Source organism: Amphiura filiformis, chromosome 15 (assembly GCF_039555335.1).
Source record: "Amphiura filiformis chromosome 15, Afil_fr2py, whole genome shotgun sequence".
Classification (NCBI taxonomy): domain Eukaryota; kingdom Metazoa; phylum Echinodermata; class Ophiuroidea; order Amphilepidida; family Amphiuridae; genus Amphiura; species Amphiura filiformis.
In genome coordinates this window covers 33,988,593-34,060,681 of record NC_092642.1, presented here as the reverse complement: position 1 = coordinate 34,060,681, position 72,089 = coordinate 33,988,593, and the positions used below count along the sequence as shown (strand labels likewise).

At 35.5% G+C, this 72,089-nt stretch overlaps 2 protein-coding genes across 2 annotated transcripts; both read left to right on the top strand.

The window, feature by feature from the left end:
• Nucleotides 1-794: 794 nt before the first annotated feature.
• Nucleotides 795-20,485, top strand: LOC140170907 (acid-sensing ion channel 1A-like). The gene is made up of 11 exons (XM_072194108.1): nt 795-1,297; nt 3,148-3,323; nt 4,310-4,413; nt 11,717-11,880; nt 12,700-12,801; nt 16,284-16,398; nt 16,586-16,652; nt 17,077-17,134; nt 18,301-18,377; nt 19,013-19,088; nt 20,192-20,485. The coding sequence occupies exons 1-11, from the start codon at nt 839-841 to the stop codon at nt 20,429-20,431; spliced, it is 1,638 nt and encodes a 545-aa protein (XP_072050209.1). The 5' UTR covers nt 795-838; the 3' UTR covers nt 20,432-20,485.
• A 27,779-nt stretch (nt 20,486-48,264) lies between these two features.
• On the top strand, nt 48,265-62,541 carry LOC140171996 (epithelial sodium channel subunit alpha-like). The gene is made up of 10 exons (XM_072195344.1): nt 48,265-48,458; nt 49,606-49,709; nt 50,775-50,938; nt 53,194-53,298; nt 55,125-55,233; nt 55,726-55,807; nt 58,588-58,645; nt 60,173-60,249; nt 61,592-61,667; nt 62,320-62,541. The coding sequence occupies exons 1-10, from the start codon at nt 48,319-48,321 to the stop codon at nt 62,539-62,541; spliced, it is 1,137 nt and encodes a 378-aa protein (XP_072051445.1). The 5' UTR covers nt 48,265-48,318.
• The last annotated feature ends 9,548 nt before the right edge of the window (nt 62,542-72,089 follow it).

Here is a 72,089-nt window from a genome sequence, read left to right as displayed (position 1 = left end):
ATGCCTATATTGAATTTTGCCTGTGCTTTGAGGTGAAAACAAATAAATGAGAAAACTACCTGTCGTTTGAGATATTAGACGTGGCTTTGATATATTAGTTGATAAGATGATCACAGTGAGGTATAATAATTACCAGCATTTCTTGATTTGCATGAAATTTCCTCGAGGACCAAACTCAAAAGAGCTGATGATTTACATATAGGAGGAATGCTCAGTGGAAAATAACGTTTTTATAAGAACTTATTGATTATAAGGAGAGGATTCTGTTTTTATATCTGTGATGAATGTTTAGATGTATGGTGCCAACAGTTGCAAGGAGATGAATACAAACAGCAAATAGATTTATTTATTTTGATGGATTTGGGAATCTTTATACGTGATAAATATAACGGAAAGTGAAAATACTTCATGAACAGAAGTAAAGAATGACACTTAAGAGTGAAAACAAGAGTCTACGGAAGATATTTCACTGTATTTAATTTGATTTCAACTTGTGCATTGACAATTACAATCACTGACTGGCAGGTAATTGCATAAAACATTGGATTTGTTAAATATAGTTAAACTTAGAACAACCATCAACGCACTCAAATTGATGTTATCTCCGGAAAAGCGCTACACAAGTCATCATCTCCACAGTAGAGTACAAACTGCTGAATAATGGTTAAAAGTAAATTATATATGTGCAGATTTATCAGACACTTCTTATAATGTTTTGGTTTTGATGTATTTTACCTTGAATCGACATTGCATCTGTGTGCAACGATTTCCAACAACATTGCATCTGTGTGCAATGAGATTGCAGAAGTGATCAACTTGAATTCATCTTTACACAAATATGGTAGAAGAAAACTCGAACACCAAATCAAGACCTCTTATTGGGCAACTGGTAGAAAATCTCGGCGCACATGGTATCCCAAACATCAAAAGAGCCCAAAACGTCTACCGAAAATGTTTCTGGATTTTAGCGTTTCTTTGTGGGATGGGTCTATTCTCGTGGCATTGTTACGAAAGCGTTACGAAATTTTTAGACAAAGATGTTACCGTGAACTTGGATGTTCATTATCACCCCAAACTGCAATTTCCAGCAATCACAATATGCAATTTAAATCCTGTTAAAGGGTCGCTTTTGAAGCATTTCACTGATTTGGATAATATGCTTGGATCTGGTTGGGCACCGCCACATGGAAAATCACCATCTCCACCAACAATGCCTACACGGATGTCTCCGTCCTCGTCCACGCAACAAAATAATACTATGCCGGCTGCGGCAAGTAACACACCAAATCGAAAAAAGGTATGTTGTTTTCATTAGAACAACAAGGCATACTATGCCTAACATCAATAAAACAAGATCTAGAAATTGTCAGAATATAATTTTAAAAATATCAAGTAACGTACGTTAGTATTTACATCTAACACAAACACCCAATTGTTTAAACAACAAATTTGGTCAAGTTAAGGTTGGACTTGCTCAGTACTTTACATTGGCTATAAAAGTGCTCATATAGTATAATAAACCGCTGTCTGACTTTTATATCCTGAGACGAGCTATGGTTAGAGCTTTCCACAATTTAATACAAGTTAGTCGCAATTATCCGATAATTATTTAAGCAGACATTCAATGTTCTGACATTTTCTGATGTTTCCCACCTACCCATTTTAAATCGTTATTTACATTAAACACATTATAAACAATGGAAAATTATATATACGACGGATAATACATGAGTGCGTGAAAGTGATTTACTGCTCATATGCATGCACCGATAGTGAAGTCAAACAAGCCTTGTAAAAGCTAATGGTAATTATTGCAAATCCGTGAAATTGATGGATTACGTGTAGAATTCATCTCGCATCATGCACGTATCACATAATCACAATTGATTTTCAAATTTTCATTTCATGAAAATCAATTGATTAAGGTGGTACTACACCACCTTGATAAATTTGCGAATATTTTTGCATTTTTCTCAAAAATAATAACACACTGGTAACAAAAGTTACATAATAGGTATATTATAGGGGCAAGGAATCCAGTTACTACACTGGAATTCCAGTGACTCAAGACAAGCAGTGCGTTATTTATGATAAGAAAAGAGGTACCGCTAGAATGTACCTAATTTCTTAACATATGAACCACTTGTCTTGAATCACTGAAATTTCAGTGAAGTAATTGGATTCCTTGCCCCTATAATATACATAACATTTGTTACCAGTATGTAGATATTTTTTGAGAAAAATGCAAAATTAGTCACAAAATTTATCAGGGGGTGTAGTACCACCGTAAGCAACCGAAACTTGTATTTTGTGCTTGATGTGAAGTTCAATCAGCTTACTAAAGTTTAGTTTAATGAAAAGGGGAAAAGGAAAATAAAGAGGAAACTATTTTGTTTTCAATTATCCCTATTTTTTAGGATAATTGACATTTAATGATAAATCTATATATGTTTGCATGAAGTAAACATAATTCATCAAGTTGATGTGACATCAATTTATTAAATGAAGCGACTGGTGATAGTTTAATAGCTTGTAATGGAAATAAAAAGGTATAAAGGTATTATCAGAGATTTTAAGAAGAAGAACAAGAAGAAAAAGAAGCAAAAGAAGAAGCAGAAGAAGCAGTAGTACATGTAATTAAAGAAGAAGATGAAAAAGAAGAGGAAGAAGAAGAAGAGAGAAGAAGAAGAAAAAAAGAAGAAGAGGAGGAGGAGGAAGAGGAAAAAGATGTTTGTTGGTATCAATTTGCTTTCATATTACCCATTAATTGTGTCCGCTCCAATGCAATTATTTTACAATAATTGATTAAAGCAAACTAGTCATCACAGAAATAATTATTTGGGTGCTTTGAAGGTTGCCAGTATAGACGCATGCCGGGTAGGGCACCGGGAGGTAGCCCATATCTGATGTAGCAGCAAAGATGCATATCTACTGCGGAACAACAAAAAGTCTGGTACCTTGAGCACAGCGACAACCACTTCCGTTTGGAACAAAAGGGTTGATTAGGTATTGTTGGTCGAGACAGCTAAAAAGATCGATTTTCATTGTCGAAATCAATATATTATTGAAAAATAAAACCTTGATGTTTTGCAGAAGTTCAGTCTACAAAATCATTAAGCAAAATGTTTTCTCTTCTTTTTATTCCAGAGATATCAAGATTGGGAAAACACAGATTATCATCAGATGGATTCACGTCATTCACTTATCGATGCAACCACCGATATAATAGGCGCCATGGATTACGAGCAAAGAGTTGAAACAGGACACGACTTAAAAGATATGTTGTTGTCATGTACTTTTCAAGGATACCCCTGTACACCAAAGTAAGTTACTACGTTATGCATCCCTTAAACACAATTCTTTTTCACTTCAAAATCAAAAACTCGAGTTTCCCGTGAGGTTATATCTGCTACTGAGGTGACATCAATTGCTATGTGTACTTTCCAAGGTTATCCCTATATACCGAAAAGGTAAATCCATGTGTATATATTACATTCCAACATTGCTACGTCACAAACGTTTAATGTTGATTAATCATAATATCATACATTTTGGGAGAAGTTAATGACAGCATATTTGGAAACATTCAACAGCAGTGCAGAAGAATTTAATACATGAATAGAAAACCCACCGAAGTCCATGGGAAGTGATTTTGAGAAAAAAAACAACAACCCAAAACCCCCCAAAAAACCACCAAAACTGTATATCATTTTAATTCCTTCAGTTAGATTTACCTGGTAAATAGGGAGTTTTACATGCAAATAAGTGGGTTAAACTGTATAAGATATGACGATTAGCATTTCGGGGACTTCGTGAGGGGTCATTTTGTATGCCGGTCTTTGGTGTTTTTTAATCACATAGTAAGTGTATTCTTTACCCTTTGCTCTAAATCTTTTTTCTTGTTGCCCATTCCCCTTATTTTCTTTTTTTTACCACGTATTTCGTCATCACTGTTGCTATCACCTCAATATTTAGCAGGTCCGCCATCTTCTCCTGTTTGCGAGGACATTAAACCAGCAAGTACTGGAATTAGGTGGTTTTGGATATCATATGTTCAATAGACGTACGTAGAGGGTGGATTTGTTTTGTACTTTTATACATATGATAGGCCTATTTATAAGCAACAATTTCCTATACTTAACCCAATTCGGCCAAAGTATGGACTTGGGTGGGTTTTGTATTCAGGTATTCAATTGTAAAACTTACTGAGTCTTAAGAAGCGGGGATAATTAGGAGGTTGGTTCAACTATTGTATGATATTTCACATAATGTATTTATACTTTCAAAATATTTGTTTTTTGAAATACAGTAATTTTACCTGGTTTTACAACTACCTGTATGGAAATTGCTATACCTTCAATTTGGGGTTGGACTCGAAAATACATGAGGTTACCACCGCAGGACCTTTATTAGGTAATGTATAGTATTCATAAAGGGTGGGTGTGTATGCTTATAAGTGAGGAGTGTATGGGGTGTTATGTGCGTGGCGTGGGAGTGTTAATGCGTTTAGACGTGTGTGAAGGGGTGAGCGAACGTTTGGGTTTGTTTGTGTCTGTCAGTATGTGGATATTGCAAAATAATAATACACCAATAATTTGTATTCACAGAAATGGTAAGATATCATCTTCTTTGAACTTTCCGTTCACTAGATTATACTGATGAAACCAGGCATGTTATACAAAAGTTCATTAATCATTCTCGAGTCTCGTATTTATTCTCTTTCGGGTCACAATGAAATCCAATATGATAAAAAAATCTTTATCATGCTCACGTGCCTTACCTAAACATAAAATAAAGTTAGTTTGCGTACAATATAGAGTTAGTTTGCGTACAATATAAATAGTAACTCTTATTGGTATTGTTTTTACAACTAATAAAGAGTGCTACTTTAACCGCGGATAAATGGAGCAAATCATGCAAGCGCCATCGCCATATCTTTATGCAAAACTAAAATTCAATTTTGTCTAGTAAACATGTTTTTAGGTGAGAGGTAATACCATAATATACTGATAAAAATATGGACCATCATTATTTAAAAACGAATTCCTGATGTAATTTTAGATTATCACTCCACGTAAACTAAACAGTAAAAATGAATTTCTTTTCTACGGGTATAATCTTTAGTTGTGGCGATATTACAGGAGTAAATATCAAGATATTTTTTCAGAATCCCTTTTTTTACACAATGCGTTGAGTGCCACTAGCTGTACACGGTGGTAGTATACTATTAAGGCACAGATGATCAATTTTATTTTTGTCACCATCACATGATGTGATAAATATAGATATTTAGAAGGAGAAATTTTCCAGAAGTAATTCGAAACCCTGGGAATCTGTCTGTATAATAGACTGATGTGCAAAAGTGGTTATGTAAAAACGAATAGAGCTTTAAATTATACCAATTGCTTAAGGCTAATAAGAGTTTGCTTGGACAAATAGTGCAGCGGGGTAGCTAGGGGTTGTGTCGCCCATACATAATGCTGCCCCCAATTCTTGAAACAACTGCGTGTGTGCGCGAAAATTTGCACAAATAGGCATATAGCCTACCACTAATTAATTTTGATTATAATGAAGTTGAGTCAAATGATTCTGTTCTGAACTGCGCGCGTAGCTCGCGAAAATGTGGAGGAGCGCAGAATCGATGCTGAATTGGTCAATTTGGCGCCCCCTGAGGGTGGAGCCCAGGGCATGTGCCCAACCTGCCCCCTCGCTACGCCACTGAAATAGCGTAGAACACAAAATCGCTTATATAGTTTAAACTTGACATGCACAAGATTGTGCGTGGTGACTCTGCGTATTACTAGTATATATGGTCAATTCCAGCGAAAGCGGGACAAAAATCTCTCTATGTTAACTTTCCACTTTAAAATGTCATTAATAAAGGAAATCACTTTATTGATGGAGCATATCATGTCACGTCCAATGTGCTCTCTTTGTGCATATAGGCCTTTACTAGCAAGTCATACCAGAGGACAAGTTATGATGGCTTAAATGAATTGGCGTTACCCACGAATTCAAAGATAAAGCACCATATATGTCATTGAATGTCATTCAATCAAAATGAAATTATTACCGTTAGAAAGACGTTTGCATGATCTCTCATCATATGTAAAACGATTGAATTCCACCAAAGTGTGTGGACTCTAGAGGCCATTAAGTCAATTTGGCTAATAATTTTGTTACCCGCGTATCAAAAATAAAATGATCGTTCTGAAAAATGTTAAGTGAATATGCCGTAAATGACTATATCATGAAACGAAGTTTCGTTCTATAATTCTGAGGTCCAAGTGATTATTTTATGCAAATACGTTTTACCCATAAAATTCCATAAAATCAAATTTGACGTTACCCACGTATCAACTGTTACCCACGAGTCCATCAAATATAATTGCCATAACTTAAATTAACATTTAATGACTTTGGACACTGAATTTAGTTTGACAAGCGCATAAAATTAAAAGTCGTAAAAATACGTTCACCGCTTTAAAAAATAATCTACGACGGTTTAAACTTTTGTTACCCACGAATCCCGAATAGATGCTAACCTTGAAAAACAAGGAGATTGTTTATTTTAAGTTTAAATCAGCACATATCCAAGCCATGGGTATGCTATAATTTTTACAGTACTTGCAGTTTATGCACCTAAGAAACGCAAACCCCAAACGGTACTATAGTACTTATAGCTTTACCCACGAATTCGGCGTTACCCACGAATCCAAGGATTTACTCGTAAATTATATGTTTCTTATGCATCTTAACATTTTGAAAACCTGCGAAATAGGTTCCAAAACAGTCCTGTTTAATAGCGTCCTCTTGAAGGTATACTGAAGCTGTATCATGAAGTTTTGATTGATTATCCTAAATTACCATTTTTTGGGTAAATGCAATTGGTTAGAGAAACGGGAATCATTGAAACACAATGGAGGAATAACCGCATGATGGTTTCCAGCCTTCTGTAATATTTTCTATTTTGCCGATTACCAATACATACCTTCAAATATGTGTTACCCACGAACATTTTGGTTACCCACGAATCCCTACTTAAATTATAGTTAACAATGTATTGATAGTGTTTTAGTTCATAGGAACTGTCAAACACGAGTTAATAGAATATTGCTGCATGAAAATATGGAATGATTTTACTAAAATAACAATATAAAACTGTTTGCTCTGTCTATCTGAATTTGGCAACTTCATTATTCTCAAAATTTTTATACCCAAAATGCCATAATGATCCATTCTAAATATTCCATGTAGTCTGTATTTTGATTAAAATTCAGTTTAGTGCCATTGCAGCCTGAATTATTGACATACGGAAAAGTATTTTTTATTTTTATTTTAAAAAATTAATAGGAATTGCTATTTTCCAGACGCTGTTACCCACGAATCCATCCGAGATCCTCATCCTGCGACGAGATACAAAATCTAACTTTATATTTATATGAAGCATTTATTCTAATCTTTCGAAATAATACAGTAATGTTAAATGACAGCCACTTTGGAAAGAGTTCGAGGAATTGACACAATCTTAACTGTAGACCTGGTTCTTTATTAAAATTTGTAATAACCAAAATATTTCTTTGTAGATATATGTAATAAAATTCTATTTTACGTTCAAAGTCTTCACCGATTTCTAGTGTATATGAGTCACACATAAAATATTGAAAGATATTAAAGAAAGTGAAATTTTATGGCGTACAACAAGTGAAAAAGGCTTGAATTCGTGGGTAACATGCATATGCGCATTTAACACTTTATTTGGTCTAGCAAGAAAAGTTATTTTTCAATCCGATGGCACTTCCACCTGATGATTCACTAGATATGATCGTCTCATTTGATAAGTCTAGAATTGAAAAGGAAAACATTTTCAAAATGGCCCCAGAGAGAATTTTGTCCCACTTTGGCTGGAATTGACCATATATACTTTGTTTATATATTATATGTGACATCGAGCAAGTTCTAGACACAAAGCTTTGTTTTAGCAAAGAAATTAATAAATTTGCTTTTGTATGTACGCACATCAAATATAGCAACATAGTGAAAGATGCTTGGTGTTCGGGTGTAGGGGTGTGTGTGTTTATATGTTATAGTCCGGCTGCAAACACCATATTTTTGGGTTAGATGGTTTTGCCAGTTAAAGTTTGTTTTTTTGCTGGTTATTGATCTTTGAGTGGTGTAGAAAAAGATTCCATGGGATGTAAAATCGTCACCCTTGGGCAATCCGAGATATTCAAGATGGCCGCCACGTATCTCTGAAATAACATTCAAATGGTGTTTTAGTGACAAAAGGTATCATATCAAATAACTATAGTGTTTTGGGCAGTTAAAGTTTGTTATTTGCTGATAAATGATCTTTGAGTGGTGTGGAATAAGATTCTAAGTGGTGTGAAATTATCACCCTTGGGCAAGACGAGATATTCAAGATGGCCGCCACATATCTCTGAAATAGCATTCTAATGGTGTTTTATTGACAAAGGGTATCATACCAAATGTTGTTCTGTGCAGTTAAAGTTTATTTTGTTGCTTATAAATGATCTTTGAGTGGTGTAGAATAAGATTCTAAGGGGTGTTAAATTGTCACACTTGGGCAATCTGAGATATTCAGAATGACCGATTCGTTACTCTGAAATAGCATACAAATGGTGTTTTAGTGACAAATGGTATCATCCCAAATAATTATTGTTTTGGGCAGTTAAAGTTAGTTTTTTTGCTGATAAATGATCTTTGAGTGGCGTAGGATAAGATTCTAAGGGGTGTGAAATTGTCACCCTTGGGCAATCCGAGATATTCAAAATGGCCGATTCTTAACTCTGAAATAGCATTCAAAGGGTATTTTAGTGACAAATGGTATCATACCAAATAATTATAGTGTTTTGGGCAGTTAAAGTTAGTTTTTTTGCTGATAAATGATCTTTGAGTGGTGTAGGATAAGACTCTAAGGGGTGTGAAATTGTCACCCTTGGGCAATCCGAGATATTCAAAATGGCCGATTCTTAACTCTGAAATAGCATTCAAAGGGTATTTTAGTGACAAATGGTATCATACCAAATAATTATAGTATTTTGGGCAGTTAAAGTTGGTTTCTTTGCTGATAAATGATCTTTGAGTGGCGTAGGATAGGATTCTAAGGGGTGTAAAATTGTCACCCTTGGGCAATCCGAGATATTCAAGATGGCCGCCACGTATCTCTGAAATAGCATTCAAATGGTGTTTTATTGACAAAGGGTATCATACTAAATACTGTTTTGAGCAGTTAAGAATAATTTTTTTGCTGATGAGAAATAATCTTCTGAGTGGTGTAGAATAAGATTCTAAGGGGTGTAAAATTGTCACCCTTGGGCAATCCGAGATATTCAAAATGGCCGATTCGTAACTCTGAAATAGCATTTAAATGGTGTTTTAGTGACAAATGGTAGCATACCAAATAATTATAGTGTTTTGGGCAGTCAAAGTTAGTTTTTTTACTGATAAATGATCTTTGAGTGGTGTATGATCAGATTCTAAGGAGTGTGAAATTGTCACCCTTGGGTAATCCGAGATATTCAAAATAGCCGACACGTAACTCTTAAATAACATTGAATGTTTTTTGTAACAAAACAAATAATTGTAGCATATTTAGTGCGCATTAATTGTAGTGTGGGCCCAATATGTAATATATGCACGTAGATTATGAATTGACACGCTTCAGTGATCCCAAATTGCCATGATGGCTTCCCGTGAGTTGTGTAATGTATGCTCATAATAGGTAACTGTCTTTTCTTAACATATTGAATGGTTTGCATAACATATCATACGCATACGTTTCTTGTTATTTAATTTAATCATTCTTAACCATTTGCATAAAGTTTTACCTGTCTTTCAGACCATTTTAGCAATAGAATACACCAATGGATGTTATGCCAAAATTTGAGTATCTGATAGCAAAATGCGCGATCGTGGTGATAGCTAGGCAAATGAAATCAGAGAACGTTTAGAAATCTCTGTGAGTGATCTTCACGCGATGGGAATTAGGCATCACATAGATCCTGTGCCTTAAGGAAGAACAGAATGATTGTGTTTTCAATTCAGTGAGTGTTCCAGGTTAAAGAAGAAATAAAACAAGCAAAGAAACTGTATTGTTTTACTGTTTTTAGTGACAAAAGCAATACACGCTGTGATGTTGCAGCATCTGAAGAAGATGCAACTGATGGATTTCCTAAAACATGCTGTAGATGTCCTATCTGGTGATAAGAGTCGCATTTGGAAACCTGCTGAATTGTATCAGGAATGCTGCACACATTTGGAAATCACATTAACTCGCGCTGATCGTAGGTGACTCAATGAAGAACTCCAAACAACTTTGCCGAATAGCTTCTAGTTCTTTCATTACAAAGTTATTCTAGTATTATCGTATTCCGTTGCAACTTTAATGCACGTGAAAGGTGAAGTTATAATAAAACTGTTATAGGAAGTAGCATCCAAAGAGTAGCCAAACAGGTAGTACGTGAGTGTAAATACATACGCATTGTAAAGTCACACTACAATATCCCTATCGATGAGGATTTGGCTGCATAATCAGTATCTGACATGCTACAATTTCCTCGCCGAAGTTACAGAAGTCCTTGTCAGCTTTACTGATAGGCAACAAAGTCCTGTGCAAAAGCAAGCAATGGATCTTCAAGTGGCATTGGGTGTCTTACCCAGAGATTCAAAGGCGATTATAAACCATCTGTTCGACTACCGGGTTACATGTTGCTATAATCATGATAATGATCGATCCTACACTTCAAGAATTTCGGCTTCAGTTGCAGGCGCTGTTGATATTAGTCGTCAAAGAATTGAAGGCGCTCAGCTCAGGAAGGATTGGTACAAGTTGGGCAGATAATTTCGATACAGATATCAGTTCAGATATCACTAAATGGAAAGCTGTTAACCCCGAGCTGTCACTCCATACACTCCCTGTAAAAAGTCTTCCAAAATGTGTTATTTCATTTCGGTGGTGGCCATCTTGGAATTTTTATGCGATTGTAAAGAAGTAAAATGTCAAACTGGATCTGCTTAATTCTAGGGTTTACATTAATTATTGTAAGAAACAAAATCTGGCAAAATAACTTTACCTTGAAACTAATGGTTTTTGCTTATGACGTTTAACAGCGGCCATTTTGAATTGCGAGAGTGTCATGTTTAAAACTGTATATAGTTTATATTTAAAGCATCCAAAAGGAAAATAATTTACACAAAATACTTTAAGTTATCATTTATTATGGTACCGCTAGTGAATAACCGAGCTAAATTTTATTATCTATAGCGGCCATCTTGAATATTTCTAATTGCCCAAGGGTTACCATTTTACATCCCCAAAAATCTTATTTTGTACCACTGAAAGAGTAATAATCAGCAAAGAAAACTACTTTAACTGGCAAAACCATCTAACCTTGCTCTGCCACCGGACTATTAGGGCCAGGGGTGGGTTAGGTGATGGATAGATGTGTTGGATGTGTGGTGTGGGTGTCTGTGCATTGTAGGAGTGTGGGATGTGTATATGGGGTGTGTTGTGGTGGTGGTGGTGGTGGGGGGGGGGTGGGTGGGGTATGTGTGGATGGGGTGAGTGTGGCGAAGACGCGTAACGTAGATACGGGGGTGTGCCAGTTCATCGCGTGTGAGTGGCCTATGTTCGCACTGTAACGTACCTATAGCAAAAATACATTAATCTTACGTCTATTTGAATTTTAATCAGGTTTAACAATGTCACTATACATTGAACAAGATGAGTACATTCCCGACATTCAACAAGGAGCAGGCATACGAGTAGAAATACACTCTCAAAAATCGATGTCATTTCCTGAAGATAAGGGTCTGAATGTGGCGCCTGGTACAGAGGCTTTCATTAGCGTAAGAAAGGTAAAGCGAAATAATGCATTTTGTCTAAATCAGTTAAGGGCTCAGATAGCGACGATTTCATGTATTTTTGTGGAACCTGAGAGCACACCAGAAATATCGAATTGCATTTTGAATACGAGGAATGTCCTTCTGATATCAAATAATTTTGATATTTTTTTTTAATTCGCAACATTTTATGGCAAATGATTAAAAATTGTTATTTTTGAAATTAACAATCCGCGAAGTAAATTATATAAATCTAATGATATATACTTAAAAGTGTATGTAGCTGGGATGGATGAAAATTATATGAAAATTTTGCTCTTTGGATTGAAGATATAGATTTTCCCCCCAAAACACCAAAAAAGTAGGTCTTTTTGGAAAAAAATGTATATCTTCAGTATGAACATGATGAAAGGTCAAAGTTTTCAATATCGTCGGCTTTTCATCCCAGCTACATACACTTTAAGTACATGTCATTAGATTGATAAAGTTTACTTCGAGGACTGTTAAATATCACAAATTTAAATTTTTATTAATTTGCCAATATGCAAATATTCGAACCAATATAAAGATGAACATGCAAATAAATATGTGATTTCAGTATCATTGCTTATTTAGAACTATATGTGAACAAGTCTTCTCTGTGGATTATAACATTATTAACCTGGGTTGTACTCCAGAGAACATAATACCCAGTATCCCATTATGTTAACCATATAAATTATGATCATAATATTTAAGCGAAGCTTCATTCATTTTCTACGCCGAGCCTTTACTTATTCTTTAGTATATTTTAGACTTTATTTTATTTTTTTAATACTTTCGTTTATTTTACAGACATTTATAGATCGAAAGGGTAAACCTTTCACAAATTGTACGACGGAGACTAACAGTACAATCTTTTCTGAATATTTTCCGCATGTTAAATATTCGAAATTGGTAAGTAAAAATATTTTCTCTATCTCGTTTAAAGAGTTGTTTCGCAAATAGATTTGGAAACTTTACACCTTGGTTTGAGTCAGTTAGAATATGATATATGTAAGGTATCGAAATGCACAAGGAATTTGACATCTATAATTTTCTTCGAGTGCTTATTTTGTCAAGATATTGTCTTGTACAGTCATTTAATTCGACACCCTAAACGTGAAAACAACTTATCGATATTCCGACTTCTCAGCAAACACAAAAACGTTTTAAATAAGTTATATTTTGGCTTTTGGTTTAGGTAAAAACGTTTTAATAACATTAAAATGTCGGGTTATATAAAGGTCATGATAACGTTTTAAAACGTTTTGTATGAAAACACACAACAATATTTTTAAATGTTTTCAAAAAATGTTATTGTAAACTATTTTTGCAAACATTTTTTGCCAAATATTATGTCAATACTTAAATAATTATGTAAAAATATTTGAACCCAGCAAACACAGAAATGTTCTTAAAATGTTTTTTTCAAAACCTTTTAATAGGCATATCACCTCAAAAATAAGCGCAGCAGAAACACGTTATTTAATGTTTCTACATGAATGAGCTTTATTAAAGCATCATAAGTCAAAAAACGAAATTGAAATCGGTCAATGCATTGTGATGTAGTGTCAAATTTAAGATGCTCGTAAATGGAATTAAAACCTGTCACAAATGGCTATAATGACAAAATTGGCACATTTCGAGATCTTGAAGGTTTATTTGGACGCTTGCTTGAAAAAGCAGCGTTAATTTAAGTATCACAGGTTAAATGCCTATCTTTCCTAACTTCGTTTAAGAAAACAAAATTAAAAAATCTATCATTGAATAATTATAATAAATTAACCAAATATACTATTTTAGCAAATTCAGCCAATCTGCAGACAAATTAAAGGTGAAAAAATGACTAAGTTCATCTAATTAATATGCAAAATTGATGCAAATAGAAAACCGTACATGATATCAGGGTGCGGATTTTTTGCACACATATGTATACAAAGTTATTTCAATTGATACCAAAAAATACACAAAAAGTAATTAACTATGCAAATTAGCTAATTACAGGTAATTATGTATTCTTGATATTTTTATGTAAATTAGGCATGAGCAATTTTGTTTTTTAAAAATATTTTTCAATTTTTAATGAAAGCCTATTCATTCACCATGAATGTTTCAAGTATGAACCTGTTATGATGTTGAATAAAGAAACTGCAGTTAATTACTTAAATATAATACAAAACATACAAAGTTTGACATTTTGACGATGTCTGGAATATAATTTTCATTTTTTTTTTCTGTAAACATGGTATGTGTCACCATTGCTCAAAGCCAAAACCGAAAAGTAAAAATAAAAGTTCATTTGCAATGAGACTTTAAATTAACATTTTGTTATCTGGATTAACATGGGAGGACAAATAGTAAAAGGAACAGCCATTTCACTATACCGCGTATACAAAAATAGTATGGCCTTGGCCTTGGACACACACAATGGCTTAGAGCTATTGTAGATAGGGTAATTACTCCCTAAAACATATCTTTGATAATATTTTGTTTCAACTAGTTTTCCTCAAGTGTTTCATTCGTTATCGACGGAAATAATTTACATGCTAAGAAAGATTAGTATTTCAGCTAAATGGTGGTAGGTCCCTTTATTTCAATAGGCCTATATTTACTGATTTATGAGCGATCTTCAAAAATCCATAAAAACAGGCAGTAGCTCTTAAACAAAACAATTTTTAATTTTTGAGGACCCGATGGTAGCCTCGGAAAGGCTAAATGGTGGTAAAGGTCCCTTTATGTCAATAGGCCTATATTTACTGATTTATGAGCGATCTTCAAAAATCCATAAAAACAGGCAGTAGCTCTTAAACAAAACAATTTTTAATTTTTGAGGACCCGATGGTAGCCTCGGAAAGGCTTCACACACCATAATTATATTAAATATTCAAACAATTTGGATAAATGAAGCATGTGAGGAAATTCATTTATCGACATGGATGTTTTCTAAAATTGGCCAACTTTGAAGCGCGCGCTTTTCAATTCACTGTTATGCTTACATGCACAGTGTAGCAGAATCATTGTGCAGCCACTGTGACATACATACTTTTAATAACATTAAATGTCGAGTTATATAAAATTCATGAAAACGTTTTTAAAACGTTATTGAAAATATTTTGGGCAAACAGTCGGCTGCGCAGCAGGCGACTACAAGCTTTCTCCAACTAATGCGATCTTGGGCAAGCGAAACAATTTTGTTTTTGGCTGCAGCATCCCTTCAGTATCTCTCAGGAGGTGCTGGACATACTGTAAGTACAGTGTGCGCGGCCCGCCCGGTTTCCTCTTCCCATGTGGTGGAATATAAAGCGCATATTCTTTCACAGGCTCCCCATCTTCAAGACGCAGTATATGGCCGCAAAATATTTTTTCAACCCCAAAATAACATTTTGTTTAGAATGTTTTGTATCAAGTTTTCAAGAATGTTTTTGGAACGTTATTAAAACGTTTTTATAACCCGACATTTAAACGTTTTCTGTAAAACATTTTTGTTTGCTGAGCAGTAGATTATCAAAAATGTTTTTAAGGTTATGAAAACGTTTTATGACAACCTTTTATAACCTTTTGCGAATGATGTCGAAAACGTTTTGTGTTTGCTGGGTTAGGATACACACACCTGCCACATTAACGCATAGTCCTTGTTTGTTTAAAAGCACCCCGGATAGTCTGTGGCTAGCCTAAGAGCAAATTTGAATATGCGCAAAGAATAATTAAAAAGTGATGCGTAGATATCTCAAAATCAAAACCATATTGGATAGATTTACCAAAGAATAGTTTGTAAAGTATTATACTTATATTTAGTAATTGGGAATCAGGAACATTTTAACAAATCTACGTTTTTACCTACCGGTATTACAACTCGTGAATTATATTAGAGAGAGTACCTAATCTACTAAACCTTCAACGTTTATGAACTCTAACCCTCATGCAATATGGCGCCTATTGTCTAAACCTAGGATACACACACTTGTTCAGTCACCCATCCCATTTTTCAAAATCCCTGATAGAATATGTAAGTCGTGATTAAAAAACCCGACCCTGCTTCTGAATTGGACTAGAAGCAGCGTGGCTCAGCGGTTAAGATCTTTGGTGCGAGGGGTCGTCGGTTCAATTCCCGGTGGAGGCAAATATAAAAAATGTAGGCACCCGCTCTATTCTTTACTGCATCCAGATTGAGAGGCAGGTGCAGTGAATGATAAAGATATCACAGACAGTTCCGATCAGGGTAACACCTGGTTGTCTGTACACTTTTCACTGGACATCTTGGGAGAGAATGAACAACATTAAATGCTTGACCCAGGTTAAATAAGAACTCCCAAAGCAATAGATTTATTGTATAAAAAAATCACAAAAACGGTATGAAAGAAAAATTATCATGATTGTCACCTATTCTATCCCAACAGATGTGTGAAAAAGACTGCTTCTACAGGGCCGTTCTTTTTGTATGTAATTGTTCGGACGTGCGATATCGATATGACGATTCACAAATTGCATGTAACTCAACCAATCCTAAAGACGGTATGTAAAACCAATTGCTATTAAACGATATACATGGTGTATCAAAATAAAGTTAACAGTTTAAAAATGCCACCAGTATGAGTTATTTGGTCAAAATGCTCTAGTTATTGGCTGAATCAACATCACAACTGTAAAATCACTGCTAGAACTATGAACTTCACAATGTATTAATTATTTGCTTTTGTAGTGGGATGTATACGAATGTTAGAATCGCGTGCGGCTGATATACCGTGTGGGTGTACTTTTGCATGCCAGTAAGTATTTCTTCAAAATTGTGTTTGTTTATAGTTTGTTTAAGGGTAGCTCCGTATTGATATTCGCTTGAGATCTGATTGGACCAGGCTAAAGAAAATTAAGCCCGATATGTGCACTCTTTGGAGTCTGGGCCGGTCTGCTACGGAAAACGTTGCAGAAGCGAAAATTCAAGTGCAACTTTTGAATCTGTACATTCAATCTCTTTGCGTATCATAACTTGATGTCTGCATTATTGCCGTCGCTTATATCTCAAATTAAAGAAACCACCTTTGCGCACATTTATATGGTCACCTTAATAGTTGATATTTATCCCTACCTTTCCTGTAAGGTATAATTCATAAACTGCTACCTGCTTTATTGTGCTTACTGTAGATCATTTACGATAAATAAACAATAAATTGTTTTTTGTTCTTGTTCTTTCAGAGAAGATATATTCAAGTACGTTGTCAGCTATTCACTTTGGCCAAACGATAAGCACAAAGTAAGAATATCTTGACAAAATAATATAAAATGATAAACAAACTTTGATAGTCAGGGAATCAATAAATGTAAATCAATCTAAACTAATCACATACAGTCATGCAGTTTGATCAGTTACTTTAACATAAATCTTTTGCCATGACGTGTGCCAGTTGTCAGGAAATGTTACATAATTAACAAGTGTGGGTAAATGAAATGCAAGAGAGCTGGAAGATTAAGCCATCGTACCAATGTGCAGAAAGCCATCTGTATAACCTTTAACTCCTGTAAAGTGTGCTGAGGCTTGTGGTTCAACATCTAGGTGTTGTGCCTGTGCGTCGTGCATTATAAATCACTGGGCTTTTTCTTTGAGTGCAAGATGTCCCCGGTTCAATTCCCAGTGCGTGCAAATATCTAACGTATTATCCGCTCTCTAAATTACTGCATTTGAAATGTGTGGTACGTGCAGTGAATGACAAAGACCTTGCAGCCAGTTCCGGTTAGTGTAACGCCTGACTGTCTGTACACCTTAGGTCATGGGAGAAAAATCAAGGTTAAAATAAGAAATAAATATAATTTAAAAACCTCAGTAGGCTATTTTTATGATAGTAAGAAGTAAACTGATTCTGATACAGTATAGTACGTTGTGATCTTGATTAAAGCCATATTATAACATTTGCTGAGGAGGACGCCCTCAGTGAATTTTTAAAATTCATTTTGTACACGACTATATTGTACTTTATTAAACCAAACGGAAAATACTCTGCAAAAATCAAGACTCTAGGTGCTGTAGTTTTGTCAAAATCCGAGATTTTGAATAAAACGATGGAACCGGCGTTTTATTATTACGATGGAATCATTAGTCGAACGCATACACGATGTTCATAACACACAGTACGTACACGGCGTGCGGGACAGTGATCTACACAACAAAGGGTCGTACCATAACATGATCGAAGGAGTGGTACGCATTGGCGACATATGCGCTGGTAGGAAATTCCAATTTTCTTTGCTTTGCCGTAGTTGTTCGGCTCAAAAATAAAAGGAGATATATCTGACAGTAAAAACTAACATTTTATGGCAAAGAAATGCTAATCTATTTTGTATGAAAATGTTATAAATATGGCTTTAAATTTAATGGTGCTGTATAAAAATTATAAAAGGTTAATACATGTTCATTTTTTGCAGCCCGTTGTTCAAAATGGAATTAGGGAAATGTCAGATCATCTGAAAAAAAGTGTTGAGAATGACACAAGCTTTGTAGAGTAAGTATGGTCTTTTTAAAGTTAGCAATTTTAAACTGTTGCGATTCGGTAGTTCGCAGCATCTTGCGAATGGTAGTGAGTTTGGGCAAAAATTGCATTGATCATTTCATAGCGAGTGTGTAGAAGAATTAAAATATCACGGATATACTTTTGTAGGTCTTGTTGTTCTTGAGTTAGGTTGTAAAGAGGGCTGAAACAACAACACTTTTGTAAAAGGTACATAACTCATTAACAACAATAAATCAAGCAAGATTTGAAAGTACATGATTTGTAGAATGAACTTTTGCAAAACATCAATAGTATATTGATTAAGATAATGAAAATCGATATTTTGGCTGCTTCGACCAACAATACCGCGTCTACTCTTAAAATGCTCGTACTTGTTTTCAGTTGTATAATATGCTCATTATGCCTGTAATTTTATCGGATATAAAATCAATTTTCTAAACCGTAAATCGTATATTAGGATCACAAGGAAAGTCATTGGCAATATCTCGTGACATGATTTCAAGACAGCGTGACCTATTGAAATCGCTAGGCAAAAAGCGTATTATACAACCGAAGCAATATATAAAGTTATGAAGTAGGATAACATCCTGAAATTCTTAATTTTTTGTTCAATTTTTTATTTTTAGAAAAAATGTAGTGAAGATTAATGTGTACTACGATGAGTTAACCTACGACTTCATATATCACACAGAAACATATGGGGTAAGATATTTAACACTGTTTTTTTTATCAGCAGTAATATTTATCTATTATCTATAAAATGTAAAGTGTCAAGCTGAATTATTCTACTCTCAATCGCCTGCTGACAAGTGACTGATTTTTTACACCAAAAACGCTGCACCTCATTGGACATCATTCAACCGCTCGTTGATAGGCAACAATAAGTGCAATTTCAAATCGATTCAAAATGATTTTTTTTATATAAAATTCCAAATAATCTCACAAAATCAACTATACCTCTAAAAATAGTTTTTTTAAATTTAATCCGGGAATTTTATTCAGCATTTGGATACTGTTGCCAATTAGAGCAGAAGAACACTGTCAAGCTTATATAGAGAGATTATATTGTCTTTAAATTCTTTTTTTAAATGTTGACAAGTACCTAAACCGTACCGTATTATGATATTGTGCTATTCCAGTTGAAATCCATGCACACCCTATGGAAGACATGCCCTTAAGGTGGTACTACACCCCTGGCCAATTTTGTGCCTATTTTTGCATTTTTCTCAAAAATTATAGCGCATTGGTGACAAGTAAGATATGTATATTATAGGGGCAAGCATTACAATTACTGCACTGGAAATTTTATTTCAGCACAGACAACAGTTGTGGAGTTACAGTCAAAAATTGAGGGAAAACCAATATTTGATCAAATTGAGGGAAAACCAATATTTGATCAATAAATCAATAACTACTTGTCTTGAGTCACTGAAATTCCAGTGTAGTAACTGGATTCCTTGCCCCTATAATATACATAACTATATATATATATAATAATAATATACATACATTTTGTTACCAGTGTGTTATTTATTAGTTTTTGAGAAAAATGCAAAAATAGTCACAAATTTATCAAGGAGTGTAGTACCACCTTAATCTTTCCACACAGAGAATTTCAAATGAAATCACCCATTTAGGCAACTCCATCTAACATTCACACTCCCCGTGTGAAAGATTAAACTTATGTCTTCCATACTTTGTGTGTTGATTTCAAATGGAATAGCACACTGCATGAAAATAGATAAATAGAAATTGCCTCCCTAGAGTTGCCATGGTAATGAATTATTGTTGGTGTTTTTTTCCAGAAATATGATTTACTAAGTGATCTTGGTGGCAACGTTGGATTATGGATTGGCATATCCGTTCTTACCATAGTGGAAATTCTGGAATTATTTTACGACGTCATTATGTTATGTTGTGTAAAGGTGAAATCTGCTGGGGAAAGACCGGCGACGGACAAGAAGAATAACTCTGATGTAGAGCTGGTGGATAATAATGCGGGGAAAGTGTACCCGGAATCATCTGCAGCGGCACAAAAGTACTAGAACATTTTTCTCGAACCAATTCAATATCTTGAATATAACATCTGAATTAAGGGGCGCACCATTTGATTTCCAGGGGGGGGGGGGCATGGGATTTTTTTTGAAAAAGAAAAACTTCGCCCACTAGTGAGACAAAAACAAATTTGCCTCACTAAAATTCTGCCTTAACCAAACTCCCATGCCCCCCTGAGAATCTAATGGTGCGTCCCTAATATACAGCGCGCAAAAGAATTATGGTACCAGTTATGTTCACTCCTGTATATCATAAACAAAGAAAGACAAACATTGAAACCAGCAGCCAATAACTGTATCTTTTAGCTCTGACCTCACTCGTTGAAATCGTTGTAGAAGTAAAGACACGATGATCCAAAATTCCAAATAAGATGCAAATTCAAATGTTTGAATTTGCTCCATTGCATGCCCAATTGATTTGTACACAAAGCTTTCTGGAACAAGAAAACTAGCGCCATGCCTTGCATCGATGAAGCACATTATAACTAGCGTCGTGCTTTTATTGATTAGAACATAAAAGTGCAACCTTCTTTAGACGATTCACAACCAATTCCAACAAATGAGGTCTTAAATCAGAGCTAAAGAGTAGGATATATTGGCTGTTTGTTTTAATTTTGTCTTATATGTCTTTGTTTAGGATAAACAGGAGTGAGTGTATACTGGTACCTTAATTATTTTGTGCACTGTACATATTGGATTTCTTTGACAAGTCCATTCAATTTGCCACCCACTCTTATTGAACGTAAGATTGGTAAAAGAACTGAGCATTCGAGGGATGAAAATAGAACATTCTTATAACACATTCCTGCCGTTGATGGGGTGAACATTGGTATCACGTATATAAATAACAAAAGCGAAGTCAAGAATGGTATCACGTGATTTACAATTCGGTGATTCCATTCTTCACCTCGTTTTCGTTATTTTATAGTACGTGATATGTCTGATATCGATATGATGGCCTCATCAACTGCAGGAACGAGCCAATTTTAAGAAGATTATAAACAGCGCATTATACTTGCTAATATCAATACGCTGGCAAAGTGACGTAATACATCGGATTAACTACCATAGCGATAGATGAAAACAATTTTGAATATTTCGCGCTACACTACAAGCAGGTTGCACTCATCACCTGTGTATGTCTGCAATCATAGATTGAATACAATACCGGTCTTTTCAAAGATACTAATCTTACAGGTGCGAGTGATCAGCATGATATGGTAGTTAATCCGATTATTACATAACTTCGCCAGCGTATGCAGTCACAGAAATGAGCCCAGCGCATTTATATTTCTTGTGGTACACACTGCGAAATTAGTATTACAACACAAATACGTAAACGAGCATGCGCACGGTACACAAATGTACGATATCACGTGATGTAGCTATAGCCAATCGGCACTATTGAATGGCACCAATTCATGACGCGTTGTGAACTTCAAGTTCGTCTCTCTAGTGCTGCCTATTTTTTCTTGCCGCAGTTAGGTTTTCCTTCGCAGCAATGAATATACGACCTTTCTCATTTTCTGCTCCAGTTTGTGCTACTTTTTTACATGAACCTGAACTGTTTTGTATGAAAACCACGATCACCCTTCATTATCATTCTCGGGAGTCATAATAGTGTGCAAATCTTATCATTGTCATTGGAGCTCATAGCAGTTTGAAACTGCCTGGCTTTGAATGTCCTATTCGCCCTTTGCACGGATCCGCCATCTTGCTACCAAAACGAGGTTCTCCCTGCAAACGTATGTGCAAAATGTGTTTTCTGTTTCCTGCGCTTTTCTTTGCTATTTAAAGCATGCGTTTGGACAGGCGTACGTACACACAGCACGCACTGACTTTATGGGTTGAGCTTCGTTTTGAGGTTCCCGTACGATCGGCGAATAGCTTCACGTTAGTGATTTTCTTTTTTCGTGCAACGAAGTTGCTGCTTTTCCCCAAATGTCCATTTTCACGTGAATACGATTAGTCCTGTCTATAGTTGTCTTATGCGAACAGAACATTAACATAATGCGATTAATTGATCATCAATGGTTTTGATTTTCTCTATAAGGCCGAGTAAAAAATAAAACATATTTCTCGTCCCCTCCCGCTTCCTTTCTTTGAAAGCGGTTGAACTTTTAAAGACAGATGTCTGGGAAATTGAGATGCTTTCTATAGCGTTCCTACAAGAAACACTTTTGAAAGGTTCTGTGATCATTAGAGAGGGTTTACCTACCACAACAATAAAATAAAAAAGGTCTCCTCTTTTTTCAAGTATTATTCTATACTCATACACAGGACTATGGACATTTACACTTAGTTCTTGATAAAGCCCTTTTTTTTTTTTTTTTATAAACGCGGACGAGAAACACGTTTTTATTTTTACTCGGCCAAATGCAAGCTGATATGGATGAGCATTCCCAACAAAACAAATTTACAAAGAATTGTAATTTAAACGCGAACTATTATATAAATCGTTTTGGTAATTCGGCTAACTATAATTAGTGCCTTATATAACATTGCCCATGAACAAATTAGCTATACAGCTATATATATTTACTATGCAACCATAAATATTTTTAAAGTTTACAAAATTATATTAATTGAAACAATTGTTTGACTGTTCGTTAAAGTACAATATTTTTCGCTTGCATTTTTACTTATCACAAACGCTTGTGTATAAACTGTGCATTCTCTTTTACAAAAATATGACCAATGTGCTGAAGACAAGCTTTATTATTTACTGAACGTGCATTTGATATATTTATTGGTACATTTTATTGTTTAAAGTAATAATAAGAAATTATATTTATACCATTATTATTCAATATAAAACTCTAGTATCATTGTTCAGCGCGTTGAGGCCTGGCATAATGCGCTATATAAATTGCTTTATTTATTTATTTTATTTTATTTAAAACTTCAGCAAACATGCATTATTTATAAAAAACAGTTGTTGACTCCTAATTTGTGTATGTGTGTTTTCTGCACTACGTGCAAACTTCTTATCTAAAAATTCTATAATAATTTAAACCGGGCCGGAGTGAAGCATTACCTAGCAGTGTTTGCACTCGAATATTGAGACGAATAAAGCTGACACACAAGAGGAATGGCATGGGTACTGTAAAGGAGATCCCAAGGCTTGATATAAGGGATGTCATGTCCGCCCCATGTGCATGATTTTTATCGGGAAGTAGAAACGGCAAACTTTTGTTTTGATATAATGCAATTATTGGTTTCCTTTCCTCATTTGCTATAGATGAGTTGACTTCTGACGTCAGTGCCTGGCAGTATGCGCACGCATCATTACAATTTCAATTGTTTTTTGCCTGGCAGTATGCGCGCGCATAATATTTTGTTCAGGGCTCGTGTTTTTAAAACTCCCGCCACATCACAGTAAGGCTATTGAATAGTATAGTGGTTCCATGGGGTTCACTCAAGCATATCGATATACCAGTCCCTTGTCTTTGTTGATAAACATTGAGGTCACCTCATCAATAAAGATCAGTGTATTAATTTTAAGAAGATTTGAAGTAGGCCCCTACGTTACTGTTATTTGGTTAAATGTCTAAAACTGGAAAAAATATGGCTCATCCCATCCCACTCGCCTTAACAATGTTATTATTATTCTACTAATTCGCCGTTGAAGTGATGATGTAACAGGATTAACTACCATAGCAATAGATGAATTAGTATAAACGAGTATATCGCCCTGTACTACAAACAGGTTGCACTCATCACCTGTGTATTGTTGCAATCATAGATTGAATACAATATACTTCAATGTATATTCAAAGATACTGATCTTACAGGTGCGAGTAATCTACCTGATATGAATATTCTATAGAATTACGATCCCTGTTCTTTGACATCTATGGTTCAATGTGAACGTTGAAGTGCAGGGCGATATATTCACAAAAATTATTTATCTATTGTTATTCACTGTCGAAGTTATGTGATAATCGGATTAACTAACAGTATTGACATTTTTGTTCGGCAAAATGTATATTTAGTTTCACGTTTACTTCTTTTAGCGTTCACTCCCATCGTTCCTCATCTGGTCTTTCCTTCCCCAAATATCTTTCTTGCTTTACTCATAGATCTGTGATTTACTGCTTATACTAATATTTATCTGCATATGTTTAGCTAATTTGCTGCAGCTAAAATATTTGCTACGGTGTTTTCAGTTCGTATGCCATAGTGCTATACTTGATTGAACTTCAAATTACACCAGCATAGTGTATAAGTAGAGCTACAGTGTAGGCACTATAAAGTGGATAGAATAGCTAATTGCAGTGGAATTTTTGTTCATCGGTGTACCGGACTGGGGTTTTTTGCCTTCAACATGCAAAGTAAGAGTCATTACCTTGGACCTTTTGCATGCTATTTCACTTGTCGCCAATTGCAAATGTCAGGATTCACAAACGATGTGCCGCCGGCGGTTTCCTGTGGTAGGAAAATATGACGGGGTACGGACTTAATTTAGTTTGCAATATCTGTAGGTTAAATTCAGGCTTCATCCCCATGGTGCATTTAGATTACGGTAAATGAACCATGAGAGAATTTCGTCCTTCGCAGGGGACGTGAAGCTGTTGGTTCCGTGTGCAGAAGAGCCGTACATATACATGAAATTCTCAGTCAGTTTCGAGAAGAGTAAGGTGTTAACCCCTGACTAGCTTAGCTTTCCCGGTGGTCCAATTGATCTTAATGCAATGGAAATAAGCTTCATGAAGCTTTCGTGGGCCAGGGTTGCAACCCAAACAAATCAAATAAAAAAGAAGTATCATTATATTGACACACTAAACAAACAGTGCCATGTGTTCCTGTGCAATAATCGTATTGCGCGGGCTTTGGCTGTAGAACAATGTAATGTGTATTTTGGGCTAATTATTCAAACAACTGCTCGCTGTGCATCGTATTGTCATCCTGACAATTCTTGGAAAATTATGTCAGAACATATTGCACTAGAAAATTAATTTGCATGTACGCATATATTTTACATATAATTCAACAGGCAAACAAAATTTAAATGCTACGGTTTTTGAGATTTAGCAATAATACTGACACCCATTTGTTTCTTGTTTTCAGATGTCAACCAAAACAATTCTGTGTCTCACCACAACATTCTCAGCGTCAACACCGATTTCTCCCACAATTCAAACTGCGACCAGATTCACAGGTGCATCCAAACTAAGAGATCAAGAAGATCATGCTATAGGCAATAGGCATCTCTTAAAAGTGAAACCAAACTTTGACCGGCGACCGGATTGTACACTCACACTGACTTTCCGTTCCGGTGCAGCGCAGCTGTGAACGGCGTGGAAAATTCGTTATCTTTTGATTGATCTCCTCAACATTATAGGTCAACATCTAACAAAATAAAGGGATATTAGGCCCATGAAAGTCAATTCCGAGTTTATCGTCCCTTTTTTTCCCAGGTTGGTGAGGTGACTTTTTCATTTTTCATTTGTCATTATTTCATCAGATTTCATTATTGACCTAAAGTGCGTGTTGATTTAAAGCCACACTCATACATGTTATTTATAAACATGTTTTAATATGGGTAGGGACTAGAAAAGTTAGAAAAGAGCCTGGTTTTGGTTCCAAGTTATAAATTTATATGTTTTACAAACAAAAATATATGTTTCCAATTGCTAAAACTGGTGAAAACACTGATACTTTGAAAATAATGAATTATTTTGGCATTTTTGAAAATTTGACGCGGGTGTTTTTGGTGTCCAAAAACTGACGCGGGCGGGGGACGATAAACTCGGAATCGACTTTCACTCGCCTTATAGAAGGATGGCCTTTGGAATGAAATGTGGTTAGAAAAAATTTCGTCGGCATTTTTGTTCGAGGCTGGCAACCACTCAGAACTTTATCCCAAAATATAATATAAGATATTTATTTCATTTTCAGTTATTTTTGAGTCAATTTGCCCAAAAATTGTGATATTGGCCTGATGAAGTGTGCTTAGGACATAATTTGTTTTAAAATATTTTTAGAATCAATGCAAGACACTTACCATGAATTCAACAAGTGACAAAAACCATTCAAAAGAGAGAGAAATTGCTAGAAAATGGAGGAAGAAAGGTCTTAACCCAATGGAGAAATTGTGGACTATTCTAAAAGAAAGGTTTTTGAAACTCCTTATTGCAAAATGATGACACAACTTACAGATAGAGTCCAGAGTGCATGCAGTGGCGGCGCTACGGGGGGCATTTGTCCCCCCTCCAAATATTTTTCTTGCCCCCCAGTTTGCCCCCCCCCACTTTTGAAGAAAAAACCCCAAAATCACGTAAATTTCCACTTTTTGCGACAATTTGCGCAACATTTGCCAATTTTACCCCCCTGAAATTCACTTTTCCCCCCAATGTCCCCCTCCACCAAAAAAAAAATCCTGGCGCCGCCACTGAGTGCAAAATCTAGACGAGAATCAGGAATTTCTTGTGCCATTGGCGGACGTTACCTGGCCTGGGGCAAACGTGTTCGGGAGGTGATTGATTGATAACAAGATAACTATGACTTCAAATGAATTATCAAGGTTATGTTTTTGTTAATTAAAATATTATATAGTACTTTTAGTAGGGTCATATTTGGACCTCCAGTGACCATCATTTCTGAACAGCAATTTTTTGATGGATTCTTGTACTTTGGGGTATTTTAAACAAAATAAGCTCCTATGTCCCTCACCAAAGTGTGGGCATTAGCTGGGAGAGGCCAAAATCCAAAATGGCCGCCGGCGGCCATTTTGAAAAAGTGAATTTTCGGTATCTTCTGAATGCTTTGGTCGTTTGAAGTCATTAAGGTGTCATTTTCGACTAATTTTGTGGTGACAAATCCATTAAAGGCATTATTTTACCCATTTTTGGCCATCTACGTCATCAAATCCAAAATGGCCGCCTTTGGCTGTACTAGAAATACATTAAATTATACAGTACATTGAGAAACAACTCATAAAAATGTATTATAAGTGCACTTAATTCATCGTTTGTATTATAAATTGAACACCGATTCAATGCTTGTAACATTTATTCACAAATGAGATCGTCTGCTACTGAAAACAATCCAAAATGGCCGCCCATAGCAACCAAAATCCTCATAACAACGCATCAAAATACCAAAAAATCAACGTTTTTTGACATATATGTGCATTTATTATACCTATTCTTAGTAAATCAAGGTTGACTGATTGTAAGAAAGTGAAGGAATGGTCATAGGGGGTTTGAGGTAAACAAAAAGTTCAAAATGGCTGCCCTTAGCAACCAAAAACATCACAGCAGTGTAGTAAAACTACTATAAAATAAGTGATTTTTGACCTTAATGTGTATGTAATTAGTCTTATCCTAGCAAATCGAGGCCTATTAATTAAATGAAGATATCAGTTTGATCAAAGGAGGTCAAACAAGTCCAAAATTTTCAAAATGGCCGACCAAAGGAGACCATAGCAACCACATTTTACCTAGCAACGCAATAAAAATGTCTATAAATCATGCACTTTTTGACCTGGTTGAGTATTCGATGTGTCTTTTTCTAAGTAAATCATATCCTATTGATGAAATGAAGATAACAATTTGGTCAAAGGTGGTCAAACTACTGAAAAGATATCCAAAATGGCTGACTTAAGACAGCCATAGCAACCAAATTCCACATAGCAACGCAGTAAAATCAGGGGTGTAGCAAGCGGGGGGACAGGGTGGACGAAGTCCATGGGCCCCGAGAGTTCAGGGGCCCCAAGCAAAAGAGAACATGAAATAAGCGCGGATTAAGGCGATGCTAAAAGGCAGGGCCGAATTTACCCGGGCCCGGCCAAAATTTGGAGGCCCCAAACTCACCGTGAGGAAGGCAAAAGAGGCCAAGTTTGGTTTACAAATTGGGGGCCTACTATAAGATCGACAGTGGTGGTAGAAATTCCAGATAAGCATGGATAAGCAAGATAAGCATATTAAATATACAAAATTTCAGACCATTTTAGCCCAATTTTAGGTAAATTCTGCTATGTGAAGGGCTAGAATTATATGCGCAAATCGCGCAAAATTTTGCAATTTTACCACATTTTGGTCCAAAACATGGTGAGGAACATGCACAGGCGCAATTGTAAATCTAGCCCTGCTAAAAGGGCCCCGCACTGTTTCTTGTCCATGGGCCCCCGAGGCTCTTGCTACGCCCCTGAGAAAAATTACTATAAATTATGTACTTTTTGACCTGGTTGAGTATCAAATGTGTCTTTCCTAATACATGAAAGCACATTGATGGAATGAAGATAGAATCTTCATAATGGGCTACAAAATTTACTTCTTAATTAGAAATTCTAAAATTTGGTAAAACTAATTTTGGGACAATTGTCTGGGCATTCAAAAGATACAAAATTGTTTACAAATTTCAAAATTGCCGCCGGCAGCCATTTTGGTTGAGGTAGCAGACGATCTTATTTGTGGATAAATATTGCAAGAATTGAATAGCTTTTGAATTAATAATGAAAACAGTGAATAAGATGCACTCAAAACATGGTTTTATCGGTTTCATTTAAATAAATGCATACTGCAAAATTCAGTGGATTTCTAGTAGTGCAGCCGATGGCGGCCATCTTGGATTTAATGATGAAGATGGCCAGAAAACCTAACAATAGTACCTGGAATGGATTTTTATCACTAAATTAGTCAGAAACAACCCCTTATGGTTCAAAACGGCCAATGACTTTTAAAATATAAAAAATATATACATTTTCTAAATTTTACGAGGTATAGCAGACAATCTCATTAATAAATTTTACAGCGTTGCTATTTGAATTTTGGTTGCTATGGTCACCTTTATTCGACCATTTTGAATATTTTGGACATGTTTGGCCTTCTTTGATTAGGAAAGACACATTTGATACTCAACCAGGTCAAAAAGTACATGATTTATAGTAATTTTACTGCGTTGCTATGTGGAATTTGGTTGCTATGGCCGTCTTTAGTCAGCCATTTTGGATATTTTTTCAGTAGTTTGACCACCTTTGACCAAATTGTTATCTTCATTACATCAATAGGATATGATTTACTTAGAAAAAGACACATTGAATACTCAACCAGGTCAAAAAGTGCATGATTTATAGACATTTTATTGCGTTGCTAGGTAAAATGTGGTTCCTATGGTCTCCTTTGGTCGGCCATTTTGAGCATTTTGGATATTTTTTAGTAGTTTGACCACCTTTGACCAAATTGTTATCTTCATTCCATCAATAGGATATGATTTACTTAGAAAAAGACACATTGAATACTCAACCAGGTCAAAAAGTGCATGATTTATAGACATTTTATTGCGTTGCTAGGTAATAATGTGGTTGCTATGGTCTCATTTGGTCGGCCATTTTGAACATTTTGGATATTTTTTCAGTAGTTTGACCACCTTTGACCAAATTGTTATCTTCATTCCATCAATAGGATATGATTTACTTAGAAAAAAACACATTGAATACTCAAACAGGTCAAAAGGTGCATGATTTATAGACATTTTATTGCGTTGCTAGGTAAAATGTGGTTGCTATGGTCTCCTTTGGTCGGCCATTTTGAACATTTTGGATATTTCTTCAGTAGTTTGACCACCTTTGACCAAATTGTTATCTTCATTCCATCAATAGGATATGATTTACTTAGAAAAAGACACATTGAATACTCAACCAGGTCAAAAAGTGCATGATTTATAGACATTTTATTGCGTTGCTAGGTAAAATGTGGTTGCTATGGTCTCCTTTGGTCGGCCATTTTGAGCATTTTGGATATTTTTTCAGTAGTTTGACCACCTTTGACCAAATTGTTATCTTCATTCCATCAATAGGATATGATTTACTTAGAAAAAGACACATTGAATACTCAACCAGGTCAAAAAGTGCATGATTTATAGACATTTTATTGCGTTGCTAGGTAATAATGTGGTTGCTATGGTCTCATTTGGTCGGCCATTTTGAACATTTTGGATATTTTTTCAGTAGTTTGACCACCTTTGACCAAATTGTTATCTTCATTCCATCAATAGGATATGATTTACTTAGAAAAAGACACATTGAATACTCAACCAGGTCAAAAAGTGCATGATTTATAGACATTTTATTGCGTTGCTAGGTAAAATGTGGTTGCTATGGTCTCCTTTGGTCGGCCATTTTGAACATTTTGGACTTGTTTGACCTCCTTTGATCAAACTGGTATCTTCATTTAATTAATAGGCCTCGATTTGCTAGGATAAGACTAATTACATACACATTAAGGTCAAAAATCACTTATTTTATAGTAGTTTTACTGCATTACTGTGATGTTTTTGGTTGTTAAGGGCAGCCATTTTGAACTTTTTGTTTACCTCAACCCCCTATGACCATTCTTTCACTTTCTTACAATCAGTCAACCTTGATTTACTAAGAATATGTATAATAAATGCACATATATGTCAAAAAACGTTGATTTTTTGTTATTTTGATGCGTTGCTATGAGGATTTTGGTTGCTATGGGCGGCCATTTTGGATTGTTTTCAGTAGCAGACGATCTCATTTGTGAATAAATATTACAAACATTGAATCGGTGTTCAATTTATAATACAAACGATGAATTAAGTGCACTTGTAATACATTTTTATGAGTTGTTTCTCAATGTACTGTATAATTTAATGTATTTCTAGTACAGCCAAAGGCGGCCATCTTGGATTTGATGACGAAGATGGCCAAAAATTGGTAAAATAATGCCTTTAATGGATTTCTCACCACAAAATTAGTCGAAAATGACACCTTAATGACTTCAAACGACCAAAGCGTTCAGAAGATACCGAAAATTCACCTTTTCAAAATGGCCGCCGGCGGCCATTTTGGATTTTGGCCTCTCCCAGCTAATGCCCACACTTTGGTGAGGGACATAGGAGCTTATTTTGTTTAAAATACCCCAAAGTACTAGAATCCATCAAAAAATTGCTGTTCAGAAATGATGGTCACTGGAGGTCCAAATATGACCCTACTATTTATAATTATTAAAATATTTCAAATAATAAATGATTGAAGTCGTGATTAAGGGACAGATATATATTGCTCGGACAACATCGTATCATTGGCAAGCTACTATTATGAGGACAATGAAAATGACTCCTTTTTTAAGAAGATATATGCCCTTTAAATTGCATATTATGCGGAGTTTCAAGCGGAAAATGTGATTTACTGTATATTGTGCAGGATCTGTGTGTAGTGCTGTTTAACAGTGTCACAGTGTCATGTCATGTTGGGGATAATAGCAGTAGTTGTGACTGAACAACCTCAGCAAGAAAATATTTTTACAAGTTGACTATTTTTTAAATGACATATTAATAAATGTCTCTTAAAAGTCACCAAAAATAAATGTCACTTGATCTCAGAGTGCAAGATACTTCAATGATATTCTTATAATATGCGATTTGGCGACCATTAGCATATCGTTGGAAGGCCAAGTGGCTCCATTCTGCCCTACATAACTAATGGATATATCTATTTATTGACGCACTAAAACTAGATCCAGCCATTTTTACAAATTAGTTTCTTCATAAAGGGAGGCCAAAATTATCAATTTATTTGTATTTTAATATTATGCACGGTAATTTCAGTCTGCCGAAATAAGTAATGGGATTTCTGAATCACAATATCATATGGATTTGCTCACTAAAATTGATCCAACCTTTCCACAAATTAGTATCTTCTAAATGAGCGAAAAACATTAATAATTTCATTTTGGTTATAATGAGTAACATGGATGGCTATTAAACATTACATGGGAAGTCTCTGCCTTAGACGGCGTTATTAGATGCGTGCAGCAAGGACGTGTTTTTTTTAACTTAAATTGTAGTAAAAAATACCATAACTCAAGCAGGACGTATTATTGGACAAGCTGTGGAAAATCAACATCTAGAGAACTAATAACGTCTATCGAAAATGTGCTTCAATAGTTGTGGGTCCCGTGCAACGTGGATGTGAGTGTTATCCGCAAGATCATGGCACCAGAAAATAATGATGCAAAAAAAAAAAAAAAAACTGTTTTTGGACAAGTAGTAGAAAATCTTAGTGCACATGGCATTCCAAACATCAAAAGAGCCAAAACATCTACCGCAAATGTTTCTGGATTTTAGCTTGTCTTGTCGGTATGACTCTGTTCACGCTACATTGTTACAAAAGTATCTATCAATATTTCGAATATGATGTATCTGTGAACTTTAATATTGCGTACCACCCAAAGATACCATTTCCAGCAGTCACGATATGTAATTTAAATCCGGTTAGAGAGTCCGCCTTGGACAATTTTCGTGGTTTAGACAGATTACTTGGATCAGGTCATTCACCGTCAAAAAAAGGTATGTTGTTTGCAAAATATAAGAAAGTCTTATAAGCTTAAGGCTTGTGACAATTTCTTAAACTTTTTACCTTACGTAGTAATCGAACTGTTTACTGCATTATCTTGAGAAAGATAGATGTAATTGTGAATTTAACATTTGTTTGTACAACTGTGTGTTTACGCTAAATTGTTATGATGTATCCGTGAACTTGGAGATTGTGTACCACCCCAAAATTACCATTTCCAGCAGTCACGATATGAAATCCGGTCACAGAGTCCGTCTTGGACAATTTTCTTGATTAGGACAAATGTAGAGAAATTATCTTTTCAAGGATACCAATCGCGTCATGATCACGTATTGATAATGAAAGTTAAAGATCTAGGCCTTTATATTGCAGTATGTGAAAGCGGAGATCATTTTGGACGCTATCTTTGATTTAGAGGTGACAGAAGTAAATGCGCAAGGATACACCAAGCAAATATTGTGTCATATGCAATAAAAAGGAAGAGAATGAGCGAGGTGTACCTACAATCAACGAATTTAAAAGTTGGCACACCTTGAAAATATGTTGGAACTCTTCATTGCCGCTCTGATAGTCAAGTGAAATTATTATAACTATAACCATTCCCCCTCAATCAATATTGGGGAGACTGGAGAGCCCAATGGAAAAAGTAATTTCATCAACATTGAACTGGGGGAGAGTGGTGGCGATTTAGAGGTTAATAACTGCGCATCGGTTATTTGGATAGACTATGCCATAGTCGAATTTTATTAAAAATATGTTATTATTAGTCATGATGAATCCATTTCGTTGAACTCAAAATTATACTGATGTTTATTAAAATTAAAGTATTCAATAGCAAAATGGTCATAAAGAGTTAAAAATATCAGATGATTAGTGACAATAAAAGTAATTGAATGCAACTTTATCTTGCATAATTATAAGGGCTCACTTTAATACTGAACAATTCTAATTTTGGAATCTACCAGTTTATTGATAGCGAACCCCGAAAATTCGACTATGGACTTTGAATTGTAAGCAGAACATTACCCCCTGGACTTTGCTCTCTAAAAACACACTGTCAAGCATACTTGTTTATCAGTCCATTAAGCACAAGTACTAAGCATCGCGCGCTAGATGTTTGATGAGAGATTAACTTTCGCGTCAACAAAAAGCGCCGCAAATACCACAGACAGTTGTGTACGGTGTAGTTAATGGTAATGGCGCGGGCCCAGAAGATTTAAACCATAGCGAGATATGGGCGACCAATCACAAGGCAGATCCATTTAAAGATGCATTACATCATGGCCAATTTTAGTTAGGCCAGAAATTGGCCTAACTCTCCATAGAATCCCGTGTTAAAAATCTTAACCGCAAGGCAAAGTCAGTAGTCCACTTGGGAAGCTAACAAAGAGAGGGAGTAGGGTGACTGAAAAGATCAATTGTGCACACATTAATTAAATCAGAGTTTTAAGCTTAAATACAATATCCAGAGTATGCACAATGGGCAAGTGGACTACGGGGTAGTCTGTTATTTGGAGGGCATTGTGAAAAATCTAAACATTTTGCCTTTGGAACCGAGGAATATCCCGAGGGCCGTATCGACATATTACCGATGCAAAATTAACAACATTCATAACCGTCACTTTAATCTCTTCACCTTACAAAATAACACAAAAGTTTGCTCAAAAGTTTATAAAAATAGATGATTTTTTACATCTTTCCTTTCCAAAAATCGATCAGGCAAAAACAGAACGACCAATAACAAAAGTTCGTATCACAATCTGTGTAAATATGGTAGCGTGCAATCCAAATACGGCAGCCAGCTCGCGCGCAGTTTGTTCGACGCACAATAACACGCAAACGCCGGTCAATTGTGTGCGACATTGAAACAATTACGCATTTTGCGGTCAATTGTGAGATATTAATGACCTCGTTTTGCGTTCGTGTTTTCACAAATAATAAAATATGATTGGATCGCACGCATCGCGTTTATTAATGAGGTTATGAATTACATTAATTTCTTTGATTGTAGTACGCAGGGTGGAATGGGACTCAAACACTAAGCACATAGTGTGAGGTTTTGAGGTTTAACCTTTTGTTTGATTACTAGTAGCTGCAAAATTAAATAATTCAAGGTCGTAAGCTTGCACCGCCTCAGCAACTGAGTAAATCTCTGGCCTAAGGGACGCACCATTTGATACTCAGGGGGGGCACACCGTCATCGTCCCTATATCTTCGTGTCAAAATTGCCGTGATAGTACGATGAATTCTCACGTTTTTCAACAGCTACGCATGGTGATTTTGTTCGAGATAGGCCGTGCGACTCAGGCTAAGCATACAATTTGAGATTTTGAGAGCCTGCCACACTGTTTCTATTCTATGTTTTACGATTTTCGCATGATCAGTATATGGCTGGCCGTAACCGCCACAACGTGGAGCTGTTACGCGTAGCTTACTTTTCGCTTCGCGGAGCTAAATTGACCAATCATGTTATATCTTTTCATTACGCGGAGCCAGTGGATGCATCCTCGTTCCAGAGAGAGAGAGAAAACTCTTGCCAAAATTAATGTTTACTATGGGGATTTTAAACAAATACCATTGTTTGATTAGTGTATAGTCAATGTTACCTTGCATGCATGTGTAATGTGTGTGGCGTGTTTGTTTGTTTGTTTGTCTACTGTGTCAGGCCAGGATCACTGACACCCACGCGGTACTGATACTGTCATACTATCACGGTGATCATATTGTTGAATGTTGTTGACTTTAAAATAATCATGATGCAGTCATGTCTACAGTAGAATTCACCACGTCCTTTGAAGGACTTAAACCCTATTAAAAGCTATTAAACCAAGATAACACTCAATGAAAACAGCTCAACTATGTTACATCAGATCTTCTCTGGTTAAATACACACTGCACGTGTGTCTGTTTTACCTGTGCAATGAGCAATGTGCTGGTATTATAGTTTCAGTTGGGTGAACGATTATAAAGCGAATGCAAGGTAACAATACTGTGGGCTTTTGTTTACGAAATGAGACAATAGTCTGCTTATTGTTAACCAGCGTTCTTGAAAATGAGAAGCTTTTAAGAGCTCTTGAACATAATTTTTAGAAGTGGCTCTATACCTCAAAAAATAGATTTTTCTGATATTTTGTGCAATGATGCATGTTAGGGTGTTGACTACTTGTGTGACTAAAAAAATTCAAAAATCGACTCGTTGCCATGGAAACGGCCAAAACCCAGATTCTGTAATTTTGGGCCAAATTGGCAGTGAAATTAGTTAAAAAACATGTTATTTCAAGTGTTCGCTGCATCTAAGCCATACAATGCTGGTACATTACATTAGGTTCATGTAAAAGGACATCTATTCATCTGATGATCAGCATATTTAGAGGTCAATAAGTCATTCTTAAGGGTACGTGCAGAGCCCATCTGTCAGGTGTATTTTCACTTTTTCATAAAATGTCATTTTAGCACCTAAAATATCATCATGAAAATCAACAACCCGGTAATGCCAGAATTTTGTCCATTCTAATGTGGGTAGTACAAGCTAGGTACTTCACATTTGAGTAAAAATCAGCTTGGGCAAATGTTACTTCTAAATACAGTGTTGCCAGAAAAACCGGTATTTTTGCAAATTGACATTTTGTCAATTTACGCATTTTTGTCACAATTATGTGCATTTTCACAAATATTTTCCTTCAAGGTGAATCCAAACAACACTTTTTCGTCTTTGTAAATATCTAAATGCTGAAAATTCAAAATTAGTGTTGCCAGAATTCTTGATAAAACACCCAATATTAGTATTTTACTGATAGTATGATTTGTTGTTAATGGTTTGGTTGGGAAATGATTATTTCTAATTGCCATACATCGAATGTACATACATGTAGTATAGATTGTTATATGAATGTTTAAACAATTGAGCACAAAGTAAGTGTTGCCAAAATTCTTGATAATACACCCAAAATCATAATGCCAGGATGGGGTCCTCTCACGCTAAGGTTGACAACGTCAAAAGTTTCGTTTACTATCATCAATAGCTTGTCCTAAAAAGCGTTTTCAAATTTTGAAAACCCCACGGTTCTAGTATTATCTGGTGCAAAGTTATAGTCAGGGTAATTATGGGTATTAATTTTGTTCTTTGTTTTTTATTGAATTTTGAATTGGTCACTCAAGCCTTACTGGACTGGATCAATAATAATAATTTCAGCAATAATTAAAAAATATATAAATATCATTATCAATAATAAACAAAAATATTATCATCAATATCAAAATTATTAACATCAATAATATCAATAATAATCAAAAATATTAACATCAATATCAATAATAATCAAAAATATTAATATTAATATCAATAAAAATCAAACATATTAATATTAATATAAAAAATAATCAAAAATATAAATATAAATTTCAATAATAATCAAGAATATTAATATCAATATCAATACTAATCAAAAATATTAATATCAATATCAATAATAATCAAAAATATTAATATCGATATCAATAATGAGAAATATTAATATCAAAATCAATAATGATCAAATATATTAACATCAATATCAATAGTAATCAAAAATATTAATATCGATATCAATAATAATCAAAAATATTAATATGAATATGAATAATAATCAAAACTATTAATATGAATAATAAACAAAAATATAAATATCAATAATAATCAAAAATATTAATATCAATATCAATAATAAGCAAAAATATTAATATCAAAATCAGTAATGATCAAATATATTAACATCAATATCAATAATAATCAAAAATATTAATATCGATAATAATCAAAAATATTAATATGAATAATAATCAAAAATATCAATAATAATATCAATAATAATCAAAAATATATATTAATATCAATATCAATAATAATCAAAAATATTAATATAAATATCAATTTTAAAATATTAAGATAGTTTTGATTATTGTTGATATTGATATTAATATTTTTGATTATTATTGATATTAATATTTTGCTTATTATTGATATTGATATAAATATTTGTGATTGTTATTGATATTGATGTTAATATTTCTGATTATTATTGATATCGATATTGATAGTTTTGATTATTAGTGTTATTGATATTGGTATTAATATTTTTAAATATTATTGATATTGATGTGGATATTTTTGATTATTATCGATATTGATAGTTTTGATCATTAGTATTATTGATATTAATATATTTGAATATTATTGATATCGATGATAATATTTTTGATTATTGATATTAACCCTAGAAGTACGAAGTACCACCCCCAAGATTTCTTATCCGTCATAAAAAAATGCGCGCATTTACGCCCGACCTAAACTAATCGTAGATCCATCCTTTGCACTCATATTAGTGTAAAAATGTTTACCCAGCACCTTACCTGGGGGTAGGACCGGCTGTCAAAGATGACCATAGAGGGCCACCAATGGTTTCTACAGTAAAATAAATTATTTTCATTTCGCTCATGTAAAATTATTATAAGCTATTGACATTTTACTTGTTAGTTTTAGGAGAAAATTCGGTCAAAATCACATTCTTTGTAGAATTTTTAGCCGAAAATCAATTTTGCCAATACTTTTGTACATAGATGAAATTGTCCAAATTCGCATGGGCGCCCTCACATTATGACGTCAGGAATGTTTGTACTTATTGATATCACTTGGGTAGAGCAGACCCATAGCTATACACTGATTCCAAATACAACGGTATATGACGTTTATAATTGAAAATTAGGGGGTTGCAACCCACCTTCGTAGTCCGTGTTACAAAATATGGCTCAGTAGTTCTAGGGTTAATGTTAATATTTTTGATGATTGTTGATAATGATGTTAATATATTTGATATTATTTAATTAATATTATTGATGATAGTAAACCAAATTGATGTTAATACTTTTGATTATTATTTATATTGATATTAATATTTTTGATTATTATTGATAAAGTTGTTAATAGACCTACATTGATATTACCATTAATATTGATGATAGTAAAAAAAAAATTGATGTTGGATCGTGGCACATATAAATATATATATGATTTTGGGTGTTTTATCAAGAGTTCTGGCAACACTTACTTTGTTCTCAGGTGTTTAAACATTCATATAACAATCTATATAGACCAGGTTAAAACTGAGCTAAGTACCACTTGGAGAACAAGAAATTCTCATATGGTTTATCTTGACCAGTTTTGCATGGGGAACAAGAATTTCTTGGGTAAAAAGCCTGTAACCTGAGAACTTTTCCGTGAGGGCGCTTTTTCAAAATGGCCGCCAAAATCCAATATATATGGTTAAATTAGTCACTTTAGGGCATATTTAACCAGATTTTGGATTTTTATTGATAGCAATAATGTACTACTAAGCCAGGTTATTAATATGAAGGTAACATGAGGTCACAGCGGAGGGCGCTTTGTTCAAAATGGCCGCCAAAATCAATGAAAAACATATATATGGTTAAATTAGTCACTTAATGGGCATATTTAACCAGATTTTGGAATTGGAATTGATAGCAATAATGTACTATTAAGTCAAGTTATTAATATGAAGGTAACAGGAGGTCCCAGCTGAGGGTGCTTTTTTCAAAATGGCCGCCAAAATCAATAAAAAACATATATGGTTAAATTAGTCACTTAATGGGCATATTTAACCAGATTTTGGATTTTTATTGATAGCAATAATGTACTACTAAGTCAAGTTATTAATATGAAGGTAACAGGAGGTCACAGCCGAGGGCACTTTTTTTTTTAATGGCCGCCAAAATCAATGAAAAGCATATATATTGTTAAATTAGTCACTTAAGTTGTATACTTCATCAGATTTTGGATATTGTTATTGATAACGGTAAGGCATTACTAGGTCAGAATATTAATACGAAGGTAAATAGGATGTCACAGGCGAGGGTGCTTTTTTCAAAATGGCTGACAAAATTGAAGAAAAGTATGATATCAACAAAAAAGCGTCAGCAATGTTACTTAAGTAGAAAAAAAAAGTAATAGTTGTCTTTGACTTTTTGAACTTATAATGAAGTACTTCAGGGTGGTAAAGGTGGATTCTGATTTAAAATGGCGGCAATGATGACTACCAGAATTGTCTTTATGTATTAAAGAAGACCTCAACCTGTAAACTAGAATGATGCAAAAGTGTTGTTCCGTTTGTGCATGGTTTCACTGATGTATTGTTTTAATTCTCAGGATCACTCAAATCGCTATTTTCTGAAAAATCTCCATAGTCATTCTCTACCAATAGTTCTTGGACGTTTTTTCCACCGTCGTATACAGTGACATCTGCTGCATGCTCTCCACTCTCTTGCAATAAAATTTGCGCTAAGGATATATGAAGAATCAGCGCCTGCTTACATGGTGGTAGTAAGGTCTGCAATCTTTTTCTCTTTTGAAAACTTTCGATCAAAGATAATTATATTCTTCTTCTTTTCTTCTTCCACGGTAAGTGTAACATCAAATGCATGATGACAGGCACATTTCAAGTTGGGCATGTACAAAGAATCAGGAACGCAGCTTCAAAAACAGCAGTGCAACATATGTACAGTGCGATGTGCGATAAAAAGTAGCTCTCGGTGGAGGAATATTGGTGCTGCGGAGCCCCAATGCAGACTTGACAGCATTGAGGGACGGCGAGATGGCTGGATCTGTCGGAAGAAGGTTCCAGTCATTGGCTGTTCTCTGGAAGAGAGAGTGCAGGTAGACCTGAATGTTGCAGTGCTGAAGCTGGAATCTGGAATCATGGCCTCTGGTGTTTGTCACAGATTGGGTAATGTACTGGTTCCACTGGATGTCCAAGGTTATATCTGATGCGATACATCATCAGTACCCGGCTCTGTTGCCGTCTGGCTTGTTGAGATTGCCACTGGAGGTTTTGTAGAATAGCAGACACATTGCTCCTCCTGTCATAGTCACTGGTGACATATATAGCGAGCACACCTGCGCTAGACTTGATCAAGTCTCTATATGTTCTTTTGGGTATGGGGATCCCAGACAGGTGCTGCATATTCAACTATAGGCCTGACATAAGTGGTGTACGTTGCTTCTTTGGTCTTGCGTGTGCAGTGACTGAAATTACGACTGAGAAATGCACGGGTGGAGTTTGCTTTCTTAAAGATGCTGTCGATATGGGTGTTGAAACTGAGTTTGGAGTCAATGTGGACGCCCAGATACCTGGCAGATTCAACTTCCTCAAGTGTGTGGCCATGAATAGAGTATGAGCTCTGGAGGGGATTTCTCCTATTTGTGATATGGATGACTTGACATTTTGATGGATGGAATTTCATCATCCACTGTTGCTCCCACTCCTGCAGATTATCCAATTCTTTTACTTGCAGTTGCAGACTGTCCTCATGTGATGTAATTATTTTATACAAGATGCAGTCATCTGCAAAGAGTCGAACCGAGGAGTTCTTGATGCAGGCTATTAGGTCATTAGTAAATATGACAAACAACAACGGCCCGGCTGCCTTGGAGTACACCAGAAGTCACTTCCACTTCAGTGCTGAACTGGCCATCAATTTGTGAGAAAGTCCGAAATCCACTCCAAGGTTGTTCCTCTGATACCATAATGCTCTGCTTTCATCAGCAAACGATGATGGGACACCTTATCAAATGCTTTTTCAAAATCAAACAAGATAAGGTCTGTCTGCCCTCTTTCGTCCAAGCTTCTGACAATATCATCAATTATTTGGGCAAGATAAAAAGATTGCAGATATATCCTTACTACCACCATGTAAGCAGGCGCTGGCGCTTCATATCCTTAGCGCAAATGTCATTGCAAGAGAATGGAGAGCAGCAGATGTCATTGTATACGATGGTGGAAACATTGTTGACAATGGGTGGAATGAAAACATGGAACCTAAATGGGTTGAAACGGTAATGCCTGAGGACGTCCAAGAACTATTGGTAGAGAATAAATATGAAGAATTTTCAGAAAATAGCGATTTGAGTGATCCTGAGGATTAAAACAAAGAGAAATGCATCATTGAAACCATGCACAAACGGACAATTTATAACATTGTAAGCAACCCTTTCATGACTTTTGCGGCATTCTAAGTTGCGTTTGGGGTCTTCTTTATTACATAAAGGCAATTCTGGTAGTCGTCATTGGCGCCATTTTAAATCAGAATCTACTTTTACCATCCTGAAGTACTTCATTATAAGTTCAAAAAGTCAAAGACAACTATTACTTTTTTCTACTTAAGTAACATTTCCTGATGCTTTTTCGTTGATATCATACTTTCCTTCAATTTTGTCGGCCATTTTGAAAAAAAAGCACCCTCGCCTGTGACATCCTATCACCTTCGCATTAATAATCTGACCTAGTAATGCTTTACCGCTATACCAACATCCAAAATCTGATGAAGTATACCACTTAAGTGACTAATTTAACAATATATATGCTTTTCATTGATTTTGGCGGCCATTTTGAAAAAAGTGCCCTCAGCTGTGACCTCCTGTTACCTTCATATTAATAACCTGACTTAGTAGTACATTATTGCTATGAATAAAAATCCAAAATCTGATTAAATATGCCCCTAAAGTGACTAATTCAACCATATATATATTTTTCATTGATTTTGGCGGCCATTTTGAAAAAAGCGCCCTCAGCTGTGACCTCCTGTTACCTTCATATTAATAACCTGACTTTGTAGTACATTATTGCTATCAATAAACTTCCAAAATCTGGTTAAATATGCCCTAAGGTGACTAATTTAACCATATATATTAGATTTTGGCGGCCATTTTGAAAAAAGCGCCCACACGGAAAAGTTCTCAGGTTACGGGCTTTTTACCCAAGAAATTCTTGTTCCCCATGCAAAACTGGTCCAGATAAACCATATGAGAATTTCTTGTTCTTCAAGTGGTACTTAGCTCAGTTTTAACCGGGTCTAATAATACTATGTACATTCGATGTATGAAAATTAGAAATAAGCATTTCCTAACTAAACCATCAACACAAAATCACTAAAATGCTAATATTGGGTGATTTATCAAGAATTCTGGCAACACTAACTTTGAATTAGTTTTCAGTGTTTAGATATTTACAAAGACGAAAAAGTGTTGTTTGGATTCACATTGAAGGAAAATATTTGCCAAAATGCAAAAAAATTTGACAAAAAGGCGTAAATTGACAAAATGTCAATTTGCAAAAGTAACGGTTTTTCTGGCAACACTTTATTTAGAAGTAACATTTGCCCAAGCTGATTTTTATTAAAATGTAAAGTACCTAGCTTGTACTACCCACACTAGAATGGACAAAATCCTGGGAACACCGGGTTGTAGATTTTCATGATGATATTTTAGGTGCTAAAATGACATTTTATGAAAAAGTGAAAATACACCTGACAGATGGGCTCTGCACGTACCCTTAAGAATGACGTATTGACCTCTAAATATGCTGATCATCAGATGAATATATGTCCTTTTACATGAACTTAATGTAATGTACCAGCATTGTATGGCGTAGGTGCAGCGAACACTTGAAATAACATGTTTTTTAACTAATTTCACTGCCAATTTGGCCCAAAATGACAGAATCTGGGTTTTGGCCGTTTCCATGGCAACGAGCCGATTTTTGAATTTTTTTTAGTCACACAAGTAGTCAACACCCTAACATGCATCATTGCACAAAATATCAGAAAAATCTATTTTTTGAGGTATAGAGCCACTTCTAAGAAATTATGTTCAAGAGCTCTTTGAACATTAAAATGACTTAACACGGTTTAGAAATAATTTCTTCATATTTTTTGGTGTTATCTGTCGTTTACATATCCTTCCTAAAACACAAAAGTACCAATATTTCCAAATACCTAAATTAGCTAAAAATGTTACAAAACTATATTTTCTAGAATTTCTGAGAATACTTTAAAAATTGGCCGGTTATTTTTTACACAGTGACGTCAACTAGGCAATGGCCTATACTTCTAACATACACTATTTGTAGAGGTCACGCGTCAATGGTGAGCGCACTGAGTAATGTGTATAGGAAAACGGACAGTAACTACAGTATGTATGGCCTACTACTAGTATATAAAGTAAATCCGAACTGGTTTGCAGTTTGCTGAAGGTCGAATTCCACAGGCCACACCGCGCAAGTTATACAAATTAGCTCCCGGCGATACACTGCAGATCGCAGAACTGTGTGCATGGTTTACCACCACTCTGCCTAGCTATATAGTTATGTACAATACTGTATGAGTCCCGGTATGAGTTTCTTATGAGTGCATGTCCATCTTAATAATAAGTCGGTTCGTACTTTTCATAAACTACTTTTTGAATCATAACTTTCGTGACCGAGGATATCTTGCACCTACGTGACGCTCGTCTGGCAAATTCTTAATGAATAAATTCGCTTCACGTAATGAGTAAGTCGTACTTGATTGGTCAGTTTTACCTCCGAGTAATGAAAAACTCTAACATGATCATGATTGGTCAATTTGGCTCCACGGAGCAAAAAGTCAGCTACGCGTAGCAGCTCCACGTTGTGGCGGTTGCGGCCTACCATATCAGTATCCCATATGATATTTCTATTGCAAGAACATTTTATTTGTTGTCAGATAAATCACAGGTTTTATCTTAAATACACTAACTGGAAATTAAATACACTAATTAGTGAGGACCGGTATTTTGCTGTGGATATGTTTAACTGCAATTTTGCGGTAAAGTTTTGAAATCCTGGGTAAAAATTGTGATCATTTCAACTCTTTGAGAAAATAATTATATAAAGGAATGCATGTAAAATCAAGGTGCAATACAATGTACATTATTGACACACTATCACTCTCTTTATCTACGTCAATAATAGAATATCGATTTCAATCGAATTGAATACATTGCTCAGTTTTGAGTTTGTATTTGACTACTAAGCGACCTAAGCGATCGATTGCTAGCCAATCAGATAGAACTCCTTTTCTTGCGTTCGGTGAAATACCACTCGCCCGTCGCTCACCAACGGAATATTAAATTTATATTTATCGTATAGGACGTCGACACTGTGGGGGGTAGGAAGTTGGGGTTGGGGGAAGATTTTTTTTTTTTTTTTCGCCGCCGAATACGGCGAAGTTTTTTTTTAATTTCATGCATTATACACAGTTAAGTGGGGAGGTTTTTTTTTAGTGTTGGTGGGGAAAGTGTTTTTTTTTGGTCTTGTAGTGGGTGAAGTTTTTTTTTTTTGAAAAACTTCCTACCCCCACCCTGAGAATATAATGGTGTGTCCCTAACATGATCCTGCCTGAAAGTCTTCGGAGTTGTTCAAATTACATTTAAAATATAGTCTGACTATTCATAGTCTATGGACTATTAGTCCACTGCTTCTACATGTACATGTATATATTTGCAACTCAATTAAATTTTAGTCAGGAGGTATAAAAAAAAAGTAAAGGAGACGATCCTGTATAAACAGTGATCGGAGTGCCCATCTCTCTTTCATTGGCGATTGGGCCAGACTCCTCCATATATTGTTGATATAGGGGGATCGCTACACCTCCTCAACAGCGCACAGTGTCATCGCCCCGATATCGTCATGGTAGAAATCGCCATGGTAGGTTGAATCCACAGCCACGCATGGCCATTTTATTCCGACCTTATGAGACGCATAATTAGCCAAGTGACCTGACTAAGGCTACTGACAATAGCCGGGGTAATTGACTTCTCGCTGTTTGAGTAAGCTTTTTATACGACATTGCGGTCAATGGTCATACTGGGACACCGTGATCCCGAGGTATCAACATTTTATTAAAAGAAGCTACAGTAATATTGCACAACAACTTTTATAGATACAAAATCAATTCACAAATTACATTTACAAATTTAATAATATAGGAATTAAAACAAGCAATAAAACAAGATAATCAAATGAAAGCAATTACAGAATTTAAAACACATTAGAGTACACGCTAATTTATTCGTTTTGATGAGATATAATATTCATTTTGATTAGGGACATGTCTCATAAACGTGAGATCACATGTTCGATTCCCGGGCCGGATCACTTTTTCTTTTCCAGTCGTGATTCAAATATTTGAATTTGATCGGCCTTGCCATTTTTGGCAAATTTGAATAGAACCAACAAGATTGTATTGGACAAAAAGATACTGTAAACATCAACAATGCCTACCTATTTTAAATCGTTATTTACATTAAGGGCTGAGGTATGAACGTTTGGACAGTATTTATTTTGAGACATTAGAGCACATCAGACATATCGAATTGCATTCTGAATACGAAGAATGTCATTCTGATATCAAATAATTTTGAATTTTTGAAATTCGCAATTTAATACACATTTTATGGCAAATGATTAAAATTGATATTTTTGATAATTAACAGTACTTGAAGTAAACTTTATAAATCTGATGATTTATACTGAAAGTGTATGTAGGTGGGATGAAAAGCCGACGATCAATTGAAAATTTTGATCTTTCGTATTGAAGATATGGATTTTTTTTCCCCAAAACACCCAAAAAAATTAGGTCTTCTTGGGAAAAAAATCCATATCTTCAATATGAAAGGTCAAAATTTTCAATTGACCGTCGGCTTTTCCTCCCTGCTACATACACTTTAAGAATATATCATTAGATTTATATAATTTACTTCGAGGACTGTTATATCAAAATGTGAAAAATATCAAATTTTTATAATTTGTCATAAAATTTGTATTATATTGTGATTTAAAAAAATGAAAATTATTTGATATCAGAAAGACATGCTTCGTATTCAGAATGCAATTCGATAGGTCGGAGGTGCTCTCATGTCCCACAAAAAATACTGTCGAAACGCAATAAACGCTCATTTTGGACCCCTTAAACGCATTATATAAATAATGAAAAATTCCACGATTGATAGTACATTCATGAGTGCGTTGAAGTGATTTACTGCTCATATGCATGCATTGACAGTGAAGTCAAACAAGCCTTAAAAGCTAATGGTAATTATTGCACAATCGTAAAATTGATAGACATGGATTATGTCTAGAATTCGTCTCACATGCATCATTCACGTATTATACGGTTCCAATTGAAATTCGTCATTTTTATAAAAGAGAAAAATGAAAAAAGGAGGAGGAGGAAGAGGAGGAGGAGGAGAAGAAACAACACCGGAAATAATATTGGGGTAATTTTTTTTAAACATGTTAAATACTAATAGATTTACTATCTAATCCAGCACATTACGGCACCCCATTGAATCCAATGTGACTTCAAGAAGCAAAGTTACAAGCATTTGATTAGACCAGTTTTAAAAGTGACAAACTGGACTATTCAAACTTCACGGGCTAGAAATCTGGTTTGAGAGTTGTAAATGGCTAATTTATGCGTGTCTTTATTTTAAAACAAAAGCAAACTGAAACAAAAGAACTGACAAATAAAATGAAAGTTATGAAAAGTACAGAGAAACAAAGTACAAAGTAAAAACTCAAATAAAAACTGCTTTAATTAACGCTTCATTGAAGAAACTGCTGTCTCTTTGTTGCGCTTGTTGGAATCTTTTTGCGCCTAAGTTATACAGGCCAGTTTGTCAATTTTAAAACCGGATCTTCAATTGCTTGTAACTTAACTTTTTGAGGTCATATTGAATTCAATGTGGTGTCATAGTGTGCAGGATTAGATATTACATCTATTAAAAAAACAAATTTACCCCAATATTGTTCAGTTTTGAAATGGTGATTATTTTTCCAAGTGTAAGGATACTTTTTGGCGCAGTATAGATGAGGTGACATGTGTTTACATTTGATACGCCCTCTGTTGGTCTGTGATCAAATCTGTCAGGCAAAAAACACTATAGTTTACATGAAGAAGTTGATTTTTATTCATTAACTTTGGTTTCAAAGCAAATAATACAAAAAATGGTATCAATCTTGTTTATAAATGCATCAAGCTATATACATTATATCTCACAAAACTTCAAAGGTTTTTAAAAGTTGAGTTTTAAAGAGATTTATGTTGTCTGTCATAGACACTTCTGTGTTATTTTGCCTGCTCTGAAACAACAGAGGGCGGTCTGAATGTAAACATGTGACATCATAGGTCACCTCATCTATAGATAAAACGTGGTTTGAAAACACCTCGATCATTGATGGTCTGGTATCATGGAATCACCTCTGAATCAATGTTTAGTGTCACTGAAGATAACGAGTCTCTGAACTTTATGGGTTTATTCCGCCGTCTCATTTACCTGAAGTATATTTAAGATCCATCTACCTCAAGATACAGTTTATAAGAGTGCATGCGTTGTTCGAAATCGTTCTGGAAAAGGGTTTCTTTTCTAATCTTTGAACAAGTTCATTAGAAATGTTAATATCAACTGTGAAATTTGTTCATTTTGAACAATTCCAAGTAAAAACGAAGTTGATTTACTCACGTTTTCAAGCAGTCATATGTGATGAGTTGTCAGTCTGATGAAGCCACTAGTGTAGTGGTGAAACGTCACTAAAACGTGAGTAACTTCGTTTTTACTTGGAATTGTTCAAAATTAACAAAATTCACGGTTTTCTTTTCTGTTTTATTCCAGAGATATCAAGATTGGGAAAACACAGATTATCAGCAGATGGATTCACGTCATTCACTTATCGATACAACCGCCAATATAATAGGTGCCATGGATTATGAGCAAAGATTTGAAACAGGACACGACTTAGAAAATATGTTGTTGTCGTGTACTTTTCAAGGATACCCCTGCACACCTAAGTAAGTTACTACGTTACGCTTCCCTTAAATATAATTCATTTTCACTTTAAAAACTCGAGTTCCCCGTCAGGTTATATTCTGCCATTGAGGTGACATTAGTTGCTATGCTTTCCAAGTTATCCCTGCATATCAAAGCAAGATAATAAAGTGCTTGTAATTGTAAATCCATGTATATTATATTACACGCCAACATTGCTACGTCACAAACGTTTAACGTTGATTAATCATATATCATACATTACCTTTACCATGGGATAAATTTCATGTACAAATTGAGAGCTCCCTTTTCTATTCTAAAAATCTCAACAAGAATCAAGGGTACGTGCCCTTTATTTGCTGGTGGGATTTTTATGGGAGGGCACTTTTAGTTTGTGTCTAAAATTCCAGTTATGTCAAGGGAGCCCATAGCATCATATGATTCAAGGTTTCTGTCTGTTTCTTCTTCTTTCTTCCTTTTTTTTAAAAATCACTTTCACCCAGGGAAGTGCGAGTAGACTTTGCTTGAAATGGAACATGAAACCCAATAATAACTATAAATGCTGTAATATATAGGCATACATTGCTTGTAGATCATTGTTTTGCCTGAAGTATTTCCATGTCATTCCTGGATATCATTCTATCCATGCTCTGAGCATGCTGGGTTTGGTCACAGAGGGGCCTGAGGGTTCACGTGTGATGACCAGGGTTTCCCTTCCATGATCTGACCTGGGAATCCCTGCTGGCTGCTTACAATAGCATGAAGCACACTACACTGTATACAAGAGACAGGGTCCTCTCACACTTAAAGGACATTCTTCTTTATTTTTAAGCATAACTCTTGGCAGAGGCATGGCTGGATGATGTTCTATGTATATTGTTTGACCATGGTTTATAGGTCTTTATACCAATGGATATAACGAACAATTAATGATAGAAAAATGCATCAGTCTATAGACAGCCTGAGGACTTGGAGCAAGTCTAATAGCGTCATTAGGCAAACGCTTATGGTAGCTTACTGTTTAAGAGGCGCGAATGATTAGGAGGTCAGCTCAACATATATTATCTTTTCCCAAGATCGTTTCCAGTTTTACAGCCTATAATGTATATACATGTATATGATAATCTTGAAAAAATATATAATTTGCAATTATACCTATTTAAAAAACAGTAATTTTACCTGGTTTTACAACTACCTATATGGAAATTGCTACACCTTCAATCTCGGGTTGGACTCCAAAATACTCGAGGTTACCACGGCAGGACCTTTATTAGGTAATGTATAGTATTCATAAAGGGTGGGTGTGTATGCTTATAAGTGAGGAGTGGAAGGGGGATGGGGGAGTTGCTAATGTGTACGTGTAAAGGGTGAGCGCACGTTTGTTTTTGTTTGTGTCATTAGATAATTTCACGCTCCTTGGCCTTTGTGCTGGAGCTTGTGCCTAGCTTTATTATGCTAAATCATTTACCTATTTTCTGTGCACAAGGTCCTTCCTATACAGGTAAATGAACATGAAAAGAGTGTATCGCACAAGAATATCGTGCGGAGTAAATATCACATTATTATTCGCTGTCGAAGTGATATAATAATCGGATTAACTAGCATCGCAATAGGTACAAACATTTTTTGATTATATCGCGCTGCACCACAAGCATCTTACACTCACCACCTTTGCATAGATTGAATACAATACCGCTCTTGGCAAAGATACTAATCTTACAGGTGCGAATGATCAGCATGATGTGAATATTCTATAGAATTACGATAGGGTCTTTAAACTTGCTCTTTGACATCTATGGGTTAATGCAGAGGTACCGCGTGAACGTACTAGTGCAGTGCGATATAATAAAAAATTGTACCTATTGCTATGGTAGTTGATATGATTATTACGTCACTTATACAGCGAACACTCAGGGAATGTAATGAATAAAAAACATTTTGTTTGAGTTTTTCCATTCACTACATTTCAATGATTATACTGGTGAAACCAGACATGTTATTTAAAATTGCATTAATTATTTTCCCGTGTTCTCCTTCAGCTCACAATGAAACCCAATATGATAAAAACATGTACAAAACTTTATCATGCTCACGTACCTTACCTAAACATCAAATAAAAATGCATAGGAGTAAGCTTGCGTACAATATAAATCGCAACTCTAATTGGTATTGTTTTTACAAAGAGTGTTATATTAGGCTGTTTAGTCGTGTGTGTGGGTGTGTGTGTGTGTGGGGGGTGTGGGGGTTTTATGTTGGGATAGATACACGTGCTTTGAGTGGGCTGTGTTCGCACTGTAACGTACCAACATTAATTTTACGTCTATATGATTTCTAATTAGGTTTAACAATGTCACTATACATTGAACAAGATGAGTACATTCCCGACATTCAACAAGGAGCAGGCATACGAGTAGAGATACACTCTCAAAAATCGATGTCATTTCCTGAAGATAAGGGTCTGAATGTGTCGCCTGGTACCGAGGCTTTCATTAGCGTCAGAAAGGTAAAGTAAAATAATTCATTTCGCCCTAGATCAGATAAGGTGATATTGCCAATAATATGTTAGCCTAATTATCTGATCGGCGAATAAATGTGAATGAAAGATGTGTTATTTATGCCGCACCTGTAAATTTGAGCAGTATAGAACAAGTCCTTTACTGAAAGGGTAGACGAGGTATTGTTGGTCGAAGCAGCCAAACAATTTAGATTTTCATTATCTAAATCACTATATTATTGAAAAATAACACTTTAATGTTTTGCTAAAGTTCACTCTACAAATCATATACTTTAAAAACTTGCTTGATTTATTGTTGTTGATGAGTTATGTACAGGGTGTATCAAATGATTGGTACCCGTCAGTTTTCTGGGATTATGGACAGGACTGCCGCATCACAAAGCAACATAGGATGCACCTAATTTGTGGACAAATAATGTGAACGATAATAAACTACAAATTGAGGTCATTTTACTGTGATACAACGCTGAATTTGGAAGATGCAGGCTTGTCAATAAACATGAAAACTGATGGGTACCAATCATTTTGATACAGCCTGTACGTTTTACAAAAGCGTTGTCGTTTCAGCCCTCTTTACAACATATGTCAAGAACCACAGTACCTACAAAAGTATATCTGTGATATTTGAATTCTTCTGCACACTCGCTTTGAAATGATCAATGATCTAACTACCGTTCGCAAGATGCTGTGAACTACCAAATCGCACCAGTTTAAAGTAGTTGCTAACCTTAAAAATACAGGACTCTACTACAAAGTCAGGCAGCTTTGGTTCTTAGCTCTCGGCTTTCATTTCTGTAATATTCAAAAACCTTCCTCATATAAAAATAATATCATTACAATAATAATAGTGATAGCAATATCAATAAAAATAGATAGGCCTATAACATGAACAATTTGTCGGGTCCAAGAACGTCGTTAAGTGAGTTGGCATTTTAGGCGAAATTAGGTTTTATAGGTTAATGCACACATAAAGCCTTTGAAGCAATACATTAAATTTAATTAAATAAACTCAATAAAATGCAGTAAATAAGTGAAGCAATTGAAACTAAAAAATCCTTCTTTAAAATGACAAAAATGCAGACACGACGTACGGTTCTTTCACTAACACGACGAGTTATAATATCATGGTAGACAGCATTAATTACTGTGATTAATTTAAATTAATTAGTCAGATTGTATACATTTATATAATATCTAATTCCAACCAATATAAAGATGAACATACGAATAAATATCTGATTTCCGTATCATTGTATGTTTAGAATCATTTGAAAAAGTTTCTCTGTAGAACAATCAACATTATTAACCTGGGTTATACTCCAGAGAACATAATACCCAGCATCGAGGATATTAAAAATATAAAAATATCAATTTTTAATCACTTGCCATAAATTTGTATCATGTCGCGAATGTCAAAAAATCCATATTATTTGATATCAGTAGTAGGACATTCCTCGTATTCAGAATGTAATTTGATGTGTCTGATGTGCTCTCAGGTCCCACAAAAATACTGTGCAAAATTGGTGACCGACCCCTTAAGGCAGTGGTGTACTCTCAGACATGCATGTAGCCATAACTCTGTGATTATTTACGCAGGACATATAAAATTATGCATCTTTTTAACGGCAGGACATCAAGGAATCTGAACATAAAAACAGATTTGGTGCAAAAACAAAAATGTTGAAGAAAATCACAAAAAAATGAGTTTTTGGCAATTTTGTTTGGTACATCATAACATCACAACCTAATACTAATAGATGCTGCATGTATTGAGTTATCGTGTACCTTCATCGTTATTTCACAGAGTAAATGAACATAGAAATAGTCACTGTTGAAGTTAAAAATGGTCACATTTTGCACTTTGATTGATGTAGCTCACTGGAGAATGCGACAACTCTAGTTGTTCTCCCTTACATTACGTAAACATCGAGTATATCCACAGCCCCTTTGACCGAAATCCATTCACAACTTGACATTTAAATCGGATGAAATAACGTAAAAAAAAAGAAAGAAAAAAAAACAGAAAAGAAAAAAGATTTTATCAACTAAAATATAGCTATTCGGTCACGAGGTTCTTGTGAGATCAGTGCTTCCATAGCCTTGCGCCGCGAATGCAGAGAAGCGTCGCGTAGGCATAGCGTATCTGCGCGTTAACAAATTGTGCACTACGTTGTTTTTTGATATATTATTTGACGTAAAAGTATTCATAGTTTTTTGTTTGTTTGTTTTCTTTACATTTACAGACAGTTATAGATCGAAAGGGTAAACCTTTCACAGACTGCTTGCCGACGGAGACCAACAGTACGATCTTTTCAGAATATTTTCCGCATGTTGAATATTCAAAATTAGTAAGTAAAAATATTTACTGTGACTCGTTTAAAGATTTTGTTTTGCAAATGGATTTGGAAACTTTCCATTCATGCCGCCAATCAAAACAATCACCATCTTGTTGGAAACGGTGGCGCAGCGGTGCGGGCTCTGCCTTACAATCGGTGGATTGTGAGGTCAAGCCCCGGCGGCGCCATCGTGTTGTGCTCTTGGGCAAGTCACTTACTTGCTTGCTTCTTTCTACCTAGGGGTAAAATGGGGAGCTGTTATGAATATTGCCCATTGAGCGCCGCCCCAAGGTATGGGCATGTCTTGGGCATCGTATGACAGCTGGCATATTTTAACGACAGCGGAAATAAATCACTTTGATGCAAGTGCACATGTGAAAGGCTCTGTATAAATACCAACATTTTGTTGTCTGTACAGCAACTATAAACAGATATGAAAACTATAAACAAACTTAGTCCAGGTGCAATGAGTATTGCATAATAATATGACAATGGTTGCCTAGGTTGACTTAACCTCATTACCTCATGTGATCATCCGCACGCATTGCATTTCTGATATAATAGAAACGTGATTTAGATGAGCACATGCTGCTGTGCAGTTCTTGTTTCTTTTATTCCGAGTTTCATTTGTAAAAATTAAAACACAAAGAGTTTTACAAGTTTGGAAATTGTTCTACATATTTTGATACCTCCCTCAGGGAAGAAATCAAAACTCACTTTAACATAAGTACTTCAAAATATGCCCCCATTCCCCCCGATAAATGTTGTTTGTTGTTTTTTTGGTCATGCACCCTAGAAACATCCAATATTGATTAGTGGGGCAGGGGGATGATTGTAGTAGTAGGAAATGGGTCAGACTTCACGTCAAAGAAAGCAAAATTTTAACATGTTAGGTATATCAGAAATACGGTCTCAAACAGTCCTACTTTGACACAAGTATTCGAACTATTTATGTCCGGGATTGTAGGATACACGGCCACAACTCGCTAGATCGAAGGTTCTCTAGTCCGCAGGTTCCATAGTCCTAAGGTTCTACACGTAATTTACCATTCGCTTGTCCGAAAATCTGGTTCTCTAGTTCGAGGGTTCGCTAGTCCGAATAATAAATAAGGTTCTCTAGTCCGAATATAGAATAAGGTTCACTAACCATTACCCCTAACCCTAACCCTAATCCTAACCCTAATCTTAACCCTAATCCTAAACCCCAACCCTAACCCTAGCACTAATCCTTATTCCATATTCGGACTAGAGAACCTTCGGATTAGCGAACTTAATTAATTTTGGTTTTCGGACTAGCGACCCTTCAGACTAGAGAACCTTCGGACAAGCGACCCTTCGGACTAGAGAGAAGTTGCGGGATACACACACTTGAGTCGTTACGTAATAACAGTCACCCATCTCATTATTCAATCCCTGATATAATAAGTAAGTCGTGATTAAAAACTAGAAGCAGCGTGGCCCAGCGGTTAAGGTCTAAATTGACTCAATAAATAAAATAAAATTGGTTTAATTATCGTTGGAGGCAAATATAATATTTTTCCAGATCCACCACACAAAAATCTCATGTTTGATATAGCGATGCATCGTCAGACGTCAAAATAGCCTAAATCGTAAATCTCAATGATATTTTCTCATCTTAATAACAGGTGGCCTATTCTTGTCAAAAAGCTCATTCCACTGATCAAAAATATTAAAGTAAAAAAACAAACAAAAAAAACAACAAACAACAACAACAAAACACCCCTAAAAAACCGCATTCCGCATTAGGTTTTTAACTTATAGGCTTAGAGATGAACATTTAAATCAAGATGGCATAATCACGTATTTTATGCCAACAGATGTGTGAAAAAGATTGCTTCTACAGGGCCGTTCTTAGTGAATGTAATTGCTCTGACATACGATATCGGTATGACGATTCACAAATTGCGTGTAACCATCGTGAAAACGGTATGTAAAACCAATTGCTATTAAACGATATCAAAATTAAGTAAACAGTTTTGAGAAATGCCACTAGATTAAAAAGTATGTAGGCTTATTTGGTCAAAATGCTCTACTTAAACGATATCAAAAAAGTAAACAGTTTGGAAAATGCCACTGAATCTCACTTGGAGGGTGTTTTAAACTGTATTCTATCACCCGTGTTACACGTAGACAAAAGAATGATGACACAAAAGAATCCAACATCGAATTTTAAGCGGCTTTAATCCACCCAATTGGGCAGTCACAACACCAGTTTGGTGCTGCGGGGACCCAGTAATGGCCAACCAAATCCTGACCATGACTTGGCTCGCTGGATTCGTCTATAACTCAGTGATAACGAAATTGAGATGATATCAATCTAGAAGTATGAGCCAAAGTTTATATTTATTTTTTTTAGGACAGCATTTCAACATCGGGCCTATCTCACAATGTATTAATTACTTTTGTGTATTCATGTAGGTGGATGTATGCAAATGTTAAAAGCGTGTACGGCTAATGAAAGCCTAGAATGTGGTACAACAACATGCACATTTGCATGCCAGTAAGTACTTCTTCAAATTTTGTTTGTTTATGGTTTGTTTACGGGTAACTTCGTATTGATATGCTCTTGAGATCTGATGGGACCAGGCTAAAGAAAATTAATAAGCCATCATCATGCAGTTATTGTTAACTACATGTATTGTGATGTGCCCTGAGTAATTTGATTTAATTTAATTATTTAACTTTGTTTACAAGCTGAAAGTATTTCATGAGATGGGAAACCCCCTTGTATTTTGGAATTCCCTCAAATTATTGTAAACAAAGTCAGATCTATGTTTGGAACTTGGAAATCCCCAGTTCAGTATATTGCACCATAGTCAGAAAACACCCCAGGAAGTGATGTAATGTGAAAGGTGAATGTGTATAATTAATATTGGGAAATCCCAAGATTGCAGCAATGTTGTGAATATGTGAATGAAGTAATGGTCTATTAATAGATAATCGGTTTTTGCATGAGTACTGATATAAAAAGCTGAAGGCTTTTGTTGGGACTTTACAGAATGTCATGGGAGATTGAAAACTCCACATGTGTGTGATGGTCTTCGTGCTTCAAAAAAAGAAGTACATTTTAACCAGTTTATATAGCCAATAATTGAGCTAATTTTAATACAGCAACGAAGAAGACAGCGAGCACACAAAAGTGCTCTTCCTCATCAAAGGATTAAAAGTTCTTCTGTCAAATTGCTGGAGTTTGCTGGGTTTGTGAAGGCCACGCATCTGTCAAAAAACAGCGGAGCTGTGTTAAAGAAACCTGTTCCCTGGAAAAAGAGTGATTGGTGAAAGAAACACCATTTTTGGAGAAAGCAGCGCAAGGAGATATATTTGTGGAGAAAGCAGCGCAAGGAGATATATTTGTGGAGATAGCAGCGCAAAGGAGATTGGAGGAAGCATCATCATTTTCGTATGAGGATTTTATGTGCAAGGATTTATAAATGCAAGTGTACGATGGACTTCGCTGATTTTCGCAGAACAAGTGAATAAGGATATATTACATCAGTCGTCCAGAACATTGCAAGAACTCTAGAATCACCAACAACAAGACCGCTGGTTAAGTACCGATATAATAAAACTGATTGTGTGATTTTATTGTAATTGTTGTTATATGTACCAAGCATACTCTATTTTCAATTAAAGACTTAGATTTGTTAGCTTAAAATCAAACAGTGTATTTGTGTTGTGCATTCGTGTGAGTTCGGGTAAAAGGTGATTTTGGCCTTGAGTCAAGTACCACTCGTAACATTATGCACACAACACAGGGGCACTCACAATAGGCAATTGAACCCTACTGGTAGCGCTGTATCGTAGCTATTGGGGATGAACTAGTTAGTATCATATATATATATAAACGCTATGATTTTAGTACTTGCTCTCTGTTTCAATTACTTATTCTTTTCCAAATATCTGAAGAATCTTCAACCCGGTACAAGCTTTAATAACGGGGGAACATACATTTTTATTTAAAAGAAATCATACCATCTATCCAAACTCGCCGTGTTATTCCAATGCACATTTTACTTCACCGGGCAGCAATTTTTTGATCGTATTTTGAAGTTTGGCGTCATAAAACCGTCATAGGTACAAATTTAGTACTTTAGTAACATGTCATTAGAGTTATTATCGATTGGACTAGTCGTCCGTAGCGGACAATTCGGTCGCTCATTGGATCAATATTATCAGGTGGTAATAAATTTGCATTGGACAATAGATTACTATATAATGGTTTAGTACTGCATATATCGGTTTAATCTTCAATAAGCGGGTTTATGGCTGGAAAGGTCACGGTGAATTCGCCGTAGACGTAAGTGCACTATGTACGGCAATATATATAGACCTAATATATTGTCCTCACCGCACTATATATAGACCTAATATATTGTCCTCATCGCACTATGCATATAGTACGCACTTTTTAGTAAGGCTTGTACGCCCGCATGTGCACTCATTGAGGTATGCTACGAAAAAAAAAACCGTTGCAGAAGCGAAAATCCAAGTGCTACTTTTGAATACATACCTTCCATCGCTCTGCTGCTTCATACACTCTTAAATAGCGAGAACCAATCAAAGCATGCGTTAGAAAAATGTAAACCATGCATTGATTGTGTATATATGCACGGTTGTGCACTCCGCATACTACGCGCAGTGCTTTCGGACGCGTTCATTTATCTTGCGGGTTGATGCATTTATAAATGGTTATATTTTCCAGCATTCGGGGCTCGTGCTTTAAACGCATATGAGCGAGTGCATCATTTTGTCTAACGCGTTCATTAACCTATAATTGATATTTACATCATAGCCGTTACTTATGATCACATATTAAAGAAAACATCCTTCAAATTAAAGAAAACATCCTGGCGCACATCACCTTGATTTTTTGCCGCCCTGAAGATTATTTTGCTTCACTGCGCAGTCGCACCAGAAACGCTAGCGGTGACCAGCAGTAAGCCGGTATATCGATTACCCCACCGCTTTGCCCAAGCGGCAGCATCGCTGGGAGTTGAATTCAAGTCAACTCGGAGCGGTGCCGCTTTGACGTTTACGATTTTGGAGCTGTGCTGAGCAGCAACAGTGGCTTTCAGAGTCATGCCGCTACCGCGGTGTGCCGCTCCACTTGCAGACAAGTGCAAGCGGCGTGATGAAGCGTCACGCCGCTCAGCGGCAAGCGGCAGATAGTATGAAACCAGCATAAAGCATGATTCATAAACTGCTACCTTTTTTATCGTGCTGACTGTAGATCATTTGGGACGAATAATAAACAATTGTATTTTGTCCTTGTTCTTTCAGAGAAGATATATTCAAGTACGTTGTCAGCTACTCACTTTGGCCAAACGAGAAGCAAAAAGTAAGAACATCATCCATCCATGGGTACATTTGCGAGTTGATTTTGACAAAATTGGTAGTCGGAATTGAAAAATGGTGCAATCAAAATCAAAATTATGATAAAACTATAGCCCTATATGATGTGCTTTAGAAAGTTGGAAAATATCTTTCATTAGCGAATTATGTTACTTTGAAAATCGAAAATCTTACACTAGAAACCTAAATGTTACACCTAAATTCAACACCAGGGTTTGCAAAAAATATACAGTACCAAGCATTATAGTTTTTTTCTGACATTTACTGAAGAAGTGATTGTTGCTTTTCATTTGACCGAGAAAATTTATTTTGAACTGAAATGGTGTAACTCAAATTTTTTGCTAGTTTCAACACCGAATTTGATTGTTCCCAGTGCCTAATTAAGTGATTAAGTGGGTCTTGTTTAACAATAGCCATCGACTGACCAGCGTTCTGCATGCAACTGCAGCACTTAAGGGGGTACTACACCCCTGGCCAATTTTGTGCCTATTTTTGCATTTTCTCAAAAATTATAGCGCATTGGTGACAAGTAAGATATGGGTATTATAGGGGCAAGGACTACCACTGAAAATGCAGCAACTCAAGACAAGTAGTTATTGATTTATTGCTCAAATATTGGTTTCCCTCATTTTTGACTGTAACTCCACAACTGTTGTCTGTGCTGAAATACTATTTCCAGTGCAATAGTTGTAGTCCTTGCCCCTATAATATACATATCTTTATACTTGTCCCCAATGCGCTATAATTTTTAAGAAAAATGCAAAAATAGGCACAAATTTGGGCAGGGGTGTAGTACCCCCTTAAAGGTATTGTGGTTGAATGTTAAGGGCTGGGGTATGAACGTTTGGACAGTATTTATTTTGGGGCATTAGAGCACATCAGACATATCGAATTGCATTCTGAATATGAAGAATGTCATTCTGATATCAAATAATTTTGATTTTTGAAATTCGCAATTTAATACACATTTTATGGCAAATCATTAAAATTGATATTTTTGATATTTAACAGTACTTGAAGTAAACTTTATAAATCTGATGATTTATACTTAAAGTGTATGTAGGTGGGATGAAAAGCCGACGATCAATTGAACATTTTGACCTTTCGTATTGAAGATATGGATTTTTTTCCAAAAAACACACACAAAAAATTAGGTCTTTTGGGAAAAAAATCCATATCTTCAATATGAAAGGTCAAAATTTTCAATTGACCGTCGGCTTTTCCTCCTGCTACATACACTTTAAGAATATATCATTAGATTTATATAATTTACTTCGAGGACTGTTATATATCAAAATTTGAAAAATATCAAATTTTTATAATTTGTCATAAAATTTGTATTATATTGTGATTTAAAAAAATGAAAATTATTTGATATCAGAAAGATATGCTTCGTATTCAGAATGCAATTCGATAGGTCTGAGGTGCTCTCATGTCCCACAAAAAAATACTGTCGAAACGCAATAAACGCTCATTTTGGATCCCTTAATGCAACCATTTTAATTTTTTGCAGCCTGTTGTTCAAAATCGAATCAAGAAAATTTCAGATCATCTGAAAGAAAGTCTTGAAAATGATACAAGCTTTGTAGAGTAAGTATACGATGTTGCTATGTTCAGGTTTGTTTCAGTTGTTTTTATAATATGCTCATTAAGCTAGTAATTTCATTGGTTATAAAATCAATTTTCTAAATCGTAAAAAGTATCGATTGGCATTCAGGATCACAAGGAAATGCACTGTCAATATCTCGTGATATGAGCCAGGTTTATTCGTGCCATATTAAAGTCGCAAGGCGTATTAAAAGCGTATTAAACAAATAAAGCAAATCACTATCTCTCGCATACTTTTTTGAATCTCAAATTCTTCTGTGTTACTTTATTTGTTCGAGGGTGATCAAAACGTTTTCAGGCAATCCGTTTTTAACTGTATATGTGATCGTACACCAAGAATGAGCCGTAAATTCCGCCTGGTCAATTTTGTTTATTTCGTGTGTAGAAAATATATATCATAAGTTTTAAAATGGTATATCATTTGACTTCAAACGATATTCAGAAGCGGGGTTATGGTTTGTTGAACTTTGCTCTTTCAACAAAATGGTAGCTTTTTTCGGTTCTACATGTGTCTCCTTTCCCACATTGCTGATAATAAATATCAAACAGTCATAATTGGCGGTCATTTCAAATCATCTCCAAATCAACAAGGTTCAGGAATATCCTCTCATTGTTAACTGTTGGTTATACATACCTAGACAAAATACAGTGCTTTGTAACCCACCACTTGAATATAAAGATTTAGCCAAAGCAAACAAAGACCAGAGCTATTTAAGAATTCCATAGAATGTTATCCTCTTCAACAATAGTATTATTGATTGTTTCAAAATGAGATACATGTCGCACCAACTTGCGGTACCTATGAATACGACCTTCATGCACATTTTAAATTGTAACTTTAGGACATTTACAGCTCATTCGTGCTGTACAGTCACATATATTCAATTCATGAATATTATTTCGGCTGATCTCAAAAATCTCCAAGTTTACCCCAATTCAAATCAGCTTTCTTGATAATCTTGCAACATCCCTGCCCATAACTTGTTTTCATGTTCCTACATTTTGGTGCAATTAGAATAGTGTATTATTTGCAATGATTTCTATAATGTTAAAAGCGCTATCATAAAAAGGCGTATTGATTTTGTATAATACTTTAATTTTTATTTTACTTAAATTTGTGTAAAGATAATCATACCTTTTGTACTGTCGCATTAATGTTTTGTAAGTTGACATGTGAAAGAGGGAGTTTACCTATAGCATCACATATCATTGTTGATGTTGGTTGTGAAATGAAGGTAACAAACTAAAATCTCAAAAACTGATGAAGTAGGATAACATCCTGAAATGCTTAATTTTCATTAATTTTTGTCTTTTGTATTTTTAGTAAAAATTTTGTGAAAATTAACGTGTATTACGATGAACTAACGTACGACTACATATATCACACAGTAACATACGGGGTAAGATATTAATCCCGTTTTTTAAATTATACCAGCAAAGATAATCAGTAATTTTCATCTATAAAATGTATAGTATCATGCTGAATTATTTTACTCTCAAACGCTGGGCAACAAGTGACTGATTTTAACGCCCAAAACGCTCATCTCATTGGACATCGTCGATAGGCAATAACAAGTGTAATTTCAAATCAATAAAAATAATTTCTTAAATAATAATTCAAAATAATCTCGCAAAATCAACTATACTTCTAAAAATACATTTTATTCAGCATTTGGATAATGTTGCCAATTAGCGCAGAAGAATACTTTCAAGTTTATTATAGAGAGTTAAATACCTGTCTTTAAGTTGACTTTTTTTTAAAAATGTTGACAAGTACCTAAACCGTACCCCGGCAACCATATTATGATTTTTGGCTGTTCCATGTGAAATACGTACACCCCTATGGAAGACATAACCTTTATCTTTCCACATAGAGAATTTGTAGGTAACCCTTTCTAAAGTTTACTCTGGCTGAGTGGAAGATTAAGGTCATGTCTTCAATAGGGGGTTATGGATATCAAATGAAAAGGCGTATTGCATCAGAATAGATCAATAGAAATTGTCTTCCTTGAGTTACCATGGAAATGAAATATTTTTTGGTAATACTTTCAGAAATTTGATTTATTGAGTGATCTTGGTGGAAACGTTGGATTATGGATTGGTATATCCGTTCTGGCCATAGTGGAAATTCTGGAATTGTTTTACGACGTAATTATGTCATGTTTTGTGAAATCACCGGCGACGGAAAAGAAGAATAACTCTGATGCAGAGCTGGTGGATGACAATGCGAGGAAAGTATACCCAGAATCATCTGTAGCTGCACAAAAGTACTAAAAACATATTTCTCGAACAAATTCAATATGTCATGTGAATTATTATTAGATCTCTTTGACAAGTCCAATCAATTTGCCCACTCACCCTTATTGAACGTAAGATTAGTATAAGACTTGAGCATTCGAGGGATGAAAGTAACCGCGGATAATAAAATTGGCACTCTCCTGCCGTTGATGGGGTAAACATTGATATCACGTATACACTGGCAAAGTGATGTAATAATCGGATTAACTACCATAGCAATAGGTGAAATCAATTTTTGAATATACCGCGCTACACGGTACGTTCACGCGTACCCATTCATTGAACAATATCATGCTGTTCACTCGCACCTGTAAGATTAGTATCTTTGAAATGGTATTGTATTCAATCTATGATTACAGATATACACAGGTGATGAGTGCAACCTGCTTATAGTGCAGCGCGATGTATTTAGCATGTTTTTCACATATAGACGAATCAATTGTACGTATTCCTACACCTCAATGGCAGCCATAGCTGGGTTCTCGTCGGGTATATCCCACCTAAAATATGAAATGATGCGTCATTCGCGGGGATTTTAAACTGCATTTCATCGCCCGTGTTACACGTAGACAATAGAATGATGAAAGTTTACAACACAATACAGCATAACATCGATTTTTAAGCGGCTTTAATCCACCTAATTGGGCAGTCACAACACCAGTTTGATGCGCCGTGGACCTAGTCATGGCCGACTAAATTCTAACCATCACTTGGCTCGTTGGATTCGTCTATTGCTATGATATTTAATCCGATTATTACATCACTTCGACATGGTATTATAAAATCACGAAAGCGATGTCAAGAATAGTATCACGTGATTTTATAATCCGGTGATACCTTTCTTGACCTCGCTTTCGTTATTTTATAGCAGTGATATGTCTGATATCGATATTATCAGTCCAAGAGAACGCCAAATATGGATCAGGAGTATTACATAATAATACCCTGCTATGACAATAGCTGCACTAGGTTAATCCATTGAGTATCTTTGGTTAATCGTATAATCTCCTTATGTGGTTAGCATTGCTGGGCCAGGAAATCCACAAGGTCAGCCAATGTGTACATGTATTCGGTACATGTGCCATATCTTTTACAATGGGTGATAAATTTCTGGTTTGTTTTATTTCAAAACGCAACATTCGATATTCTAAAGCTTGGTCCAAATCCAAGAGAAGAACCAACTCTAGTAATTTATGTGGTTTCAAATTATATCAGACGTTGCCTTTTTGATAGAAATGGTGTTTGTTGATGTGCACAGTTTCCCATTAGATCATAACATGCTGTTGTACATCCAAGGTCAAAGGTCTTTTAATCCATATTTGGCGTTGTTCTGGGACTGATTATGGCCTCATCAACTGCAGGAACGAGCCAATTTTTAGAAGATTGACGCGATGTCGCTGTAGCCAATCGCCACTCTTGAATGGCACCAATACGCGGATTTAGGGTTTCTCTACCGGAAGTCAATTTGTGCCGAAAGCCTTCCCACAATGAAATATTCGTATTGCATAACAAAGAATATTGATTAACCTCCTAACTGTATCTATTGTTATGCAAAACGCTTATTGCATAGTGGGGAGGAATTTCGGCACAAATTGACTTCCGGTAGAGAAACCCTAAATCCGCGTATTCATGACACGTTGTGAACATCACGTTCGTCCATCTAGTGCTGCATATTCTTTCTTGCCGTAGTTAGATTTTTCCGTGCAGCAATAAAACAGCTTACTAATTTTCTGCTAGTTACTTGAACTGTTTTATATATAAATATATATATTATTCTCGGGAAGTCTACTTTAATACATGTAGTTTCAAATCTTATCATTGTCATACGAGGTTGAAACTTAGTCTTGTTTATAATAGTTGTCTTATGCAAAAGAAACGAATATTAACATAATATGTTAATATCCGTATCATGTGATGTGAAGAGGAATAAATCGTTTTCATTTTCTCAATATAAGTTGATATGGTTAAGCCATCCAAGTAAGTTTACAAAGAATTGAAACTTAAACTTGAACTGATCGAGTTATAATATAGAACGTTTTAGTAATTCGGCAAACTCATGAACATTATCTATACAAATATATATATACGAGTATTTACCATACAACCATAAATATTTTAACAAATTACAAAATGAGATTTATTGAAGCAATAATTTTGATCGTTCTTTAAAGTACATCTTTGCTCATGCAGTTTCTCTTATCACCAAGCTTGTGTATACACTGCATTTTTTTACATGTGTTTTTACATAAATCTAACCCTAACCCTAACCATTACCAATACCTGAAACTAAACTTACATTTACATCACTCCATGTAGTCGTTGAGCGACTTTTGAACACATAACTTTCAAATTTCTAAAAAAATATAGTAGCAAGGATCAATCATTGGTTAAAAGTCAAAATTTTCAGCTTAGAGCATGAACTTTATTTCAGCAAAATGTATAAATAGTAAGTTTGACGTTTAATTCGTTTAACGTTCACTCCAATCGATCCTGTTGATGTTCTGCTCTTCCGCTGCCCAAATGTCATTCTTGCTTTACTGCTTATACTAATATACTATTTGCATACCGATACGTTTAGCTAATTTCAGTTCGGGAGCAGTCGTAATTCACGGACTTCTCCGATATCTACTAGAACTAGTCGGTGATATCATACAGCGAGCTTTGTTGACAGCCGGAACCTAGATGCAGCACATCGGAACGAGGCAGAGTGTATTAGAAGAACTTTTCTATGTTTAGCAAAATACTTACTTGTACAAAAGTCATATTATATCTGTGCAAATTCCGACGAATTGTCCCAGAAAACACTTAGATTGCAAAATCGAGCTACTTTTGGCCAAAATCCAACGAACTTGGTTCACGTTGCGCAACATTACTAATGTCGTTTGCGACTGGGTTTTGAGACTAGGGATTATATGATTTATGAGACGTCCCTGAACTCTATATGATACTGTCACGTAACTCATCACTTCACAATAACAGAAACGTCCGTGAATTACGAGTGCCCCCGAGCTGATGTATTTGCTAAGATGTTTCCTGCTCGTAAGCCTATTGATTGAACTTCAATGTATACCAGCATAGTATAACCAGAGCTACAGCGTAGGCAATATAAAGTGGATAGAATAGCTAATTGCAGTCGAATTTTTGTTCATCGGTGTACCGGACTGGGGTTTTTGCCCGGGGGGGGGGGGGCACTTCAATTTGAAATGGATATAGGTGTAGGGCTGGCGCTTTCGCACTAAGGGGCATTCGGTGAGAGCAACATGTAAAAAATATGGGGTCATTGGGTGAGAGCATGATTTTTGGCATTCGGTGAGAGCAAAATGTAAAAATATGGGGTCATTGGGTGAGAACATGACCTTTTTTTAAATGGAATCTTTGGGTGAGAACCAAAACAGCGCCACAAAAACCTCGAAAATCAAATTTCTAGTTCTAAATGGCTTCAAATTTCTTTATTTTTTTCAAAATAAGTAACAAAATCAGTGATAAATGAAAGTTGCTGTTCAAATTGAACTTGTCAGGGTCTTTGGGTGACAGATCAAATGGAAAAAATAGGGGGTCTTCGGGTGACAGAGCGCGGAGCGAGCATGTGTTCGTAAAAAATATGGGGTCTTTGGGTGACAGCGATGCTGAAAAAGGGGTCTTAACAGCCCTACATACGCGTCACCTCCAAAGTTGGAGTGCCCCCAGGGTTTTTTGCCTTCAACATGCAAAGTAAGAGTTATTACCTTGGACCTTTTGCATGCTCTTTCACTTATCGCCAATTGCAAATGTTAGGATTCACAAAACGATGCGCGGCCAACGGTTTCCGGTGGTAGAAAAACGTCCGAAAAAAAATCTGTATTTAGTTGAAAATATCCCATGGTGCATTTACATTAGGGTAAATGCACCATGAGAGAATTTCGTCCTTCGCAGGGGACGTGAAGCTGTCGGTTCCGTGTACAGATGAGCCCCACATGTACATGAAATTCGCAGTCAGTTTCGAGAAGAGTAAGGTGTTAACCCTGACTGGCTTAGCTTTCCCGGTACTCAAATGGATCCCAATATAACGGAAATAAGCTTCATGAAGCTTTTTTGAGCCAGGGTTGTATCCCAAACAATGAAATAAAAGATAATCATCATCATCAACAAACAGTACCACATGTTCCTGTCAAATAGTCGTATTAAGCGAGAAAAACTTCCTGGGGTAAATGCACCATGAGAGAATTTCTTCCTTCGGCAGGGGACGTAAAGATGTCAGTTCCGTGTAAAGAAGAGACGTACATGTATATGAAATGAAATTCGCAGTCAGTTTCGAATATTTTGAAAGTTTCAGTACTCAAATGGATCGCAATAGTACAACGGAAATGAGCCTCGTGAAGCTTTCTTGAGCTAGGGCTGGAACCCAAACAAATCAAATAAAAAATATTCGTCATTATATAGACAAACAAAACAAACAGTACTACGTGTTCCTGTGAAATAGTCGTATTACGTGAGCTTTGGCTGTAGACCCCACCCCACCGAACAAATACTGTGTATTTTGGGCTAATTATTCGAACAAATGCTCGCTGTGCATTGTATTGTCATCCTGTAAATTCTTGGAAAATTATGTCAGATCATATTGCAGCAGACATCAGAAGCAGAAAATAATTTACATGTACGCACATATTTTAAAACAGGCACTGAATTTAAATGCTACTGTTTTTGAGATTTAGCAATAAGACTGATATCCATTCTTTCTTGTTTTCAGACGTCAACCAAGACAATTCTGTGTCTCGCCACAACATTCTCAGCGGCAACACCGATTTCTCTCGGAATTCAGACTGCGATCAGATTCACAGGTTCATCCAGAATAGGAGACCAAGAAGATCCATAGAATCTTTTGAAACATATCGATTTGTAAGCGCTCTTTAGTAAAGTCATAGTTCATTGAATTTACAACCGTATGACAAAACAGGCGAAAAGAGTAAATTTTTGCACAAGATTTGCAATTTAAAGAGAATTGGCGCTCATTCTAGTGACGCTAGTGTATGGACAATATAAGTGTTCTTTTTCATTTCATGACATAAAATTTGACAAATATTGTAAGGAACACTTGAGGTTTTGACTTTTAATATCTACATTTTGGTCAAAAAAATGTGCTTAGATTTCAACAGATTTACCATAATTATTCGCTTTGCTATAACATTGAATTGCGTTATCTCATGATCTGTTGACCTAATGACGAAAAGTGTTTTATAATAGAATCGTTTTTGTATAGAAACCTTTCCACATGGTGAAACCAAACCTTTAAGGCAGCTGTGTACTCTCAGACATGCATGTAGTAAAAGTGCCATAACTTTGTAATTATTCACGCAAGATATATAAAAGTATACATTTTTTTTATAAAGGCAAGACATCAATGAATCTCAGTATAAATACAGATTTGGTGTAAAAACAATTATGAAGAAAAAACACTCTTTCCAAAAATGTTTGTTTTGTTTTTTCTTAATCTTGAGGCACCATTCCAAAAACAGTTTTTTCAGTTTTTTGATATTGGCCTTAATTTTTGAGATATTGATCATATAAGGCATCAAAATGAACTTTTTAAAATTCACAAACGCCTATTTGCACAAAATTTGCGGAAATAGACTACGATATATCCAGGCGGCGGATGACATGATCGAGCCGGCAACTTGTGAAACCGCCCGGCCGTATGGCATTTTCCAATATAGTCGGTTAGTTTTGTTTGGTTCATTATCGAACCCCAACGGTTTTAGCTTGTATTTATATTATTTATCAACATAGGCCTATTTGTTTGTGATATTTCAAGCGTTTTAAAATTTCAAAATAATCCCATTCAATTAAACGGTTGACGATGAAAATTTACTGAATTTAGAGAATGCAATGCGGCCACCTCCTGGATATATCGCTCTTTTTAAAAGACACCATACTACGCCGCAAAAGCTTTTTAGTGCGGTGATTTGCCGAAAATGTTATTGATTATAATTGAAGAACGAATTAGAAAGACTAGTTGGCGTATGACGTCCTGTCAAGTAGACCAAAAATGCCATACTGCCCAGGTCAGTAACCAATCACGTCGCGCCTTTGCCCTGACGTCAGACGTAAACTAATCTTTTTATTTCGGTCTTCAATTATACTTGTTGCCGCAACTCAACGCAACTCGTTGCATTTCCAAGTTGAAATGTATTTAACTGTATTGTGATACCGCAATGCAGTATTTTGCAGTACGATGCGTTACCGCCGAAAAGCAATTGTTACGTAGTATGAACGGACCTTTATGGCGAATTGCAGTACTTGGTAATTGTATTGTCAACGTTTTGCCGTTTAAGTTACGTCATAACTTTCCCCGTGTTCTTTTCATTTAGAAAATTTAGAGGAGGTTTTCCGAAATTTGTGACCAATAGCTGAATCTGCACAATCAGAGACGATAGGCTTTGGTATGTGTAGCCATAACATGCAGAAATTCATGTATTTACAAGACATTTGTATAATATGCATTTTGTAATTGGGGTTAACATAATGGATCAAGCTTTTTTGCTATATATTATAATAAAATGCTATAATTTATGATAGACGCTATTTGAATAGTAATAATTATTACAGAAGTTAAGACAACTATTTCAACGAATAAATTATCTATCTGAAATAAAACAAAGAGAGTATTGAATATTATATCACGTCACTGGCATTTATTGAGTGCCCACACAGAGTGGAGTGCCTTAAAAACAATATGTACAGTCTCATTTATTTATTATGTCATTTTTTTATATATTAATTACAACTTGCTTATGAGTGTGAAGTTGGGTATGACTAGCATGATTTGCTTTAATATTGACAACTGAGGTATATTGAGTACGGGTGCCCAAATATGTCACTTGCCAATCAATAATCACACACTTGAAATCCCCTGACTCTCTCCACTGACCAAAGTTATGGACAGATTTGGGAGTTGTTGTTGCTGTTATCTGTCATTTACATATCAGGGAGGTACGACCATTAGCAGATGCCCCACCTACTCAGTTCTTAGCCTACATGTAATGTATGCATTGTTCTTGATTGACAACAAGTACAAAAAATGTCCGTCATGTGGTTTAGTTTTAAAGCCCTTCGGAAGCGAGCAGTCCACAAAATGAGGATAGCTACCAAAAGTTGCATTCGATTGACACAGGGAATTTTGCAGGCCACGCCGTGCCCTTCGTTACTAAAACACAAAGTACGAATATTTTCAAAGGTCTAAACTAGCTAAAAATTTAGGACATGTTATATACAAAACTATTTATTCTAGAATTTCAGAAAGTACAAAAAACATTGGCCAGTTAGTTAACTAGGCACTCCCCTATACCTCTAACATACACCGTTTGTAGAGGTCACACGTCAATGGTGTGAGCACTTTGTATTGTGTACAGTAAAATGCAAAGTAACTGCAGTATGTGCAAAAATCTTGAGGTGCTGTGGTTTTGTCAAAATTCGCGATTTTGAATAAAACGCAGGAACCGTCGTTTTATTATTACGATGGAAATATTAGTCGAACACGTACACGATGTTCATCACAGTACGTACAATGCGTGCGGGATGGTACACACACATCAAAGGCACGTGCAGTAGCACAACCGAAGGAGTGACATGCATTGGCGACATCTGCGCTAGTTGTAAAATTCCAGTTTTCTTTGTTTAAAATTAAAAGGGGTCATCTGAAAATAAAAGCTATTTTTTATGGAAATGTTATAACATCGCTTTAAGTGAACGTATACGGTATTCCAAAACATTATGTAGGTTTAGATCACCAAGAGCTTTCTGGAGACAATTTACCCATTTGAAACGCGCGGTATTTTGTAGACTAAGCCTGTAATAGAATAAAAGCTTTGACCAACGATGCAAGTTCATATCAATTGAGAGCATTATTGTGAGCTCCCAGGGGGTAAAATGCCCTACAGCGTGCCTAAAAAAGCTTGGCCCTCCTGTCGGTGTGCTTGCCACCCCACCCCCTGGCATGTCCCGTGCCCCCTCTCGGCCTTGCCCCCTTGCAAATGCTAATGGGACCCCAATTTATAACCAGGGATTTAAAAATCGTGTGAAAGTAATTTCAGTGGAATGACACTAAATTCACGGCTGTTCTTTTACCAACGAAAACCTATGAAAAATTGGTTGGATTGTTTTCTGCAAAGTGAGGCATGCTATCGATCGGTTATGAATGGCCCTTGTATTGAGGTCACCACATAAAGGTGTAGTTAGTGTAGTGAATTTTACCTACCTATACGCTGGCGAAGTTACGTAATAATCGGATAAATTACCATAGCAATAGGTGAAAACAATTTTTGAATATACCGCGCTGCACTACAAGCAGGTTACACTCATCACCTATGTATGTCTGCAATAATAGATTGAATACAATACTAGTCTTTGCAAAGATACTAATTTTACATTTCGGTAAATGTCTCATTTAAAACTATCACGAATCCTAACCCTAAACCCCTAACCTTAATTAACATAATTATCGTAATGGTCTGTCTTAAGGGTATACGAGGTATTGTTGGTCGAAGCAGTAAAAAGAAACCGATATCTGAAATCATTATCTGAATCAATATATTATTGAAAAAAAATAACACTTTGGTGTTTTGCAAAAGTTCATTCTTCAAATCATATACTTTGAAAACTTGCTTAATTTATTGTTGTTAATGAGTTACGTACGTTTTACAAAAGTGTTGTTGTTTCAGCCCTCTTTACAACATAACTCAAGAACCACAGGACCTACTAAAGTATAGCTGTGATATTTGAGTTCTTCTACACGCTCGCTATGAATTAAGCAATGCAATTTTTGCTAAAGCTCACAACCATTCGCAAGGTGCTGTGAACTACATTTTTTGTTGCTACTTCGACCAACAAATACATCGTATACCTTTAAATGAGACACCATTTTTTGCTCCCCTCTCCGCGGCTCCGGATTGAGCAAAATAATCTAAAACCTATTGCTTAAGTAAGTGTGCCTGTTTCAGGTAATCTATTGTTTAGCGTGCAGGTTGCCGATGGTGGCTATGAAGGGTAGTTTGTGAAATATAATGCACGGGAAAAGAATTACATAACGATGAATAGAAATGGGTACTAGCATTATATCGTTTGAGATCCTTTGTGTGCTTATCACAGGACTATGGACCTCTACTTTATTCCCTCAAATAAGTGACCGTACAGCACGAATGAGCCGTAAATGTCTTCAATTGTATTCTGAGTTACAGTGTAAAATGGGCATGAAGGTCATATTCATAGGTATTTCGTGTATCTCATTAAATGAGGTACACGTAGCACCAAATTGAGGTACCTATGAATACGACCTTCATGCCCATTTTACACTGTAACTCAGAATACAATTGAGGACATTTACGGCTCATTCGTGCTGTACGGTCACATTATCGTGTTTGATCTAATTTTTGAGTAGTTTTGCTTGTTTTTTTGTTGGTAATTTGTAATACCATAGAATGTACTTTGCAGCATATTACGTAAGAAACTGGTCAACCATTTATGGTCTTCTATACGGTAATTATGTCAACAGT

What these genes read in the sequence shown, in the direction of transcription:
- LOC140170907 (XM_072194108.1), top strand. Translation starts at nt 839, where the DNA reads ATGGTAGAAGAAAACTCGAACACCAAATCAAGACCTCTTATTGGGCAA. An exon ending in ATGTTAAATATTCGAAATTG is followed by an intron (nt 12,802 to 16,283) that starts GTAAGTAAAAAT and finishes CTATCCCAACAG; the next exon opens with ATGTGTGAAAAAGACTGCTT. An exon ending in AATGACACAAGCTTTGTAGA is followed by an intron (nt 18,378 to 19,012) that starts GTAAGTATGGTC and finishes TTTTATTTTTAG; the next exon opens with AAAAAATGTAGTGAAGATTA.
- LOC140171996 (XM_072195344.1), top strand. Translation starts at nt 48,319, where the DNA reads ATGGATTCACGTCATTCACTTATCGATACAACCGCCAATATAATAGGT. An exon ending in GGCCAAACGAGAAGCAAAAA is followed by an intron (nt 58,646 to 60,172) that starts GTAAGAACATCA and finishes AATTTTTTGCAG; the next exon opens with CCTGTTGTTCAAAATCGAAT. An exon ending in ATCACACAGTAACATACGGG is followed by an intron (nt 61,668 to 62,319) that starts GTAAGATATTAA and finishes TAATACTTTCAG; the next exon opens with AAATTTGATTTATTGAGTGA.